Source organism: Chenopodium quinoa, unplaced genomic scaffold, assembly GCF_001683475.1.
Source record: "Chenopodium quinoa cultivar QQ74 unplaced genomic scaffold, ASM168347v1, whole genome shotgun sequence".
Lineage (NCBI taxonomy): Eukaryota > Viridiplantae > Streptophyta > Magnoliopsida > Caryophyllales > Amaranthaceae > Chenopodium > Chenopodium quinoa.
Genome location: NW_018744757.1, coordinates 1,718,192 through 1,776,186, shown reverse-complemented (window position 1 = coordinate 1,776,186; position 57,995 = coordinate 1,718,192). Strand labels below are relative to the sequence as shown.

General features: G+C 37.6%; 1 protein-coding gene and 1 long non-coding RNA gene across 5 annotated transcripts; one reads left to right on the top strand and one right to left on the bottom strand.

The window, feature by feature from the left end:
• Positions 1-26,502: 26,502 nt before the first annotated feature.
• On the bottom strand, positions 26,503-29,620 carry LOC110703738 (malate dehydrogenase, cytoplasmic-like). 3 transcript variants are annotated; one of them, XM_021881519.1, is made up of 5 exons: positions 29,382-29,620; positions 28,422-28,580; positions 28,139-28,313; positions 27,149-27,470; positions 26,503-26,991 (listed from the first exon to the last, which is right to left on the bottom strand). In XM_021881519.1, the coding sequence occupies exons 1-4, from the start codon at positions 29,434-29,436 to the stop codon at positions 27,332-27,334; spliced, it is 528 nt and encodes a 175-aa protein (XP_021737211.1). In that variant the 5' UTR covers positions 29,437-29,620; the 3' UTR covers positions 26,503-26,991; positions 27,149-27,331. The 3 variants fall into 3 exon arrangements, with proteins under 3 accessions (XP_021737211.1, XP_021737212.1, XP_021737213.1); XM_021881520.1 differs by having other exon boundaries at positions 29,356-29,618; XM_021881521.1 differs by having other exon boundaries at positions 27,149-27,423; positions 29,382-29,618.
• A 12,223-nt stretch (positions 29,621-41,843) lies between these two features.
• Positions 41,844-45,468, top strand: LOC110703737. Of its 2 annotated transcripts, none has more exons than XR_002507760.1 (3): positions 41,844-42,601; positions 42,885-43,005; positions 44,915-45,468. It is a non-coding gene; the product is annotated as an uncharacterized LOC110703737 (long non-coding RNA). The 2 variants fall into 2 exon arrangements; XR_002507759.1 differs by having other exon boundaries at positions 41,854-42,591.
• Positions 45,469-57,995: the final 12,527 nt, after the last annotated feature.

The window sequence follows — 57,995 nt, the reverse complement described above, 5'->3', positions numbered from 1 at the left end:
CTGGTGGATTGGGGTTCCTTGCTGCCGGAGGTGAGGTTGAGGTGTGGTGGGCAAAGGTCTGGCCGGAAATGGGTAGCCAATCATGGAGGTGTGGAAGGGAGGATTGGAGGAAGAAGATGAAGAGGAAAGGAAAAAAAAAAGTTTTTTTAAAATAAAAATAAAAAAAAATCTGGACAAATAATAATGCGACACGTGGCAGGTGACATATTATTATAGGTTAAGTGACCTGCATGGCCTAATAAAATAGAACACTCCACAAAGCTTGGATTATTGTATAATAATCAAAAGGCTGGATTATTAAAAACAAATACGTCAAAGGTTGGATTATTTAAATCAAATTTTTCTTTTTCTTTTCTTCAATACTTTAAGCATTACAGTAATATTATCTTTCTTTTTTTAATGTATTTTTTAACTTCGTATTATCCGTTGCAGGTAGTCATTTATTTTGTTTTACACAGAGAGAAGTTGTGATTCTTGTGAATATTCTTCTCCTTTTGTCCTTTATAAATGAGTTCGATCTTCGAATGTAATTTTGTACAGAAAAATTGCAAGAATTGAAAACTAATTTTTTTCATTTAATTTTTTAATAACTTACAATATTATTTGTGTTCATAATTTAAAATAGAGTAATGCTATACATAGCCCTTAGGGCTATATATAAGCATTGAATTTACTCTTGAAAAATGTATAAAGTTAGGAATTCATGACAAAAAACACACGCAAATCGGTGTAATTAGTGTGTTTTTGTCATGATTTTCTAAATTTAAACAATTTTCAAGAGTAAATTAAATGCTTATATGTAGCCCTTAGGGCTATGTATAGCATTTTCCTTTCATATCCTTGTAATTTAATTGTAAGTCCCTTGACTGATCTATAGCGAGGGTGTTTGCAATAATCAATGTCAATAGAGCTAGCAATCCTAACCTGACCCGATCCGTGAGCCGAAATTGACCCAAAAACATCAACATGAAGCTGACCCGAACACAAAGCTGACCTGACCCGACCCAAAGTGGAATTAACCTGAACTTGACCTGATACCCGAATTGACCCAATACCCGAAGTGACTCAATATCTAAATTGACCCAACCCGATATAAATCGACTGACCCGAAGAGACCCGAACTATACCCGAAATGACCCGACTATAAAATTAACAAATACTCATAATAACCTAATTAACTAATTTAGGGCTTAATTACTTTACCTTAATAAACACTTATCAAAACTTGTTATTGTTACTATTACTTGTAAACACCCATTTCTGTCTCCCCAAAACTAAACCCATTGATGATTACCTTTCACGTTGAATCATAATCGAATGAAACGAAAGTGTGGAAAGCTTAGTGTTGCGGATAGTTTTAATTTCTTTTCTCTTCTCTCTGTTTTTGAAAACTCATTTTAAGAAAACAGCCAGTCCAGTTTGGTTGGTCCATGATATGGGTCCAATAGTAGTGTAGTTGGATGGGGCTTGACAAGAGTTTTCCAACGATATATTATAAGCCCAATTCCGATGAATAATGAGGAAGTTATAGTCAATTTACTAAACTGGGCCTAGTTTGAGCTTTATATACGGCCCAATGATCTAGGGGAGGGCCTAATATAGATTTATCATTCCTAATGCAATTAGGAATGATTTTAGTCTTCTAGATTCTTCTAGAAGGTTCTTTTCATTCCTAATTCAATTACCATTGAAAAATTGACTTTTGTTGACTTTTCAGAGTTTTAATTAGAATCAAAGAGCATTTTTTTAGGGAAATACGATTTTATCCTCCTGTGCGGCAATTTTTATCTGATTTTAAGAAAACGCGTGAATTTCTGAAATCAGCGCCAAACGCCAGCTGTAGCGCCTGGCGCTACGCTTGGCGCCTAGCGCTAGTGTTGGCGTCTGGCGCCAACAGCCAGCGTTGGCGCAGGTTCGGTTTTTTGTGCGCCAGACTCTGTATTGATATTTTATCTTTTTGGCTGATTTTCTCTATAAATAACGTGCTAAAAACTCCATTTTCATTAACCAGTTTCAACCAGTTTAAATCTAAAAACCAGTTTTAATCTACATTCATCTACAATCTACTAGTTCTCTTAATTATTCTCTCTCTCTTTTCTAAACTAGCTTCTCTCAAATATAAAAATTCCGCATTCATTAGATCTGGAAACACCTAGCCATATTCGAAGTTGCCTTCGCCCTAGACGTGAAAGGTTTAATTTCTGAGGGTTTGGTCCCAAATCTCTCTTTACATTATTTAATTTAACTGTTTTGTTTATTATTTTCCTTGAAGTTACTAACGCGTGTATTTTGTTATTAGAAAAAGGTACGAGGCATCAAAGTAAGTACTTTAATGGTTTTAACTGATGTTATGATGTAGAAATCATGTTTAGATTGTTATTATAATTCCTAGTATCATGTCTAGGGTAACTTTAATATCAAATATGATTAAAAGTATGATGCCTTTTATTTTCTTCCTAATATTTATGATCGTTAGTATCATGTTAGGGCTAAATATTTGATTTTTATTGTTTAGTGACATGCTAGGGTTTGTTATTAATCTTGTTAGTATCATGTCTAGGATCTTGCTATTATTATTCTTTAACATGATTCATGATTATTTTTATAATTGTTTTGATTATGATTATAATTTTATGATGATATTTATTATTGTTATGATTATTATTATGTTGCTTGATATTTATTGTTATTGCTTGATCACACCTTTTATACATGTTTAAAGGGAATTTGGTACTTGTAATCACGCATAATAAGATATTTAATAATCTTGTTAGGGTTAATATGATTATAATTCAAGTGATCGCCAATAATAGATTTATTTGTGTACTAAATTCAACAACATAGTTAAACAGGTTTAGGGTTAATCCTATTTATTGCATGTTAATCAGAAAGCGCACATGAATACGATCAGAATAAAGTAGAGGCCTATTATTAGGGCAGGTTCAATCTCTTTTAGGTTGGATTTGTACCTTCATCCACGAACCCTCATTTGGTTCAAGACCTTATGGAGTTGACGGTCTCTTGGATCGTTAAGGGGTGTAACCTTCACCATGTGAACGGTTTACAAGTTCTTAAAACTTGTTGGCGACTCTTTTGCTCTATCTTCTTACCTTTTGGACGACACCGTACTTTAGTGTATGATCACAGTGGGGTTCAATTTAGGGGATTAACGCTTGAAATTATTCCCTACATTACTACTATTTTTTTTTTTTTAAAGTGTTACCTTTAAATTCTTTTCCGCTTTTTAGGTTCGGTGTATCTCTTCACGTTATTAGACCTGCACTTATCAGATCTTATTAGACCTTATTAAACTTATAGACCTAATTGAACTTATTAAAACTTATTGAATCTTACTATTAGACTTGATTAGAACTTATTAGATTTTGTGTTGACTTATTGGAACTTAATATTGACCTTATTAAACTTATTGGACCTTATAAACTTATAGTAACTTATACTTCCTCTGTTCGTTTTTACTTGATCTGTTTCTTTTATCACGCTTGTCAATGCAAAACTTTAATGGTCAATAACTTAAATTCTCCATAATTAAAAATTATAAAAGTTATATATTATGATAGTACTTATTTAGACGAATCCAAAAAGATCATACATGAATACATTTTTTCTCACATATTATTCACAAAAGACGGTCAAAGGAGGGGTGGTGAATAGTGTAAAAGTTAAAGCGGGTCAAGTAATAAAGAACGGAGGAAGTATGTACAAATATGAATTTATTTAAACTTATTAGACCTTAAACTTTTTTTTTATAAGGTTAAGCCAGAACTAATTTAAATTTCTAACTACGAAAATTTCACCAAATGCTCCTGAGTTATTTTTTTTATTCACCATATACCTACGAAAATTTTCAAATTCACCATACACTATTGAGTTTGATAAAAATGTCATTAAATGCCCAAATGACTAACGGAAGTTAACAACGTTAGTCAGTAAGGCTAATATTTGACACGTGGCTGCATCTTATCGGGATTTTAGTTTAAATTTATTTGATTAATTATTAATTAAAAAAATCTCGATTTTTTTTTTAAAAACCACCACTAAAACCACCCACAACTCCTCAGCCATCCACATGCTCACCACCCTAACTATCTTCTCGTCGGCGCTCCACCTTAGACCTCAGTGTCGGTGCCACCCCAACACCCCTTGCATCATTGTCGTCGCCCCTTCCTTTCCCCTGAACCATCCTCCCTTTACCTGAAAACCACCTTATTTCCTCAAAAACCCTTCATCACAACTTACCGACACCCAAACCTCCTCATTTGCGCCAAGGAACTGAATTCGCTACTCCTCCATCCATTTTCGCCCTTTTTCCCCTTGAATCAACACGCTAAAACCTTATTTAAACCAAAATCAAAACCTTAAAATTAAAATTAGGGGTTTCGATTTTGGGTTAAGGTTTCATGGTGGTAATTTTTGGCAACCGGTAAGGTAAAGTGGGAAAAGGGGCTACTGAAGGGTCGAATGGGGGAGGGGGTTTGGAGCGCAGGTGGGGAAGGAGGTTTTTTCGAGGAAGGGATGGGTTTTCGGTTGCGGGAATGGTGGTTTAGGCTGGTTTTAGGAGGTCAGAATCACGCTGGCGCTGGCACAGGGATTCAGGTGGGATCCATGTATGGAAAATATAATTTTTCTTGGTTATTTATTGGTGAATAATTGGTATTTAATTAATTAATTATTCATTCTATATTATTAATACAATTATTTATTTCTTAAAATCGAGCAAAAATCTTCCTAAATAATCCTAGAGAAATCCCGAAATCTGACCTATGGGAATCTCGATGTTCGGCCCTCTCTAGTTATTTTGGGGGAATTTATTTTGGTAAAATTGTATTTTTAATTATCTCCCAAAATCTCTTATTTTCCTTAATTCTATTTCTCAATCAGTTTAATCTTTGATCATCATATTTTCTTGCCTTATATTCTTCCTAATTATTCCCCAAGTAATTCTAACTTCCATATTATTTTTCATGACAAACATACCTTCCATATTTAATTACACACAATCACCTTAATATCAAAACCTTCCTTAATTAATTCTTCTATTCACTTTTCCAAGTAATTCCATAAACCCTACTTTCCATAATTCTTCCCAAATTGTCTAGTCATAATTCTTGCATGAGCTAGTCTATAAATACCCCTTCATACTTGTAGACACCTAAAAATGTCTTTCCAAAACCAAACCCGATGATGAACAACCTTTCACCGCCATTATTGGTCGGGTTGAGTATTTAATCTTGGAGTGCTTAAATCCATATTTTCATTTCATTAAACCAACCCAATTCCTAGCCCATTCCCCAAACCATAACTTATTTTCCTCTTTTCGTGCCTTTTAACCCAAAATAATTCATTTCGTGTCCTTTAAAATCATTCATTTCGTGTCCTTTTTATAAAAACGTTTAATCCAGTTTATTTTGGTCCATAATATGGGTCCAATGATTTAATAATTGGATGGGGATTTAAAAGAGATTTCCAACGATATATTATAAGCCCAAATCCGAGTTATAACGAATAAATTATGACCAAAATATTAAACTGAGCCCAAACCGAACCTAAACCCACCTTACCTACGACCCAATGATCATGGGGAGGGTCCAAATTATTTAATCCCATTCCTAAACCAATTAGGATTAATTAGAAGCTTCTAAAAGTTTCTAAAATATCTTAATTGTCCTTTTTGAAAATATAAGATTAAAGAGTTTGAAATTGAATAAAACTTTTCTTTTTGAAAATCCTATTTCTATCCGAATTGAAAGACGTTCAAAGATAGACAGATATTATTTTCTTGCCTCATAGTTTTTATCCAAATTTTATATGGTTGGATATCCCATGAAATTACATTTCCAATGATATTTTATAATATCAATTCCGAGCTATAACGGAAAAGATATGAACTAAATGTCAAACTCTATCCAAAACTGACACCGTCTCACTATTTCGTCCATATCTTTTATTCTACGTAATATTTTAATCTAATTCTAATTGGGTTAGAAATTAGACTTCAAGATATTTTCAATGATATCTTATTTATCTTGTTCAGATTTCTGGATCAAAAGATATGATAAAAACAAAAACCGCTAAAATTGTTGTCTATCGCAAGAGTATTATTTCAAATCGAATTCTTATCTTTTCTTAATTTTTCGACCCTTATTTTTTCTCTATAAATAGAGGTCATATCTCCCCTTTTTTCAATCATCAAGAAGCTTGATCATCAAATCATTCTCTTCTCCCTCTTTGGCCTAAACACTAGCCTCCCTATTCTTCCATTCCTTCCCTAAGCATTCCAAGGAGTTCATACAATACCCAAAGTTATATACTTTAACCAAGGTGTGAAAGGTACAAATAACTGAGGGTTTGGACCAAATCAAATCTACATTTATTTAATTTAATTTTCATTTGCTTTATATTTTTTATTGAAGTTACTAACAGTTTATTCATGATGTAGCAATTAAAGGAAATGCGGAAAGTGAGTAATTGATTCACTTAATTATTCTTATTTTTATTCTTGTTGCTAGTATCATGATTAGGGTTATTATTATTATTATTTGATTTGACTAACACTATTATTGTTGAATTGCTTCCAATATTAATGTTTATTCTATTATATTTATTGATCACCATATTGTATGTTAAAGGGAATATGTAATTGAAATCACGCCTAATAAGATAATTGGGACAACCGGTTTATGTTCCATTTTAATCTTGTTATTAATTCAAGTGATCACAATATTTTAGAATTATATGTTGCATTAATATTCAACCAATTTAGCTTAATAATAGTTTGGAGCAAATTGAATATTTTGTTTGTATGCCTTTGAGATCGTAGGAATCACTTTTCACCATAAGAATCGAGTAGAGGCCAATACGGGCGAATGTGACTCCATGACTCACTTCGTACCATCATCCCTGATCCTCCTTTCGTGGTTCCGAACCATATGGAGTTAGTAATCTCATGGATTATGAATGGGATGTAACCTTCACGGGTCAATCGTTGTTGCCTATCGTTGTCCCTTATCGTGGTTGCCTTTTATGATCCGTGAACGGTTTACAAGTTCCTTAAAAACTTGTTGGCGGCTCCCTACTTTATTTTCCCTAATCGTAATGTCAATTCTCACTTCCTATGAGTGCCAAGCATATTCACAACATGCTTTAACGTAGGCACACTTCGAGCGACGCCTACAATACTGTAGGAGTTTATAGGTACTAATTGCGGAAAAACATGAATCATATTCATACAGTACCTAATCCGAAGATCTAATGCATAACACATAAAGAACATATAATTGTACCTTTGAAGCATGATTCCACGTGCGATCGAGCAAGAACAATGGGAGATAAAGAACCCCAAGCGTGATTCCTCTACTTGGTCCACGGGCACAGATTAAGACCTCCCCTGATGCTAGTTAGTTGCAATTGAATCCTTCAATTGACCTTCTACGGAGAAGAGAGAGCAACGAACCAACCATGAACCACCACAAACCACCATACGAGCCACCAAGGTGGCTGGCCGTACAAACGAGGGGAGAAGAGAGAAAGCCGTGAGTTAGAGAGAGGAATTAGGGTTTTGGGATTGGTTGCCTTGATGTCAAAATACACTGTGTGTGAATTATGACTGCTTGCATGCAACCCTAGGCATGGATCTTATTTATAGATCTCATCTCTAAATAAGTGCCCATGTCAAAATCCCAAAACCTAATTCTAATCTAACTATGCTAGCCCAATCCATTTCATGATTATTTAATTACTCATGAGGCCCATTAATGGGTCTCTAACTTGCTTAACCCAATACCATTGTGTGTGACCTCATAGCATCCATTCTAGCGGGCTTTGGACTATTTAACTAGTCCAAAGATCATCTCTCATAGTCTAGCAATAGATGATGACGCCCCAAGAGAACAAACTTATTATCTCCATAATAGTGATCCTTAATATATCTAATAATTGCACTTATCGAAGACACAACTCCTTCAATCTCCCACTTGTTTGAGACAAGTGCGCAATATTCAAATTCTTTAAGTCAATGTGTGTCGATTTGGTAATATGATTGCATCTCATGTCGTGATCATATTAGTGTACAAATATTTTCTTGAAAAAACTGAGTTAGATTCACAGAACAAATTATTACTATGTAATGCATTTGAGCACGACCATGCATTTTCTGAATTCTCCCTCTTCAAGGGGCCAAGACACATTCCTAATTAAATAGGTAGACTCAATCCAATCTTGTGGCAACCAAAGCTCCCACTCAACTTTTGAAGTAACCGGGAAACATCCTTTATAATCTCCAGTTATGGGTAGACGTTTGAATGTACCACAGTCAAATCAGCCATTGAATGGAATCAGTGCTCCACTCATGTAAAAGAAATCCACTAATATATCCGAAAGTGCTATACTTGAACTTCAAAGTAGGTCTATAGTTCGATCATGCATCATTCATGCATATCCATGAGATTGACCGAGCATCATCACTGTTTAGGGTGAAAATACCCTAAGACACGTGGTCCAATAAAGGCTTGACACGTGTCAATCTTTCAGCGGTCTGCAAAGGCCCAATTCCTTTGCAGACACGTGTCCCTTATACCCTAATTGAGGTACAGTTCTCCCTTACTATAAATAGTAAGGGTAGACCTCATTTATGACACACATACATTAATTGCAACCACAAAAAGCCCAAACCTACCGAAACGCTCTCGAACCGAGAAGCTTTTACTGTTCTTATTCCACTTCGAAAAGATACTAACTTAATCTTCGGAGGCGGAACTCCCACCCCCCATCCGGAGTCTCCGTTACTTGTGCAGGTACAGGCGCAAGAAGGAAGTCGGCTAGGTGCAGGTACAGGCGTAAGAAGGAAGTCTGCTAGGAAATTGTAACTCTCCCGAAGGACACATAGAAAACCCCCAAACATCTGGCGCCGTCTGTGGGGAGAGTACTTTCTAGATGACATCTGAGCCTATACTACCTGGTAAAGGCAATCTGCCTACTGGGGAGGTTGAGGTCCATTCGGACCAAGATACAGCCGATAACTATGACTTGGAAGCCTACACCGCTGCGGATGGCTCTTTGAGGACCAAGAACACCCGTTCCAAAGATAAGAGAGAACGGGAAGGGAACCAGGCGGCTCCTAGCAAGCCAACTAGGGGGCCGCTTGGGTTAACCTCTACCGCTGGAGACTCCCCAGTCTCCAGAGATGAGCTCATGAATATGATGATGAGCTTCAAAGGAGAGATCAAAGGCCTTCTGGACCACACAGCCGGCCCCCGTAAGGGTCAGGCGGAAGAAAGGCGTCACGGTAAAAAGACGGCCAAAACAGTCAAGGGTAGAGCATCTACCCCACATCCGAAGTCAGACATGCCAGCTAGGCTCTTTGATTTCTCAAAGATGCACACTCCTATAGATGGAGTCAGAAAGCCCGTCCGGCACATTCAGCCAGATGGAACCAAGAAAGTCTATTCTGATGCCCGGACGCTCATCCAAGATAAAAAGACTCAGCGATCCGAGTTGGCATCAACATCGACCTTTCGAGACAGCTTCAATGCCACCTCAGGAAGGCACTCGAGAACAAACAATGACAGCCGGACGAGCGAGGTTTCCGCTCGATCCGGCCCCCATATGATCCAACCGGCAGTGCATGGAACACCGTATACGCCCTTTGGATCCCCCTATGCACAGGCAGGTATTTTCGGGGGGCAGCATCAGTCGCCCGTCCAGCCTATGGACTGGCAGCTCCGGCTGCTCAACCTTGGGGAACAGCCAACGGCGTTCTCCAGAGAAATCACCGAGATGACCCAGCCGTCTAAAATCAAAAACGTGTTGGTAGGCGCCTACGACGGTACCACCAACCCGGAAGATCACCTTATGGCATACACCAACCTGATGTATTTGCAGGGTTTGGATGATGCCGCATGGTGCCGGTGCTTCCCGGCTACGTTGAAAGGGATTGCTCAACGTTGGTTTGGTAACCTCCCAGCCGGATGCATCAATAATTTCAGGAGCTTGAAGCAACTGGTAGGGCATACGAACAAGGGAAACTGACCCCAAACTGGGAGGGACCCTACCGGATTTTTGAAGAAGTTAGAAACGGCACATACCGCCTGGAAACCCCAGACGGAATGCGGCTGCCTCGTACCTGGAATGTAGATAACTTGAAAAAGTACTACTTCTAAGGATTGAAATGTGAAAGCATATAATTTCCATTCATACAATTGTATTTGCACCTGTCTAGTGCAAGAACACAGACGGAAGAACACTTGTTAAAACCACTGCTCCAAAAAGAGCAGTCATCCGGTGACACCCATCCGGGTGAATCACTGAAGAGAACAGCTCCCTTCTGGGTGGAACATTGTTCTAGCGATCCCATAACTCAAACGGCGTTTGTCTAAAACGATTTGCAGCCGTTAGAAATGATCCTTTGCATCTGGGATTCATCCGGCAAGGACCCAAAAGAGGTCCATCCGGGTGAATCACTGGAGAGAACAGCTCCCTTCTGGGTGGAACATTGTTCTAGCGATCCAATAACTCAACGGCATTTGTCAAACAATTTTGCAGCCGTTAGAGATGATCCTTTGCATCTAGCATTAATCCGGCAAGGACCCAAAAGAGGTCCATCCGGAAAAATGAAATTCCTAATGGGCCACCGTAACCACCTAAACGGTTTTACATCCCATCCTATATATAATTGTACCAGACGGGGCAAGGTTAGGTCAGTCACTGACCCCCCATCCGGCTTCCATGAAACGATTGCCTGTCTACTGTTGGGGTAAACAGGTAGCCATTTCAGGGGCATATTGTGGTATCTCTTCTTCATCCGGCATATATAGAACGTCTGAAATACTTGTAAAAATGCATATAAAAAAAATGCATATAAAAAAAAAAAAATGCAAATAATAGATAGAAAACCCGACTGTGTCGGTTAATAGATTAATTGAAATGTTAGCCGGACCCCTGTCCGGGAAAGATACATCGAAAATACACGGCACGCAGGCCGGTAAAAAAAGAAAGAAAATATCAATCTTGCTGTTGCTCTTGTTGCTGAGGCTGCTCCAACCCTTGAGCTTGCCCAACCTGAGTCTCAGTCGTCTGCTCCTGCAGTTGCTCCGGCTGGTTTCCCATTGGCACCCCATCCGGCTCTGACCCTAACTCCTTCTCAGCCCACTCGTCGAAAGGAGGAGGGGCAGGAGTGCCGAGTACTCGAGCTTCATAAACTTCAGAAGCATACAAGTAACGGAGGTTGAAATAGTCAAAGTCAGAGTCCGGATGGATGAGGCCCCAAGCCAGCTTCATGCGCTCCTCGCAGTCGGCTTCATTCTCTGTAATCAGGCGGCTGAGTTCCTCGTTCAGCTCCTTTTTGTGGGCCGCCTGAATATTAGTGAGTTGGACAGTCAGCTCGCTGTTCTTCTGGCGGAGGTTGGCATTTTCCTTGTCAGCTCCTTCCAGAGCTCTGAGATCAGCCTGGAGGTCCTTGACCTTAAGCTCAAGTTCATCAACTTTCTTTTTGGCCTCATCCCCAGCCAGCACAGCCTCTTTCAGTAATTCCTCCTGTTGCAACTCTCTCTCTTTAGTTGCCAAATCATATTTAATAGTGTGAAATTGACTAACGTCAATTAGGTCAAGGGCACGCTTCTGAGCGTCTCTTACCTCCTCTTGCTTTTTACGCAAGGGGACTCGGAGCCCGTCCACTCTCAGCATCACCTATGGTACCAACCGGAAAAGGAGTTAGAACTAATGATGATAATTACTACTTATCCGGCAAAAGCAGAGCTTGAGACAAGCATAGGGCATTCGGGTTATTTACCTCAGCAAGAAAAGAGTTGATGCGATCCAGGTTTACCTGGTGTACAGCCGGCACCGCCTCCTTTTCAAAACGGGTCAGAGTCTTGACCATTCTCTTGGCGTATTGGTTGTAGTCGGGCCGGCTGGTAGAGTCATCTGCAAAGGAAGGGTTATCTGTCAGATACTGGGCATAGGCGCCGCCTATATTCATGCGGCTGCCAGAGGAGCCCCCAGACTGGCTTGCTTGAGTTTTGACTCTCATATGCCCAAGCGGCCAGGGGGGGTCAAAGGCAGAGGTTTTACCTTGTACAGGCTGTGGGGTGCCATCCCCCCCAGCCGCATCTGAGCCAGATCCCATCCGGGTCTGGCCCGCCGAAGCACTCGGCGTTAGCTGCAAACTCTTCCCTGCAGTGGTTGGCCTGGCAGGGTCAGACGTCCTCTTTGCAGGACTAGCTGCTAAAGGTGGACCCGGCAGCCTTGGAGCTTTTGAAGCCGGCTGGGGTATCACACCAGCCGGTCTTTTGTGCATGCTTGCTAGTGATTTTGGCATGCCTTGGGTTCCACCCTGAAAATAGTCGAAACAAAGCAATCAGTTAGAAACAAAGGCAGATCATATGTCATCCGGTAAGAAATGGAAGAGGTTTTACTCCATTCTTGGCGGCCAGTGCCGCCTTCTTCTCTTCGATTTGCTTCTTTCTCAGCTCAATAGCTGAGAAGGCAGGTGTCTTTTCAGGAGGTACCATTCTTTTAGCTTTACCTGCAAAAAAGGGAAATTCGAGTTAGAGCGTGTACGCATAATCAGGTGTCAGAATACCGGATGGGTTAATGAACCTACTCTTTTTAAACATGGAACTTAGATTGCAAAGGGACAAGAAGGACTCGTCCCTTAACCATTCCGGGAGGGGTACCCAGAACTTTGGGACGATGATTTCACTACCGTCCTCCATCAGATGGGTCGTTTTGAGGAAGAGACCCGTCTCCATTATTTGGTCCCAGGCCTCAGACGGCACTTTCGGGAGCGCGCATTTTTTGCCCAGTAATGCCGGGTGCTTATTATACCGCCGCAGCCGGTGATTTAGGGAAGTGGAAGGAGAAGAGACGACATAAAATTTGCTCTTCCAGTTGGTCCACTTTGATGGCTTCTCCAAAGTCATCATGTATTCTTGGTTGGTGGTAAGGGTGTACCAGGCATTCCACCCACCCGGAGCCCGGCTGAGGTAATGCATGTGTGAAAAGGCCTCCCAACTGGGGTTTACCTCCTGCAGCTCACACGCGGCAATGTACCCCAAAATATTGACCCAAGAGTTAGGAGTCAATTGCCATACGCCCAAGTCATACCCCAGCAATGTCCTTGATGCAGGGGTGAAGGGGGAACCGGAGGCCTGCTTTGAATGCCGCCTCATAACAGCCGAAAAAATCATCGGCATGGTCCAAGTCGTCCTCCCATACGACGGTTGCATTAACAGGCGGGACTCTTATTTCCCAGTCCTTCCCAACTGGTTTCCTTTTAAAAAGAAAGGCAGGAAGGGTTGCAGTAAGGGTGACCACGTCTCTTGCAGACATGGTCATGTCAGTCGGATCCCCCTTAGCCGGCCATTTGTAGGCCTCCTCAACAATAGGCTCAGCCTCCTGTGCAGGGGCTTCAGATTCGGACCCAGACCCTTCTCCAGCAGATTCATCGCCGGATCCTTCGGCATTAGAATCAGAGTCTTCTAATATGCTATCACCCGGTGTGCTCGGACCACTCGGGGAATCTTGACGAGTCCCCAGGGTTTCTTCCAAAGGAATTTCACCAGACGGTCCTGCCGTCTGGTCCTCGTTTCTGGGATCAGCCGGATCTTCGGCTGCGTCGTCGGATTTGTAATCCGGGTCAACTGCTGTCCATCTTATCCGAGCCATTCTGTCCTGCACATGAACAGAGACGGTCGGATTCGAGGTAGGTGAAGGTTCGCCCAAATACCCCCAGACGGCAGTCCCAGTCCTAGACTCAGCCGTGCCTGGTGACCGCCTGACAGCAGTCGTAAACTGTGCCGAGTGTATAATTGAAGGGTCCATATCCTATCTATGCAACCGGAAAATTAACAAAAAGAATTGAAAAAGGGTGCAGACGGTACCTTTGGAGGTTGGAATTTGATGAGATGGTGGCTTGAAACCTACACAGGCGGAAATCTCCGAATGTGTTTGAAGCTGAAATAAAGAAAAATAGATCAGACATGTTTAATTGGAAGCTCATTTAAAAGCCCCCCAAGCGGTGGAGTCCCGGATGAGGGATAGCAGAGATGGGCTGGAAATTACTCAAATGACCCCCATACGGTTAAAAGCCGGATGGGGGCTATTTGTATGTTTGAGAAAAAGCTAAAGGCTGCTCAAACAACCCCCATACGGTTAGACACCGGATGGGGGCAATTTAAACAACGTTTGAGAAAAAGCCGAGGCTGCTCAAACGACCCTCATACGGTTAAAAGCCGGATGGGGGCAATTTGAAACAGTTTTGAGCCAAAGCTGCTCAAACGACCCCCATACGGTTTAAAGCCGGATGGGGGCTATTTGTATGTTTGAGAAAAAGCTAAAGGCTACTCAAACAACCCCCATACGGTTAGACGCCGGATGGGGGCAATTTAAACAACGTTTGAGAAAAAGCCGAGGCTGCTCAAACGACCCTCATACGGTTAAAAGCCGGATGGGGGCAATTTGAAACAGTTTTGAGCCAAGGCTGCTCAAACGACCCCCATACGGTTAAAAGCCGGATGGGGGCAATTTGTATGTTTGAGAAAAAGCTAAAGGCTGCTCAAACAACCCCCATACGGTTAGACGCCGGATGGGGGTAATTTAAACAACGTTTGAGAAAAAGCCGAGGCTGCTCAAACGACCCCCATACGGTTAAAAGCCGGATGGGGGCAATTTGAAACAGTTTTGAGCCAAGGCTGCTCAAACGACCCCCATACGGTTAAAAGCCGGATGGGGGCAATTTGAAACAGTTTTGAGCCAAGGCTGCTCAAACGACCCCCATACGGTAAAAAGCCGGATGGGGGCTATTTGTATGTTTGAGAAAAAGCTAAAGGCTGCTCAAACGACCCCCATACGGTTAAAAGCCGGATGGGGGCAATTTGAAACAAAGTTTGAGCCAAGGAATCTCAAACGACCCCCATACGGGTAAAAGCCGGATGGGGGCTATTTGTATGTTTGAGAAAAAGCCAAGGATGCTCAAACTACCCCCATACGGTTAAATGCCGGATGGGGGCAATTTGAATGATGTTTGAGAAAAAGCCAAGGCTGCTCAAACTACCCCCATACGGTTAAATGCCGGATGGGGGCAATTTGAATGATGTTTGAGAAAAAGCCAAGGCTGCTCAAACTACCCCCATACGGTTAAAGGCCGGATGGGGGCAATTTGAAAGATGTTTGAAAGCAAAGGTTGATCAAACCACCCCCATACGGCTAAAGGCCGGATGGGGTTACTTATGACTAGTCTGAATAAAAACAAAGTTGGCTCAAAGGGGTCCCATGCGGCACATTGCCGGATGGGAGTGTATTAAACATTCCAGACGGCAAAACGCCGGATGAGGGGGATTTTTGGACCTGTCCCAAGCCAGCCCCATGCGGCAAAATGACGGATGAGGGCATTTTACAACTAGGGAAATATTTCAAAAACCTCACGGGAAATCCCGGATGAGGTAGGGGTAATTCAGAAATTTTGGACAAAATATACCCAGGCGGCAAAATGCCGAGTGAGGTCCTTAATCTAGGGGCAAAGAGGGAGAAAGCAGACGGTACCTTACTAAATCCGCACTCAGCCGGAAGGCAGATGTCAAGTTCTTGCGAAAACCGGATGCTCGAAAGTCTTGAAAGAAGCAGCCGGTATCAGAGCTTCTCAGGAAATTTTTGAAAATAAAAAGTGCGGAGGAAAGAGGTAGCCACCCTACTTATAGAAAGAGGCAGAAGGCGAACAGTCACCTTCTGCACGAAAATTTGAAATTCAAGAGGGGGGAAGCAGACGAACCGTCACTTACCCCATGCACCCTACGTCTGTCACAGATGACACGTGAGTTTGCCACATCTCATCTGTGAGGGGCAGATGTTTAGGGTGAAAATACCCTAAGACACGTGGTCCAATAAAGGCTTGACACGTGTCAATCTTTCAGCGGTCTGCAAAGGCCCAATTCCTTTGCAGACACGTGTCCCTTATACCCTAATTGAGGTACAGTTCTCCCTTACTATAAATAGTAAGGGTAGACCTCATTTATGACACACATACATTAATTGCAACCACAAAAAGCCCAAACCTACCGAAACGCTCTCGAACCGAGAAGCTTTTACTGTTCTTATTCCACTTCGAAAAGATACTAACTTAATCTTCGGAGGCGGAACTCCCACCCCCCATCCGGAGTCTCCGTTACTTGTGCAGGTACAGGCGCAAGAAGGAAGTCGGCTAGGTGCAGGTACAGGCGTAAGAAGGAAGTCTGCTAGGAAATTGTAACTCTCCCGAAGGACACATAGAAAACCCCCAAACAATCACTATGCTCCTATAGCCCATGAAACTGCGCTATCCAATCAATCTTACATGCTAGTTCATTTTATGAAAATCATTTATGTCCACTTTAATGATTCTGAACTAAGAACTATAATAATATATGGATTTTGTTCACCTGTGGGGTTTGATTCACCAGGTCATTAACCTAATAAGCCCATCAATCCATAATTATTTTGGACATTTTATTTAATATTGAAACCACGATTAAATAAGATTGAAACTTTGTTTCATTTAATAAACATAATTCTGCAATTTAATGTATTACTTATGTGACATGTTTTCTCAAAACATACACAACTCAAATTACATAACTTGCTACAATCCAAGAATCTTAGTATGACTCTCATACCTTGTTCATGGAAGGGGTTTAGTAAGTAGAGTTCACAAGAAATTCTCATAAACATGAATTTTCGCATTTTCTAAATTTTATAATCATATTCATCTCCATACACTGAGGATTTTCCTTCGTCCTTATACAAAGGAACTTAGGAATTTCTAATTTGTATTCCAACATCACATTGGATTTCGATTGAAATCTATCATCACTTGTTCTTAAAAACGCGTGAATCAAATAGACGAGTATAGTCCATGACATGCATGATGCATCCTTTGCATATTGCATGAGGATCATCACTCAAAACCTTAATTTCATCAACCTTTATCAAAGCATTGAATCATTAAGCAACATGTCATGTTACATGGGATTGAAACTCCTTTCAATATAATGTTGAACCTTATAAGAATCTTATCAATATAAGAATCTTATCAATATAAGCTTCTTAACCAAACTCAAACATCCTTCGAGACCTATCACTATAGATCTTGAATCCCAAATGTACTCATCATCCTCTTCAAGGTTTTTCATACAAAATGCACTACCCACCACTTGACTCTTCAAGCAATGAATAATTTTCTCTTTATACTAGACCAAGAAGACTTTATAGCTCCCACTAAACATCTTGTACACACAACACCTTTTCTTCATTTTACGAGAACATCAAACTATTTGATTAACTCACAAAATTAAGAACATTAACTCCATGATGCTAACTTCAATCCATTAAGGATCTTTTATGCATCCATAGGATTATTGTTTTTCAAAACCATTCTGATTGTATCGTACACAAATCTTCTTTCATGAACAATTTCAAGAAAGTGTTTTGAAATCCATCTACCAAATCTCATAAGGTAGTAATCACTAAAATATCTTTAATAGATCTTTGCAACGTGACTAATGTAAAGGTTTCATCGTAATCATAGTCATACTATGAATTTGTTGAATCCATTAACAAGTATTTGCTTAGTTAGAAAACATTTTTCTTTCTTGTCTGTTTTGCTTATAATGGGTCTTACCCAATTAGGCAAATTATTCAAGTGTCATACACTTACTTACAGACAGAATCTATTTCAGATTTCCTGGGTTTTAAACCACTTGGAGTCATAACTTGTCAAATCATCTTTATTACTTGCATAATCATCATGTTCCAAAATGAATATTTTAGAACTCTTAGTCAATATGAAATCATATTTTTTTTGCTAAGTTTTACATATGCTAATCATCATTGTGGGTTTTTATGCAACAATTGAAACTCATACAACATCTTTGTTTTGTTTTCAATGAGAAACGACAATTTGAGGATGTGCACTTGGAATGTACTACCTTCGACACATGGTTATTATTCCCATTACACTTAATAGGACCACGCGTTGTCATTTGTAACATGAGGTGAATCATGCTCATATTGTTTCTTTTATTCAAATACTTCTCGAATTTCTTCAAGATTTTTGAATTAACTTTTCTTGAACTCTTTCAATGCTCTCAAACCTTTCAAGATTCTTATACTCCCACTTGCCTTTTGAGGAGGCATATTCAGTGGTGGGTGAACCAACCAAACTTTGAACCATGTTTGTTTGTTGCTTTTCTCCAACTCTTTTAAGATTTACACTACTCCCACTTGACCTTTTGGAACAATTTCCATAAGGGCACCTACTTGAGGAACAAACATTTTGTGCTAAGTATGGTTTGTGTAGTAGTACCCCTTACTCTATATAGGAATCAAACGTGCATTGAAAGTTTTAATACAAATTTTATTCCTTATTTTGTAGAAAGATTTAATAAGAACTTTTCTTATCCATATCACATATGAAACCTTTTCTACATTTTGATTTGACCTATGTAGTTTGTTTAGTTTTATAGCTTATCTTAAAAGTATATCCCTTGAACAATTTTTAAAAGATAGGTAATTTACATCCATTATCAAAATATATCTCATATAGATTGATAGCTCCTTTTTATGAACATTTCATAAGGTTTTGTAATGGAATTTGTTGTAAAACAATTTCACAACTATTGGATGTTTATCAAAGTCTTGGTTAAATTCTCATTATCACGATCATATCGCAATACTTTGAATGTGTTGCCAAGTACATGTCCTAACTTAAACTTTCACAATTACAATCATATAGTAATGTAAACATTATCTTGTCAAGTTGATACTGAACTCCATACTGAACATTTTGAACTTTTCAAAATTTTCACTTCCATGATTCAACTAAGAATAAATAGTGATCATATCACAAATGAAGTTTCATTGTCCATCTCTAGCCTTTGAACCTTTGGTTTTCTTACATCGATATGTATTCGACCTCGAGTTCGCATCATCATTTATCTAAATGGTGACTTTGTCAATACATTCAAATTAGAATGATATTTACATATATCAATGGATTCATAATCCAATGATATTGAAAGTCTATCCCTTTGGATCTTCCGCATGCAATGTTCATTTTTATTCGAATTAATTGACATTTTAGAGACAATTTATATATATATAAATGGTTCAATTATTTATATCATATAGAGCTTTAAACTTATTTAGCAATTCAAAACACATTATGATTCAATGAAGCATAGATTAACATTTATTCCACGTCTTTGAATCTTCGATGCTCAGTCACTACTAACATTGAATGGTGTTTTGATAATGACAAGAATGAATACCATTTACTTAATTCTAGCCAATAATAAGGTAAGGTGAAATATAGGTTCTACTTGTAAAGTTGCAACTTTGCTTCAAGACTTGTAGATTCTACTTGTCTTCGTTCTAAACTTGTAGATTAATTCCTCCTTTAGCTAAATCATTTTCTATAATATACTTCTTAAATTGGAACATTTCCATTCTTTTACCTTCCAACTATATGAGGTAGTTTCTAATCAATTGGAATTGGTCCATTTAATTTGAAACATTTGTTGTTCATAACAACTCTTAGCATGTAAGTAGTCTAGGTTTGAGAAGTAGCAATATGTTTGAATTTCTTAGCCTCTAACTTCTTAATGTAATCCTCATATGTTCCTAAACCTTTTTCCATTTGAGCCATTTAGAACATTTCTCTTAGGTTCAAAATGATGCATTGCTTAACTACTTTAAGCACTTTTCATGATTTTGCTAAGTCTATTCAATCATTATTTATAATAGAGTTTAATCAACTATTTAACTCTTATATAAAGTGGATGAAGAATAGCGTCATTTGATCAACTTTTGATCATAGAGATTTCCAATCACTTTCTTATATTCAATCATATTGAAGATAAGAGATTTTATTGGACTTCTATATTTGTGTTTTAGAGGGTTTTTACCTCCCATCTCATTATATCCCTTGAAACACTTTTCAAAAATGAAGATGTGTTGGCAATTTACTCAAACATTTTGAATAGAACCAACCTTAGAAATGTGACATGGGTTTCTAAAACTTGCCTTTTAGAATTATCTTAGTAAAATTGGAATATAGGTTTATGGATTATCTTTTAACCTTTTGAGAACGTTTCTCAACTTTATTTTCAATCGAGGAGATTATATATAAAATAAAATTAGAGCGACATGTTACTTATAAGTAAACTCAAAATTCAATTATATTTAATAAAATTTAAAGTACCATAAGCGAATTAAATATTGGTAACTTTAAAGCATTTATTGATCCGTGCAATTTATGGCACCTTTAGGCTATGTTTTCTTTATATTTCTATGCTCGTTTTTAGTCTTTTATGTCGTGTTTTTAGGGAATAATGCTTGATTTGCGTGTTTGTGTGTTAGTTTAGAGAAATGCGTGCTTTTAATGGTTTTCTTATTATTTTATTCATTTCTCGGCTATTTCCCTCGCTTCTCCGTTTGTTTGACTTGTTTTGTAAGTGTGTCGAGCTTCCCGGGATTTAATCATCAAGGAGGGAGCTCAAGTGCATTCAAGGAATTTAACGGAGCCAAGTTAGGGAAGCCAAGCACGCAAGTCAAAATGAAGGCTTGCAAAGTATCAAAAAGGACCTTTGTGCATTGTTTCAGCCATATCTCGAGTTCTACAGATCATATTGAGGTGATTCAAGTTGGGTTGGAAACTAGACTTGAAGAGATTTCCAATGATAGGTTGCACGCCTTCATATAATTCCAAGATTGGGAGTTACATCCTTCCAAAGTTGGCCCTGCAAATCTGCCACAACCTATTTCTGCCGATTTTGGGCAGTAAGTCCCCGAGGGCTGGCCGCGGGCTCCCCGCGGGCGCGGCTTCCAGGGTGTCCGCTCCTCTTCGCGGGCGCGGATGCGGACGATTTCTCTGAGGGCGCGGGCTTCCGGGTCTTTTACGATTTTAAGCTTCTTTTGTCCTTTTGTTTATAGATAGTTTTTGGGGGTTTTCATTATCATTCATTCATGTAATTCTTAGTCTTAGAGTAGTTTCTCTCTTAGGTTGAGAGCTTCTCTCTATATATTAGGCTAGATTAGGAGTAGTTTAGAGAGAGAAAGTGAAGGATTTCAATGGTGATTGAGAGATTGAAGATACAAGGGTGACAATTGTGTTCAAGATCTTCTCTATTATCAATGAGCACTCTTAACTCTATCTCACCGTAATGCTTTGTTTAATTTCATGTTTGTTTGGATTGATTTTGATGTTTGATGTTAATTAGTGTAGTTATTCTTGATATATTGTTGATTCTTGATTTCCATAGTTGTTAGTTGATAGATGATGATTCTTGAATAGTTGTTTGGCTAGGAATTGGGTGAAACTTGTATGATTGATTAATTGTGATTAATTTGGGAATTGTGTTGATTGATTGTTGAGATTAAAGTGATTAATGAAGGTTGCATGTGTGTAATTCGATTAGGCCTCGATAATTATGCTAGATTGCATTGTAATTGCTAATGACACGAACAATTGATTTAGTAATTGCAATTATCGATTGGTTTTGATTGTGATTCTCTTAGTTTGTTATTCATAGTGAACCCTAGCTTAACAATTAGGAGATAGCTCTTTGATTCCAATTGATTGCTCTTATCATTAGTCTTCACAACCTTTGATTGACTTGATCTTTCCAAGTTGTTGCAATTGACATGATTACTTGTTGATCCCCGTTCCTAGTGTTTTATTTTTCTTTGGTTACTTGTTTTGTTAGTTGTTAGTCTTCTCCCTTTACCCTTTGATTTAGACCTAGCTTAGTTGCATAATTGAAAGTGCTTGAACATTACCGTTCCTTTGGGTTCGACCCTTGACTTGCCTTTATACTCGTATTTAGGTTTGTTAAGTGTTTATAAATTTAGTTTGACTGAGGGAAGATTAGATAACGACCTAGTTTTCCCCTCGTCATTTATTCAATATTAATTTGATCCCTATTGAATAAAATGATTCCAAGATCCTTTATTTGTGCAATAATTGGCTGGAATGAGGCCCTATTACATTTTCAAGGTGAGTAAACTCTTTACTGATTACAACTCTTTGTAACTCTTGGTTGAATAATTAATCATCACATGTTTAATTATTACCCTTAGCTTCAAGGTTCTAAACCCTTTAGGTAACCTTGTTGAGTATAACCAATCAAAAGCGTAGAACGTGATCTACCCCCACTCCCCAAAGATATAATATGACACCCAGCTGAGGCATGATCCATCATAAATATCAAAGGTTTCATCGGGTTTTTAATGGGAAAAGCGACCTCAATATTACCGGGGCCTAGATTTATTATGTAGTGATTATTTAGTGAACTCTAGCGCATCATCACAAAAGATCAATAAAATCTAACATGCATAATAAACTGAATGCATAAACAAGACATAGCATGACCCCTAGTCCTAAGAAAACTAATAAAGTAAATGCTCCCACTTGAATCATCATGGATCTCATCCACCTTGCTCCTTTAGGCCTTCACTTCATGGGCTTCTTGGATTAACTACAACCTGTAATTTTACTCTATTATATCTACTACTTAAATAAAATGAAATAAAATTACAAAAATACTTTATTGGTACGTAGACCGTACTTAGATTACAAAAATACATCACGATGCGCAGATCATATTTAGCAATCTACTGGGCCATACTAGTCATTATATAGCAATAAACAACATCATATATTATAAAATTGCCACATAATAAATCACTCATCAGGTTTTCCTAAACTACAACATCGAATGTTCACAATTAAGGAAACATGTCATCTAAATATCTCATATTTTAATTAATGCAATTACATAATATCATATATTATTCATGACCATCAATAAAATATCGTATATTTTAAATTAGTCATGAAATAGAATTAAATCTTATTTTAATCTTAAAAGATAAATCATATTAATCCTCAAAGACTATCCTAACAAAGTTAGGAAATTCTATCCTAATTACTAGCCAATCACATAATTTTAAATCAATTATATCCAAAAATAATTATGGGATAATCACATTATTTAAATCAATTATTATCCTTTTGGAATATGCTAAGAATATTCTAACAAATCTTATCAAAAAGTAACCACTTTAATTATGGATAATTATCAAAATTAACACTTTAAATATGGATAATACTTTCTCTGTTTCATAATGTTAGTCCCATATACTATTTTGGGCGTTTCAAAACGATCTACCCACATTGAATATATTTCATGTATCACTTGATTTTTTTGGAATTAATTGATTGTGGATTGATGACATCACTCTAAGTAAGGAAATTTTTATCTTAAATTATGTAATTATGAATTGTGATTTTCTAATAAAAAATAAAAAAAAAAGTTAAATAAGGTAAACTAATTATGAATTATGTTTAAATTTAATGTTAGATTCCAAATATATTTGTTTCTTATTTTATGTGATTGATTCCATTTGGGACTAACATTATGAAAAGGAGGGAGTATCAAACTTAACAACTTTTGAAATATTTGATTTTATCTTAAAATAAAAGATTTTATCCAAATAAAACCAATTTTATCTTTCAAAATAAAAGATCATATTTTCAAAATATTTTATCTCTTCCAAAATAAATCATATTTATCTTGAAATATTTAAAATAAAATAATAATAATTTTTTTTTGAAAAACGTGCACCACCACACCGGCCACCGTGGTTGGCCAACCGAAGCTAGCCACGGTGGCTGGCTGCCAATAGCAGCCACTGCCGCAAGGGCAGCAGCGTGGCAGCAGCCGTTCAACGCTTGCACGCTGCTGCCCACCGCCACCTTGGACCGCCGCCCTCCCCTCCCTCCCTCTTGGACTGCCACCAGCTCGACAGCCACCGTGGCTGCGCCACCCAGTCGCGGCTGCCGGCCTCAAAATTATTTTTTTTGTTTTCAATTTAATTAAAATAACATTTATTAAAATTAAATCAAATTAGTCTAAAAATTAAAATTAAAATCAACATTCAATCTTAAAATTAGGGTTCATCATAAAATTAATCCCAATTTAATTTTAACTTTTAAAATTAAATCGATGATCATACACAAAACATTTTTACGCATAAATAAATCCGATTAAAATTATGAAACATAAGACAAATCGAATTAAATCAAAATCAAGCACAAAATAACATTTTAGGGCTAGGAATTTTCGAAGTAATTCGAAATTAGGGTTAGGGTTTTCGAAAATCCGAAAGAGTTCGAAATTTTTGAATGGTCTAGGGCTTAATTCGGTCCTCTTCATGGCTATTTTGAGCATTATTAAATCTCATTTAATCAATTCCAAGAGTTAAATCACATTTAATATAATAATTACCCCATAATTAAATTATTCTCCCTCCTAATTGAATTAAAATTGTGGATTATCAAAGAATTATTGTTAATATGAGTAAATGCAATAGGCTCACTAATGCCACTGTAGGAGTTTATAGGTACTAATTGCGGAAAAACATGAATCATATTCATACAGTACCTAAACCCAAGATCTAATGCATAACAAATAAAGAACATATAATTGTACCTTTGAAGCGTGATTCCACGTGCGATCGAGAAAGAACAATGGGAGATAAGGAACCCTAAGCGTGATTCCTCTACTTGGTCCACGGGCACAGATTAAGACCTCCACTAATGCTAGTTAGTTGCAATTGAACCCTTCAATTGACCTTCTACGGAGAAGAGAGAGCAACGAACCAACCATGAACCACCACGGACCACCATACGCGCCACCAAGGTGGCCGGCCGTACGGACGAGGGGAGGAGAGAGAAAGTCGTGAGTTAGAGAGAGGAATTAGGGTTTTGGGATTGGTTGCCTTGATGTCAAAGTACACTATGTGTGAATTATGACTGCTTGCATGCAACCCTAGGCATGGATCTTATTTATAGATCTCATCTCTAAATAAGAGCCCATGTCAAAAGCCCAAAACCTAATTCTAATCTAACTATGCTAGCCCAATCCATTTCATGATTAGTTAATTATTCATGAGGCCCATTAATGGGCCTCTAACTTGCTTAACCCAATACCCTTGTGTGTGACCTCATAGGATCCATTCTAACGGGCTTTGGACTATTTGACTAGTCCAAAGATCATCTCTCATAGTCTAGCAATAGATGATGACGCCCCAAGAGAACGAACTTATTATCTCCATAATAGTGTTCCTTGATATATTAAGTAATTGCACTTATCCAAGACACAACTCCTTCACATACCTCACAAATTCTTCACACTAATTCTCTTCTTCTCTTACTCTTGATCTTCTTCTCCTCTTTTCTAAAGAAAATCAGCTCGTACATCTTTGGAGCCAATTTTTAGGCACTTCTGTTCAGTTTTTGGGTTTTTCTATTTCACAAAAAAGTGTTCCTCTCAAAAAATCCTTGATTTGAGGCTCAAGAATCACCCGATTCGAAGTTATATCAAAGGAGTTACAGCCTCTGCAAGTTCTGCTTATTCTTTCCAATGCAAATCCAATTCTTCTTTTTTCCTTGGTGATCTTCTCTTATTCAAATATTATTATGAGGGATTTATAAATAATTATTATGAGTAGTTTAATTATATAAAATCATATTTTTAATGATGTTTATGAGAAAATAATTTAAAAGGTTCATGTACACATAGCTGGGGGTTTTTAATTATTTGTTAACCTTATATTGGTTAAGGTTATATTTATTTGTAGAGTGTGTTCGATCAAGATTCTTGTAGTTCTTTTGGTGTGTTTTTCTAAGCAAGGATCAAGGTACATTAGGTGGTTAGATACCTTGAAAGTGATTGGTTTGAATAAGCATGTTTGGATAATTTTATGATAATTGAATTGAATTATGATTTATGAAATAAAATCATGTTTAAATAATTGGTTTTAATAACTAAATTTGAGTATTGATTTTATATCATGTTTTGGATAATTAAAATTGTTATTCTTGTTTAAAAGGTTTGATTTTGAAAGCATGTGGAATTAAATCAAAAGGAGTTTGAATTATTATTATTAAAAGTTGGAAGTATTGGATTAAAAGAGGGTTTATTGAATTATTATTATTAAAGTTTTATAAGCATGTTAGTAATCCCACTATGCGGATTTTGTTTATTTGATAAGGCTTTGGACTTTGTATGAGACTAGATTGAGGGGTGTGCACACTTGGGTGAGGAATTGGTTTTCAAGGAACACTAGTGGAAAAAAGGCCATCTGTAACGGGCAAAAACGGCACATCCGTAACGGGCAGCGGCCGTTACGTATGCAGCCGCTACAGATAGCCTTTCTTATTCGTAACGGGCACCGTCCGTTACGAATAACGTGCCCGTTATGAATAACCCCGTTATTTGTAACGGGTTTTTCAGGTGCCCGTTACAAATAACCCCATTATTTGTAACGGGCTTTTCAGGTCCCCGTTACGAATACTGTGAGATCCAATATTAAAAAAATCCCGCACATGCTGGACAGCAGCTTGCTTAATTATTTTATCAATTAATATATATATATATAGTATACACTTAATAATTAACGAGTAATATACAATCAGCAAAAGCTGCTTTAATTATTTCCAAATAACTAAAACTAAAACTAAAACAAAGATCCTTTCAAAAAAAAAAAAGAATTCCCGCCAGTTACATTTTCCCGCAAAAACAACATTTACACAAACCAACCGCCCAAAGTCTTATAATAAAGCCCTAAAAATTCTCACAAAAATTGAAACCCTTGTCTTTCTCATATACATTTTCCCGCAAAAACAAAGGAGCAACTGTAGAATTAGTTCGGCACCACTCTGTTCTGAACTCGGTCTCATATACATGCATGGTTGAATCCTGGATCTATAACATATTTAATCCCATCATATCAATTATCAGAGAAGAGTCTGCAATATTTGTGGCCAACACAACCTTACGATTTTCCACTCTCCATCTTTACATGTCACTGGGAAAGAGTAAATGATTCCAGCTGGTACATTGTATGAGCCATCAGAGTACACACCCATAGAAACCCAAGTACCTTGTAAAGAGTAATCAAGCAAGCATTACACACAGCTACAACACTTAAAGTTGAGAAGAAAACATAAATATCTTCACTGTAGATTGGTCCACCGTACGATAGTAGAAATATTAGTAGCGTAGATTTGTTATCAAAATGAGCACAAATGAAAACTAACCTCTGGAGTTCCAAGGACCCAGTCACGGATGTGATAACAAGCTGAACTAGCAGCTGACAAGGCACTGGAGAGCTTTCTTGCTTTGATGATGGCAGCACCACGGATGCATGGTTCACATCAGGGTACTGGGATGATGAGTGGTTTCCCCAGATGATCACATTCTTAACATCAGATACTTGAACACTAAGTCTTTCTGAAATCTGGCCAAGGGCCCTGTTGTGATCTAGCCTTGTAAGACATGAAATGTTCTTTTCTAGGATTGATGGAGCAAATTCCTTTAGAATCAAGGTATTGGTGTTGGCAGGGTTGGCAACAACCAAAACTTAAAGCATTAGGAAAAGAAAAAAAGCATGAGAAGAGGCAATTTATAAGAAATGACTATTATCAAAATGCTGCTGTTTAGAAAAGAAGCATGTGGTCTCATCAAAATTAGCCAAACGATAAAAACAGGGAAAACACCAGATAAATATTGATATTGGAAACCAAGTGACCAATTAGAAACAGATAGGTAATAAAGCAAAGACTGAGCAATCATGAGAACTGGACATCAAGCAAACGTGAAAATTAGAAACCAAATAACCAATTTGAAACTTGTCCATAAGTGGTACGAAACATATTTCACATCCATTTCACTTATTTCCTCAGCTATTCTAATATTTAACAGGGCTCAACAGGCTCAAATAAAACAGGACAGGACAGTATGATACGAGCAGTTCAGAACACCAGTCAAACTAAAGGCAACAAATTTAACCAGCAGATCTGATGGTCGTATTTTCATTTGTATTCACTAGAGACTAGCATACAAAATAAACACCACATCATTGACTCCTAACTATCATTAAAGGACATAGAAAAAATAGTATAAAAATATGCCAGCAGTGAATCATGTACATGATTATCATAGCCAATTTGATATTGATAAATGCTAGTGTACACAACTTATTACAGCTTTTATCAGAATTTACAAATAAATTGAGCTAAATAACAAACCTTGCAGTTGGGGCAGCATGTTGCTCAAGAGCAGATGCTTGAGACTTGTAGATTGACACATTCTTTGCCATCACATCCTTCCTCTCCATGCCTTCTTTCCTTGGGAAGCCACCAACCATGACAGCAACATTTACACCTTTGCAGGCTTTAGCAGCATCGGTTGAAGCAACGATACCTGCAAATAATGGATCACAGGAATTCATAAGTTCACAAGTCAAAAAATAAACAGAGAACCTCAACATTACACTTCAAACTCCGCATAAGAAAATCCATAATCGCCAACCTTTAAGAAGTAGGAAAGCAGCATCCACCAGCTCCATTTTAACTCCATTTAAAGCCTCAGCAGCAGGAGGAATATCAAGCATGTGTAGAATCACAGGCTGGTCGGCACCTAGCATCACTCCCCTAGCAATCATGGGAACAAGAGCATATCCAATTTGCCCTACATGTCCAAAAACATCAAACAGGTCACACAACTTACACAACGATACAACAATATACGAATAAGAACAATAATTCACCCAGTTAGAATCACACATAGTATAAGTAGTGTATAACAACATAGCTGCAGTCAAATACTACAATGCAAAGTCGATCAAAGCAGACATAAAACACTCTAATTTAACACGAATTGCAATATGAATACATAAACACTTGGTCGCTTGGAAACTCAAGCCATACACACGGAAATACAGAACTCCTTCAAAGTCCAACCGGTGTAAGTGTAAGGGCACGATACAAAATCGAAATCCAAACACCACAAACACAAACGACATAAAACAAATCAAAAATCGACTTACGATTAGAATAAGGTTTAAGATATGAATGTTTAGGCTCAGACACGCACAAATGGGGTCATCAAGAATGCATACTCACAATTAGTCTCAAACGACTAATTCAGCAATAATATCCAATCAATTCAAATCTTGACACTACGATCTCCTATCAATTCATTTTTAGGTCATAACATTCAACAGTAAGCTATAAACCAACATTTTAACCGATAAAAATCACAAAATAAAAAACAAAACCTCAAAATCACGAATCTAATTACAAAAATTAACTTAAGAAAACAAAATAATCAAATCAAAACTAAACAAAAATTAACACATTAATCAAATCAACAATAATCTAACAAAAAAATGAAACAAATCAACAAAATCTAGATCTTCTCCAGTCTAATTGGCTTGAAAAAAATCGAAGAGATATAACCATACCCATAATGTACTGTGATGTTTTTTACCTGAAACATCACCGCCATATCCACTTCCGAGTATCGAGATTCGTACAAAAGACATCCTAAATTGGGTCCTCTACCATTGATGCGACTCAGAGGAGAGAGAAAGAGGGGAACTTTTTGGAATTAGGGTGGTGAAATGGAGGAGATTGAGTGAATTGAGTGAGGTGAATAAGTTGAGAAGAGAGAGATTGAGTTAGCAAAATGAGAGAGGAGAGGAAAGAATAGGGGATTTGAGTGTTTGACGGCTAGGAGTGTGAAACCCTAATAATTAGTAATGGGCTCCTCTTTTCAGCTGGGCCAAATATTCGACACCATGTGTCCGTTACAAATAATATAGTATTCGTAACGGACATATGGTGTCTGTTACGAATAAATATTTATTCGTAATGGACAATATTTTGCCCGTTACAAATAATATAGTATTCGTAACGGACACCATGTGTCCGTTATGAATAAATATTTATTCGTAACGGACAATATTTTGCCCGTTACGAATGTATTTAATGTAACGGGCATAGCTTTGCCCGTTACAAACAACCCGTTACAAATGAAACTTTTTCCACTAGTGGAATGAATTGGATTTTAATGAGGAATTGGTTTTATTGAATTTGACTATTGATTATTATTATTGAAATTGGTTTCGGAATTATGAGTTGGAATTATTGGTTTAATTATTTGAATGGATGGAATTGATTTCAAAAGCATGTTTGCTAATAAAGTGAGTTTACATTATCTTGCACTTAGCGTACTTAGCATATTTTGCTAACCCGTATTTCTTATTATTTTTTGGTTTGCCCTATTTACCGTAATGGTAAGGAGTGTTAACTAATTTCAGGTGGAGTCAATGATTGAGCATTTGGAGTCCCGGGAATGGTTTCACCTAGATTAGGAAATGTTGGTCTTTATGTTTATTTTGAGTACTCATGACTATAGTTATTATTTATTGTTTATTATTAATAAAAGAAGAGTATTGAAGTTTTCTGCTGCAAAGTATTGGTTTTGTTTAGTAATATTTGAGTAGCCTTGTGTAATCACGCGAAGGTAATACGTCCAAGTCTATCTCTACGGTATAATTATATGTATTATACTGGTATTTTTATAGAGGGAGATTTGCGGGTGTTACAAAGTGGTATCAGTTTTTAAAGTCCTAAAAAGATTAAAATTATAATTTAAAAAAAAAAGAAATGGCGGGTAGACTTAAGAAGGGCATATAGGATAGATAGAGTTTCACATTGGTGTGAGAGTCAAAAGCTTTATTTTTATATAAAACTATTTTCCTATTTGTGGAAAGATGAATGAGAAAAGTATGCTCGAGTTCTTTACGGAGGTCTATAATGGGTACGACTCTCTAAGGCTCGCCTCAACGTCGTAGGTAACTTTCCTGTGAGACGCGGGCTCGACCATCCTATAATCATGATTCAAGTGCATAACTATTATTTTCGAAAATAAAAAGAATTGAAATTTGATTATGCAATTATGTGTGCATTAAAGTTGGTGTTAAAATTCCTTGAAGTGTGTATATGGGTTTGAAATTTCTGAGTTATTACCCATGGTTGGGTGATCTTGAGTTATGCTTGGTTGATTGAGTTATGAATTGCTTATTGCAAATGGATTTTAAATTCAATTGTTTGTGTGATTCGACATTGAATTAATTGTTTTGCATGTGTATGTGAAACAGATAAAAAGGATTGATGAAATGAGACGGAATTACTTTAACTTGCATTACTTGAAAGATAATGGAGTCACAGTTAGTGAGTTCTTAACTGGAATTGTCACCCTGGCCTTAACCCTTTATGAGAAGTGTAATCCGGATATGTGATATGTGGCAAGTATTTGAATCATACAAGTTTTACATGTGGTCCATATGGTTGAGTTGTTATTTTGAGATTAAAGGATTTGATGACTACTATGGGATAAATGAGAAGTTATTAGGAGGATTTGTACTATCAAGTCTTTACTAATTTTTGGAATATGATTTATGCTAATCAAGAAAATATTATTTGTGCTAATGATGAGCTGAGTTGAATTAGTTCTATACAAGTGTTGGAGTAAGGTATTGTAGGGAATATTTTCAAGCCTTAAAAATCCCACTAGCTCGAACCTTTCGAGTCTCATCCACTCATTCTAAATCATTGCCGAAACAAATTCAGGAATTAAAATAGAAATCCTCCCCAGTGGAGTCGCCAAAAACTGTAGGGAATATTTTCAAGCCTTAAAAATCCCACTAGCTCGAACCCCACTGTGATCATACACTAAAGTACAGTGGCGTCCAAAAGGGAAAAGATAGAGCAAAAGAGTCGCCAACAAGTTTTTAAGGAACTTGTAAACCATTCACGAGGTGAAGGTTACACCCCTTAACGATCCAAGAGATCGTCAACTCCATAAGGTCATGAACCAAAATAGGGTTCGGGGATGATGGTACAAATCCAACCTAATAGAGATTGAACCTGCCCTAATAATAGGCCTCTGCTTTATTCTGCTCGTATTCATGTGCGCTTTCTAACTAACATACAATCAATAGGATTAACCCTAAACCTGTTTAATCTATGTTGGTTGAATTTAATGCACAAATAAACTATTATTGGTGATCACTTGAATTATAATCACAATTAACCTAACAAGATTATTAATATCTTATTAAGCGTGATTGCAAAAACCAATTCCCTTTAACCTGCAATAAAAGGTGATCAAGCAACAACAATATATAATAATAAACATTAGAAAGAACATAGGAAGCATCATACTTTAAATCATACTTGATATTAAAGATACCCTAGACATGATACTAGGAATATCATAATAACAATATAAACATGATGTCTACATCATAAAATCAATAAATCAATAAAGTACTTACTTGGATGCCTCGTACCTCTTTCTAATTACAAAATACACACGTTAGTAATTTCAAGAAAAATAATAAACAAAGCAATTAAATTAAATAATAGAGATTTGGGACCAAACCCTCAGAAATTAAAACCTTTCACGCCTAGGGCAAAGGCAACTTCGAATATGGCTAGGTGTATCTAGATCTTGTGAATGCGGAATTTTGTATGAAAAAGCAAGGTTTAGAAAAGAATGCTAAAAGATTAATGTTATTGAAAATTGATGAATGAATGATGAAGATGAAGAGAGTTGATGAATAATTTTGTAAAGAGATTGTTGATGAATGATGATTGTAGATGGTGAAGATAGATGGTGAATTCGTCAATGAAAACGGAGTTTTGATACGATATTTATAGAGAAAAACATCCAAAAAAAGATAATTTATCAAAACAGAGTCTGAAGATCGCAAAACCACCTTGGCGCCAGCCCTGCTCATTGGCGCCAGGACCAGTGGCTAGGGCAAGGCGCCAATCCTGATTCCAGGCGCCAAGGCCTGGGGTTGGACGCCAAATTGGATTTCAACGCGTTTTCGAAAATCTGATAAAATTCCCGTACTGGAAGATAAAATAATATAATTTCAGTCGAAAATGCTATTTGATCTAATTAAAACTCTAAAGAATCCTAATTGAATTAAGAATGATAAAAACCTTCTAGAATGTTCTAGAAGACCAAAACCATTCCTAATTACATTAGGAATGATAAATCATATTAGGCCCTCCCCTAGATCATTGGGCCGTACTTAAAACTCAAACCGGGCCCAGTTTAGTAAATTGGCCATAAATTCCTCAATACTCATCAGAATTGGGCTTATAATATATCGTTGGAAAGGTCTTTGCAAGCCCCATCCAACTACACCACTATTGGACCCATATCATGGACCAACCAAACTGGATTGGTTGTTTTCCTTAAAATAAAGTTTTCAAAAACAGAGAGAAGAGAAAAGAAAAGAAATAAAACTTTCCGCAACACTAGACCTTTCCACACTTTCGTTTCATTCGATTATGATTCGACGTGAAAGGCACTCATCACTGGGTTTGGTTTTGGGGAGACACAAATGGGTGTCTACAGAAGCCCCCACTTTGACTGAGTTTGGAGAAACGCAAGTTTCGAAAAACGAAAGCCAAAGTATCGATAGGGACGGAGAATGATTCAGAATGTTCTGCGATCCTAAATCAATCTTGTAACACCGATAACTGCAAAACTAGAGTTAGTTAAACAGATAAAAGAGTTAAGAAACGCGTATCTTACACCGTCGAGCACACGTCTCTGAAAGTAACTGATAACTTTGATGACCTCCTGTAAGCTAGAAAATGTCATCCCGCTTGAAAACTGCTACGCCTTGTAACTGCTTCCAATTAGAAGATTGCTTCGCTTGAAACTATCCTCTCTGCTGTGATAATATTCCACGTCCAAGGGAATACCATCAAAGACTATTTCTCTTGAAACAATCCTCAGTTTTTTTTTTTTTGACAACCCTCCACAATCTAGGGAACGCCATCTTGCTGTTTGTTTTGACGATCTTCCGCAATCTAGGGAACGCCGTCGATCAATGTTGCTACATCTTCCGCAAAAGTCGTCGAAGACTGCCCATCTCGTGCTATCTTCTCAAATCTCGGGTGACAACCTCCACGATCTTAGCGAATGCCGTCGAAGACCGCCCATCTCGTGCTATCTTCTCAAATCTTGGGTGACAACCTCCACAATCTTAGCGAATGCCGTCGAAAACCGCCCATCTCGTGCTATCTTCTCAAATCTTTGGTGACAACCTCCACAATCTTAGCAAATGCCGTCGAAGACCGCCCATCTCGTGCTATCTTCTCAAATCTTTGGTGACAACCTCCACAATCTTAGCGAATGCCGTCGAAAATAACTTTACTTGAAGTCATCCTCAATGTTGTGATAATATTCCAAAGAAAATTACCGAAGACCAACACTTGTCGATCTTTAAAGCTCGCTCGAACTTTGCTTCTGCTATGCCTGTACGTCGGCGCTTTCGTTGCTTTGAACCTATACGTCGGTGTCCTTTTGCAAATGAACTAGTATATCGGTACTTTTTGTTAATGAGCCAATTCTTAGGCGCCTTAAGCTAAGTGAGACGATCTTTCATCAGGTCGATCACTTATTTGCTGTTGTAATCAAATCGACAACTCAATCATGTCAATATTGCTTATAGGGGCTAACTGGCGTACCAAGGAACCCAAAAATATATTGCAGAAGGCTAGCACAACCCCAACAGGTGGCTGGCTGCTTCGGCGTTGCTGAAAATCAATTAGCGCCAAACATATGGCATTAGCGCCAGGCGCTGGAATTGGCGTCTGGCTCCAAGCACAGAAAGTGACGCCAATTCCTAGGGACTGGCGCCAGCACGGATTCTCCTTTAAATTCAGTTTTCCGTTTTATTTCTTGCTCTGTTCGTCACGAACGCTGCGATAGGGTCTTCCTTGTTCTGCTGCACCTATATTTATTTTGACTATAGAACTTTGCTAATCTCTTTAATCATCTTAGGGTTGACCTAAGGTTTAGCATTGCTTGACTCATTGACTTAACATGACTCAAGGTATAAACTTGACTCGATATGATTGACTGACTCGAGGTTGACTCGACTCGAAGTGAAATGACACGTGTGACTCAAATCAAAGTGAATGGCACGACATGACTCAATGTGTACATGACTCGTGTGTGCATTGTAATGTGATCGTGCGACTCGAAAATGCAAAAAAGCAAAAATTTTCCGTCAGTTGTGTTGAGGGTACCGACTTTCTCCCGAAAAAGAAAGACATGAAAAAGAAAAATCAAAAGTGAAGTTTGAAGATGCATGTTGAATGAGCTTAGTCAAATGTTGTTTGACACTATCTCTCAAGGTTCAAGGATTAATCCATCCTAGGCTATCTCAATAGTTGACTCCATGATGAAAGTATTTGGGTAACTTAGGCACGGAGGCTAAGCACTTCATACTTCGTGATGCAATGATGACTATGATTGATGAGTGATGTTGATATGACAAGGCATGCTTCAGCGTTGTGATTTCATGACAAAGGATTCCTAAAGGGAAGTATATTTGGTCATGTATGTGTGCAGTGTGTGATAATGACACTAAAGCTAGGCCGCAAGAGTTAAGTGTGTGGAAAAATATTATTGTTAGAAGAGTCAAATAATGGTGACTCCTAGGCTAGGCAAGCTAATGATATAAGGATCAAGCCCCCAAGTCTAGCTCTAAACGAATAGGGATGAGCATAGGGAATTCCTTGATGTGAATATGAATATCAATGCATGTTTATTACGGCCGCACCTCGATGTGAGGTTGCCTACGTATCCGTTAGGAATCAGGCCGAACGTAGCTCTAGCCAAACCTCGCACAAGTGTGTGTATACCTCAAAAAGGTCTTTTAAGGGTTGTAACGTGGTTAGGCTAAAGGTTAAAAGAAGAAGGGGATAAAGGCTCAAGACCCTAGGCAAGCCCCCAAGGTGTGCAACCTTGCTTTTGAATATTTGTATTTTCATGCTTGAGGTTTTCTACTCTTTTTTTAGCTCTTTTTGCTTTAGCATTTATTTTATTTTTATAAGTGTGGGCAATCCCGATCATACGGTCTATCACTCACTTGGCATTCATGTTTCTCAGGCGCGGTACCGAGCACTCGATAAGAGACGCAATTTGAGACGTATTCTTATCGAAGACATTTTCATATCAAGGACATTGGAACACTTGCCCTTTTGTACACTTTTATTTATTATTATTATTTTTTTTTTGCTATTTTAATCTTTTGAATTACTCAAGCTTTCTTTAGAATTGCAAAAGGTGCACACCATCCCATCCCAAGGTTAGGTAGATGTAGGTTGAAAAAAGAAAGGTCTATCGTTAGACGAGGCTCAAAGTGGTTTATGAAGAAAGGATTGTAAATTAGAAAGGCGAAAGGAGATATGATGTGGCTACAAGGGGTGCCTCAAATCCTTGGTATACCTTGTGCTTAGCTCGACATGGATTTTTTTTTTTTTTTTTTTATTTTTTTTTGCAATGCAATGTAATGAAATGATCATATGTAAGGAAATAAATACTCATTTTAAAAAGGGAAAAAGGAAAAACCTACAAAATTAATCTAAAAGAAAAGAAAAGGTGCCTATGCTAGACTTATTGGGGAAAGAAAAGATGAAAAAGAAATATAAAAAAGAGAGGTCACAAAAATCTTGTCGTTGAAGCTCGCCTCTTGTCTTGTGTCATTTGCTTCATCATCACCCAGTCTTCTTGTTAACTGGAGGCATGGGAAGCTTGTTATTATCAATCAAATGTTGGATAGCCTCCTTTAGCTTCCAACAACTCTCAGTAGTATGACCCCTACCTTGATGATACTTGTAGTGTTCGTCTGGATTCCAACTAGGCAATCTTTTTTCAGGTGCGGGATCTTGAATAGGTCCAATGGGAGTAATGAGTCCTTTGGCATGGAGTCGATCGAAGGCTGTATCGTAGCTCATCCCAATGTGGGTGAAGTCTTTCCTTAGTTGCTTCTTAGATCCTTGGTTATCTATGGCTAAAACTTCACTGAGATCAAAGGTACTAATATTGTTACTAGAGTGGGAATTTTCGGAAGAAAAAGGATTGCCGCTCTTCTTTCCTTTCCAGCCACCGTGGTTACTATTGTTAGTAGCTTTTTGCTTTGCCAGGTCATCTTCGATTTCAATTCCGATGTCATAAACGGCCTTGAAAGTATTCAAATTGTGTTGATATTTTAGGTGCTTCGAATACTTTTCTTGGAGATTCTTGATAAACATCCTCACGGATTCCTTTTCGGTGGGGACTTCAATCATCTTAGCGGAAGTTTCCCTCCACTTATTAAAGAAAGAAGTAAAGCCTTCATTTTCCTTTTGTCTTAGCATCTCTAGTTGTCTATGATCGGTTTCAACTTGGATATTGCACTTGTACCTATCAACGAAAGCGTTTGCTATCGATTCCCAGGTAGAGGTTTTCTCCTTGTCAAGGGAGAAGAACCATTGTTGGCAAATGGTTTCAAGAGATAGTGAGAACAGAGAGTGAAAAACCTTCTTATCGATACCCTTAATGGTCATTATAGTTTCAAAAGCTCTTAGATGGAAGTAAGGGTTATCTGTTGCCTTGAATTTAGGGATGTCGTTGGCATTGAACTTCTGAAGAAAGGAGATCTTTGTCCACCGAGACCCCTTGTGATGTAAGCTCTTGAAACTTGTAATCGCTAGACAACTTGCTTAGGCTCTCTTGCATGAGGTCCATCTGTTGTAGCTTCACGGGATCATCAACCTTGAGGGTGAGTAGCTTCAGTGTTTCAGTCATGGTAACCAATTGGTTCCTAAGTTCATTGACTTCTTCTTGAGTTGCCATTATCTTCTTAGCCTTTCTCTTTTGACGAATCGGTTTATCAAAAAGCGAGACTTGAACAAAGAGGTTGTCCTTGATTAATCGCCTTTCTCTCCTTGACCAAGTACTGTGGAAAAGGAATTTGGGGATACTTATTGTAATTATTTGACTCAAACTTTATTCAACATGCAATGGATGGAGGAGGTGAAGAAAGATCGGAATAGAATGTGAAAGAAGATTTAGATGGAGGGATATGAAGAATTAGGAATAGAATGTACTCCCAACTCAAATGACGGAAAAGACCGACTCATGCATGAACCTAAGACATGGCCATGGTGGTGTGTACTCAAAGTGTGTGCTAAGACTAGTGAGTGTAGGTGACATGTTAAGACTCGTGTCATGACCATGTGGCTAGACTATGTGACCAAGACTCGATTAATGACTTGACACGGTGTTATTGACAGCGGAAATTAACCGAATTAATTAGTAAACTGGTTAATTAGACATTAGGTGATGACTCGACAAATAATCCGAACTGTCGGCCAAGCGACAGGATTGGCGTCACAATATGGTGATTGGCGCCAGACTTTTTAGTAAATGTATGGCGCTACACACCATACAGTGGCGCTACAGCTCAGATTTTGGCACCAATTTTGGAACCTCGGTCTGGGACTGTTTTCGGTATTATTAGTCAACTGGGGTATGCCTAAAGTCGTACTAGGTCAATTCCGATTTAAAAGAAACTTTATTGACTCAAATTAATTAACAAATTAATTAATTAGGCAAAGTTCTTTAAGTCATTAATTATAATCTCAACACAAATCAACAAACGGTTAAGAGGAGCATGGAATATATATGCACAACAAATAATGCACAATTAGTCAAGTAGGCACAATATGATGCAATGAGTTCGCAACCTAACCATGGCTCTAGTTCTCTAAAGTTCGGGATATGGTTTAGTCAAATAGGGTCCACGGTTAATTGTTCAGATGAACCGCGTAGAAGCCTAACCGTGAAGGGTTAACGCGTGTGGATAGAACACCGAAGTTTTTTAGAAAAAACTCACTTCCATGGTTTGGTGAATACAACATCTCAGATGTACCCTTTGTTGCCAGGAGCGTTCAATCAGATAGATAGAGCATGAATTCCCAGAGGGTTATGTCCATATGTAGAACACATATGGGTTTCAGAAAAGTGAGAAAAAATTCAATCAGGAAGTAGGATCGAGCAAAAAATACGAAAAACCGGTCAAAATTAGAACGCATATTTTGGCTCGGTATTGGGGGAAATTGGCGCCAGCAAACAGAGACTGGCGCCAACTTTTAACTGTAGCGCCTGGTGCCAATACTGGCGTCTGGCGCTACGGCTAAAAGTTTGGCGCCAAGCTCTGGCCCCTGACGCTACTTCCCACATGCCTCAGCAGCTTTCTGTGCTCAATAAAATCATCCAGTTTCGCGCGGTGTTATTTCAGTCCTAGTTGTGAAAGACATTTCTCAAATTTCCTACGTGTAAAATCCTATGTTTTGACTCATTACGGATGGTCTTTCCAATGAGAACCTTTTTATGCATATGACAATAATGTTAATCAAAATTACGCACATGAAATACTTAGAACTTTTCGAGTCTCATCCACTCATTCTAAATCATTGCCGAAACAAATTCAGGAATTAAAATAGAAATCCTCCCCAGTGGAGTCGCCAAAAACTGTAGGGAATATTTTCAAGCCTTAAAAATCCCACTAGCTCGAACCCCACTGTGATCATACACTAAAGTACAGTGGCGTCCAAAAGGGAAAAGATAGAGCAAAAGAGTCGCCAACAAGTTTTTAAGGAACTTGTAAACCATTCACGAGGTGAAGGTTACACCCCTTAACGATCCAAGAGATCGTCAACTCCATAAGGTCATGAACCAAAATAGGGTTCGGGGATGATGGTACAAATCCAACCTAATAGAGATTGAACCTGCCCTAATAATAGGCCTCTGCTTTATTCTGCTCGTATTCATGTGCGCTTTCTAACTAACATACAATCAATAGGATTAACCCTAAACCTGTTTAATCTATGTTGGTTGAATTTAATGCACAAATAAACTATTATTGGTGATCACTTGAATTATAATCACAATTAACCTAACAAGATTATTAATATCTTATTAAGCGTGATTGCAAAAACCAATTCCCTTTAACCTGCAATAAAAGGTGATCAAGCAACAACAATATATAATAATAAACATTAGAAAGAACATAGGAAGCATCATACTTTAAATCATACTTGATATTAAAGATACCCTAGACATGATACTAGGAATATCATAATAACAATATAAACATGATGTCTACATCATAAAATCAATAAATCAATAAAGTACTTACTTGGATGCCTCGTACCTCTTTCTAATTACAAAATACACACGTTAGTAATTTCAAGAAAAATAATAAACAAAGCAATTAAATTAAATAATAGAGATTTGGGACCAAACCCTCAGAAATTAAAACCTTTCACGCCTAGGGCAAAGGCAACTTCGAATATGGCTAGGTGTATCTAGATCTTGTGAATGCGGAATTTTGTATGAAAAAGCAAGGTTTAGAAAAGAATGCTAAAAGATTAATGTTATTGAAAATTGATGAATGAATGATGAAGATGAAGAGAGTTGATGAATAATTTTGTAAAGAGATTGTTGATGAATGATGATTGTAGATGGTGAAGATAGATGGTGAATTCGTCAATGAAAACGGAGTTTTGATACGATATTTATAGAGAAAAACATCCAAAAAAAGATAATTTATCAAAACAGAGTCTGAAGATCGCAAAACCACCTTGGCGCCAGCCCTGGCTCATTGGCGCCAAGACCAGTGGCTAGGGCAAGGCGCCAATCCTGATTCCAGGCGCCAAGGCCTGGGGTTGGACGCCAAATTGGATTTCAACGCGTTTTCGAAAATCTGATAAAATTCCCGTACTGGAAGATAAAATAATATAATTTCAGTCGAAAATGCTATTTGATCTAATTAAAACTCTAAAGAATCCTAATTGAATTAAGAATGATAAAAAACTTCTAGAATGTTCTAGAAGACCAAAACCATTTCTAATTACATTAGGAATGATAAATCATATTAGGCCCTCCCCTAGATCATTGGGCTGTACTTAAAACTCAAACCGGGCCTAGTTTAGTAAATTGGCCATAAATTCCTCAATACTCATCGGAATTGGGCTTATGATATATCGTTGGAAAGGTCTTTGCAAGCCCCATCCAACTACACCACTATTGGACCCATATCATGGACCAACCAAACTGGATTGGCTGTTTTCCTTAAAATAAAGTTTTCAAAAACAGAGAGAAGAGAAAAGAAAAGAAATAAAACTTTCCGCAACACTAGACCTTTCCACACTTTCATTTCATTCGATTATGATTCGACGTGAAAGACACTCATCACTGGGTTTGGTTTTGGGGAGACACAAATGGGTGTCTACAGGTATGTATTTTTGGGAGAAATGAATTGGATATTAGTATTAATTTATGATCGTTTGTATCTAATGGTGGAAAGTATCCATATGGTGTGAGGATGAGTATTGTGGTTATTATTTAAAGCAAAATGGATGATGGTTGAATCTTTGGAGAAACTTAATACAAAAGTTAGAGGATTTTGAATCAATTCAAGTGAAAGGATGTAATTGAGATAAATGTATTTATTTTAAATCGAAGTTTATTTTGAAGAAATAATATCTTGTGAAGGGATTTATTGAAGTTAGTTAAAGGAATTATTGTTTGGATGGTTACTCAATGAATTTTACTCTAAGGGATTGACGACAAAGTTAATTGATACAGAGAAGTTATCAGTGAAGGAATAATCAATGATTTGCATTTAGTTATTAAAGAATCACCTTAACGATGAGTTATGAATTATAATAACCAGATTGAAGAACTTGAAGTTATGAGAAAATATGATCGAGTTTTTAAATGTTTAAAACATTATGAAGTGACCAAGAGTTAATGATTACGATTTAAGGAGGTATTACAAGGATTTATAAATGTGTTGGGGAAATTATTAATACTTTTGGAGGATACCCTAAGATAAGTTATTAATCTATGAGCGATAAGAAAGTCAAGATAGGATCACCACTACAAAGTTGGGTTTAAGTAACACCCATTAGTAACACTTTAAATAATTTATGATTGTTTGATAAGGTAACACTTTTGTAACATTATGGTACTAAGTAACATTTTTAGTAACACTTTAATATTATGTACCCTTTATGGTAACACTTTGATATTAGGTAGCATTTGGTTGTAACATTAAGTTTATTTTATTTTATTTATTTTTGTTTTTTTTTGAAGAAAAACACTTAATTTGATATTCTCAATTTTTTTTTGTGTTATTTTTAGGAAAAATGTAAACTAATAATCCCACCTTTTGAAATTCCAATAACAATTCCACCTTTGGTAGGGGTCTTTCATTAACAATCCCTGACCGGTTTGATTAATATAGTAACCAGATTTCTTAGGTTTAAGACACGTGTCGGATTTTAATAGAGTTATTCTAATTTTTAATAATTAAAAAAAATAGCAAAATTAATTTAAAAAAACTAAAACCCCTAACCTCTACTTCGGCCTGCCGCAGCCCCGCCACTGCATTCCCCTCCCCATCTCCCGCCCTTGCTTTCCCCAGCAACCCAACTTACCCCCCAAGGTGCCGGATCCAACCACTGCATTCCCCACCGCATCGCCGCCCTATCCCCGTAGTAGTGTTAGTCATCAATGGCGGATTATTAAGATCAGTTTCCAAGGAAAGTAATAAACCCTTAGTGAGAACCTTACAACTTTCTTCCTAACTCATATTTCTTCGTCCCTCTTAATTCATTGTCTCTTTCACCGCTACCCCCTTTTCGCTCCCGGTGCTCCCTATAGCCACCGTCCACCATAGCCTCCCTCTGCCGCAACAACCCATGCCAACGATTGCAATCTCTAGGCCTCCATCCTTGGGGTCTTCCACCTTTAAGTTAGGGTTACGGTTAGTTCAGGTCCCTCTCCTTTCCAATATCAACAAGATTTTGAGCTAGTTAAAGTTAGGGTTTCAATTCCCCTTTTCAAATCTTGTTGATGATTTCTTAATTTGATGTTGAATTTGCCTATTAAAAGGTTAATTTCACTATTTTCATACTAAAATTTGCGTGCATATTGATCAAAGTATTTAGATGAGTTTGGGATTTTTGTTTTTTCTTCTTTTCAGTTTTTTCCTTGTAATTTGATCTTCGTTGGCTAATCCTTGTAATTTTTATTTTTTCTAAACTGATTCCTCTTAAGCTTGTCGAGAATCCAAGTCATTTGGGTGAACGAGATGCAGAAATCCAAGGCAATACCAGTTATAATCGGAGGAATGGTGTTTGATATACTTCCTACTGCCAAAATGACCATTTCTAACAAGGTTATTTAATTATTATTATTTTAAGCTCTAATTTTGGAATTGGATTTTTATTTTTCAATTTCCCGATACTTTTCTTATTATTAGTTGTTACTTTTGTAAGAAATGTGTGATAATTGCGTGAGTTTCCACATTATCTAAGCTTTAATTTTGTGGGGGTTAATGATTATTTTGCTAATTTTCTGCAATTCACTCTTTTTTTTTTCTAGATTTTGCTTGATTTTTTTTTGAATTTAAGGTGCCAGATGAGTTTAGCTTCTACCTCAGTTAGAAAACTCAGTTTTAATACTCTGTTTATATCTTACTCTCATGGCTACATTATCAGTTACTTCTAGTCAAGCTCTCGGTTGTACAAGGAATAGCAAATTAGCATGATAGTCTTACTTTACTGTAAGGTGGTACACTAGTACTTATAAGAGATATGTGATGACTAAAGTTTGAATGAGTAATTAAAATATGCATTAATTTAGTGCTAGCAAGGTATGTGATTTATCTAAATCTCACTATATTAGTGTGTCTTTCTTGTTCATCTTAGTTATAAGAGCTGCATATTAGTCTTGTCCATATGATCATCATGTCGAGTAGTACTCTAGATAGTAGCTAAATCATATAGAGTAACTATGATGTTGCTGATAGTTAGAGTTATTGTGGACCCATGAGTCAATAGGTGTCACTATGTCAGTGTTGCGTTAAGACATTTATTCTGAACTCGTAGCCATCTATAAAATCTTATTTGCTAAACATAGACACTTCTATGGCATGGCATAAAGCAAAGGAGTGCATCCAAGCCCAAATCACATATACTGCAAAATAGTTACAACTCTTTTGTATAATGCTCACCTATGCTGAGAGCCAGATAGTGTGCGAGCATGAGAAAAGAACTAAATTTGCACATATCACTATAGTGTATATTTCTTTGTACTTTTCTTCTACTATCATACTTGGCCTATCTAATGAAAATTCTTATAATGTTTAAATATACAAGTTTAACTAGATATTTTTTTAGGGATTGGTCAATAAAAGGTGAAAAACATAAAGTAAGCAAATGCTTCCCATTTCTGTATTTTACTATTTTCTTTTTTCTTTGCCTGCTGAACATGGGTATATTCATTTCATTTTCTTGTATGGCATAGTGTTTACCTCAATCTCGTAATTACTGATGCCAAGTTCTACAAAAATCTTCTAAGATATTAAATGTATCTATTTGATGTGATTTCCGTCCAAACCTTTACCTATGAATACCATGACCTGCCCAATGATATCAAACTTTGTGCAACTTTCAGCATTAAATTAGAGCTCAATTCATATGCTATTGTATAGTGTCATTGTGATTCCATTGTACAAAAATTTTGGTAAAGAATAATCAAATAGAAATAATAAAAATGATGATTTAGACTTCTTGTGTTCTGCTTTAAACTTAATAACTCATTAACAAGGTGTATTTTCGGGGTGTGGGGAGGGGGGATGTTAGCTGTTATTTACTTAAAGGCTTGAGTAGTAATAGTTGCTGCGACTTTTTGGACGTGATACAGAATTTAAGTTATAACCTGTGATCATCTCTCTGATGTCCATGACTTTGGAAAGCATGCATATAGAGATTCGTGATAGTTATCCTTTCTAATAGAAAAAATTGCTTGGATGCTTCTTTTTACCCTTGCATCTTTTATTTAAGAAGCTCTTCCTATTTATCAGAGAGTGCTATCATCTTGGGCGTATCTTTATGTAATAAATTGCAGCAACTTTAATTGAGAATAACCTTGATTAGGCAGTGTTTAAAACCTCGAGTTTACTTAGGTTGTAAGAAACCTGGTCGTGTCCTGCTCAAAAGTACATTTTATTTACCCTTAGACTATTAGTTCACACTTTTTTTGGTTCCCATTATATTTACTGATGCTCTTCCATTAATGAGCAGGGGAGTGAGATACCATGAGTTAGAGCATTGGAAGTTCAAAGACGATGGAAAAAAAATACTTCCGCCATGCTTCAGGGCCACAAAAACATGCTTCCTTATATGTAGCTGCCAATGATACTGCTATTGTTGCTGCTGGTGCTAATGTCTACTACAGTTATGATGTCTGTTGCTGCTGATGTTTGTTGCTACAGCTGCTTGTTGGTCTCGTACTACTGACTAATGTTACTGCAAGTTGACGCTTGATGCTATTACTTATAGCATAGTACTGCTGACTGCCGTTACTGCAAGCTCCTTCTAGCCACTGATATTGCTAGCATGGTACTTTTAAATGCAGTTACTATTAGCTACTGCTAGCTGTTGTCTATTAGCTACCGCGATGATTTTTTTTTTTTTTAAATAAATATTGTGCTAAACATGTTTGTGAATTTGGCGGTCAAGCTAGAGACCAAGGTTCACTTTCTTTTTGTTTTGTTTAATAAATTGTTGAGACAAGAAAAAAATTGTGTTGATGGATACTTTTTAAAGAAGCTATGAAATTTTATCAATTCAAATTATTGTCTATTGTACGTGTTAATTTCACATTCATGGTTGTTGTACATGTTAATATTATTAATATTATTTTATATTTAAGAAAAAGAAAAGAATCACATATTGTAAATAATAATACTAATACTAATAATAATAATAATAATAATAATAATAATAATAATAATAATAATAATAATAATAATAATAATAATAATAATAATAATAATAATAAAAATAAAAAAAAATCAAGAGGTGATCCCCTTGGTCTTTTGCCTTTTGCTTTGGTTTTACATCCCTGGTGTGTAAAATAAATCAGAGAGACTTTTGATGTATGTCTTCAGGCTTGGTATTTGGATGACGACACTATTAATGGTGACACGTTGGTGGTGGGGAAGGTTTTACAGTTGATTATGGAGGAAGGGCCTCGTTCTGGATTACGTCTTAATGTGGAAAAAACTGAAGTATTCTGTCCTACAGAAGACCCTTGAAGCAGGCTTGTGGGTGTCTTTCCATCTAATATTGCTCGACCTTTGCATGGTGTTAAGTTGCTTGGTGGTCCCGCTAGTTCTGATTCTTATTTTAGTGGTGAGCTTGTGATGCAAAGGGTGACCAAGATCATTGCCCTTATGGATAAGGTTGCTATGCTAGATGATCCTCAGTGTGAGCTGCTGTTACTTAGGGCATGTACCGGAGTTTCTAAACTCTACTTTGCATTGCGTACTTGTCCTCCTAGTAGCTTTGAGACGGCTCAACGCTTTTTCGACGGGGCTCTTCGATCTTCCTTGGAGCGTATAGTTACTGCTTCGGGACCTGGGTTTGGCGACTGGCAGTGGCGGCTTGCCACCTTACCATTTGCGTTTGGAGGGCTTGGTGTTTATTCTGCAGGTGATGTTCGTTACTATGCTTTTCTTGCTTCTCGGTTGCAGTCTGCTGGGTTGCAGACACAACTTCTTCGGCAAGTCTGTTTAATGGAACAGTGGAGTATGACATTTTGAGTAATCCTAGTGAGGTCATTGCCCCTAAACTCATGAAGAAATTGGCAGATATATATTTCACAAAGGTTACCGCTTCTGCAGAATCTGCTTATTCTTTAACTCCTCGACAATCAGCATTATGGAAATCTCAGCAGGGAGATCACACCTCTGCTTGGCTTCAGGCGGTCCCTATTTCAGGGTTGGGTCAGACAATGAACGCTAAGATTTATCGCTTTGTGCTGTGCTACCGATTGGGTGTTCCATTGTTCTCTATCACAAGCCGTGCTCTGCTTGTTCAAGGGTTTTTTCTAGAGATATTTTCGGTGATCACGCGATGTCTTTTGTTGGTATTGTCGGCATTAAACATCGGCATAATATTGTTCGGGATACCCTTGTTGTTGTTTGCTATCGGTCAGGGATTTCAGCTAGAAAAGAGGTGGACATTGGGTTGTCTGGAGGGCACGACGAAGCTCTCAGACCTGCAGATGTGTTACTTTATTCATGGGATCGTGGTCTCGATGTTTGTGTTGACTTGACAGGGTCTTCTCCATTGACACAACCTGGACTATTTGACTTTGTTCCTAGACGGGTAGTGACTGATGCGGCCAATCGGAAGCGGGTCAAGTACGAATCCAGTTGTCGAGCGATTGGATATGTCTTTCTTCCTTTCTCTTTCTCTTCTCTTGGGGAGTTAGAAAAGGAGACTGTTGCATTGCCGAAGCGGATCAAGAGGTTCTCGAATACTCAGGACATTGGGGCGCGTGCTGCAACTCATATCTTTACTAGGATCGGCTTTTCTATAGATAGAGGAGTGGGGGCCCAGATTGTATCTCGGCTTCCCACTAATTTTCTATAGGTTGTATAATTTTATATGTATTTGAGATATAATAATAATAATAATAATAATAATAATAATAATAATAATAATAATAATAATAATAATAATAATAATAAATAATAATAATAATAATAATAATAATAATAATAATAATAATAATAATAATAATAATGCTGGTGATGTTTGTCATTATGCTTTTCTTACCTTTCGGTTACAGTCTGCTGGGTTGCAGACAAAGTTACTACGACACGCTGGCGTTGTTGGCCTTGGTCAAGCCTTTGCGGATGCGTTGAGTCTGTTTGATAGTACGGTTGAGTCTGACATCATGAGTAATCCTACTGAGGTCGCTGCCCCTAAACTTATGAAGAAATTGACAGATATATACTTCACAAGGGTTACCGCTTCTGCAGAATCTGCCTTCTCTTTATCTCCTCGACAATCAGCATTGTGGAAATCGCAGCAGGGAGATCATACCTCCGTTTGGCTTCGGGCAGTTCCTATTTCAGGGTTGAGTCAGACGATGAACGCAAAGACTTACCGATGTGTGTTATGCTACCGATTGGGTGTTCCACTGTTCTCTGTCTCGACGTCGTGCTCTTCTTGTTCAAGGGTTTTCACAAGGGATATTTTCGGTGATCACGCGGTGCCGTGTGCTGGTATGGTGGGTCTTAAAAATCGGCACAATGTTGTTCGGTATACCCTTGTTGATATTTGCTTTCGGTCAGGGATTTCTGCTAGGAAGGAGGTGGACATTGGGTTATCTGGAGGGAACGACGGGGCTCTCAAACCTGCAGATGTGTTACTTTATTCATGAGATCGTGGTCGCGATGTCTGTGTTGACTTGACAGGGTCTTCTCCATTGACACAGTTTGGGCTTTCTGACTTTGTTCCTGGACGGGTAGTGACTGATGCAGCTAATCGGAAGCGGGTGAAGTACGAATCTAGTTGTCAAGCAACATGATATGGCTTCCTTCCTTTCTCTTTCTCTTCTCTTGGGGAGTTAGAAAAGGTGGCTGTTGCATTGCTGAAGCGGATCCAGAAGTTTTCGAAGACTCAGGACATTGGGGCGCGTGCTGCAGCTCATATCTTTACTAGGATCGGCTTTTCAATAGCTAGAGGAGTGGGGACCCAGATTGTATCTCGGCTTCCCACTAATTTTCTATAGGTTGTATAACTTTGTATGTTTTTGAGATTAATAATAATAATAATAATAATAATAATAATAATAATAATAATAATAATAATAATAATAATAATAATGTTTCCTATTAATTAATTAATTAGGTGTTACATTAGTTTGAAAAATGTGATACATAATATTAAATAAAGTGCTACAATATATAAAAAACTGATTGGAAAATGTTACCTAATAATCAATAAGGTGTTACATTTGTTCGAAAAATGATCCATAATGTCGAATAAAGTGTTATTATATAATTGAAAAATGTTACCAAAGACAAGTAAGTGTTACCTAAGAAATAAAAAGTAACATTTTAAAAATTATACTAATAATATAAAAAGTGTTACATAAGAGGGTTCATAGTATCACTTTTGAAAGTGTTACCATACTACACCTAAAGTATTACATATGACCTAAGGTAACATGGGCGGAAGTATCACCCAATAAAGTGTTACTTATTGTCTATAATAACACTTTTACCACTTTATGTAATACTTTATGGGTGTTACTTAAGCTTAGTTTTGTACTAGTGGCATCAAATCTTTCTCTATTTCTCTCTTTTACACCAAAAATCATTCAATTCTCTCTCTCCCATATTCTAAGCCTTAAACCTATATTCCTAATTACACCATTCTTCCCTTGAGCACTCCAAGGAGTCCATACTTAACCCGAGGTTCCATCCTTAAACCAAGGCGTGAAAGATACAAATAATTGAGGGTTTGGACCAAATCAAATCTACATTTATTTAATTTAATTTTGATTTATATTTTTTTTATTGAAGTTACTAACAATTTATTCATGATGTAGCAATTTTAAGGAACGCGCGGAATTTGAGTAATTAATTAATTTAATTACTCTTATTTTATTTTAATATTGCTAGCATCAAGATTAGGTTATTTTATATTTGATTTGACTAACGCTATTATTGTTAAATTGCTTCCAATATTAATATTTATTCTTCTATTATAATTATGATCACCATATTGCATGTTTAAAGAGAATATGTAAATGAAAATCACGACTAATAAGATAATTTGGACAACCGGTTTAGGTTCCTTTTTTAATCTTGTTGTTTAATAAAGTGATCACAATATTTTAGAATTATATGTTGCGTTAATATTCAACCAATTTAGCATAATAATAGTTTGGAGAAAATTGAATCTTTATTTGTATGCCTTTGAGATCGCAGGAATCACTTTTCACTATAAGAATCAAGTAGAGGCCAATAAGGGCTAATGTGACTCCATGACTCACTTCGTACCATCATCCCCGATCCTCCTTTCGTGGTTCCGAACCATATGGAGTTAGTAATCTCATGGATTATGAATGGGGTGTAACCTTCACGGGTCAATCGTTGTTGCCTTTTGTTGTCCCTTAATCGTGGTTGCCTTTTATGATCCGTGAACGGTTTACAAGTTCCTTAAAAACTTATTGGCGGCTCCCTACTTTCCTTGTCCCTAATCGTTGTCCCTAATCGTATATGTCAATCTCAATTTCCTATGAGTGCTAAGCATAATCACAACATTCTTTAACGTAGGCGCACTTCGAACGACGCCTACAATTTGGAGGATTCTTGGTTATCTATCGATTTGAGTGATCGGTATTTAATAAAGATGAGTGGATGAGACTTGAAAGATTCTTGAAAATATTCCTATGATTAAATTGGCATTTTTACATATGCATAGACATTTTAACGTTGTATTTCAGGTCTGTCCCGTAGGAAAAATTGGATACCCTGGTCGTGAACGAAGAAAACAGAGGTACCGATCAGATTTCCTGACTGCCGCGCCACGACAGAGCTTGCCGTGTCACGGCGCTAGGCACCGCCACGCGGTGTTTGGCACCGTGACACGGTGGATTCTGCCTTGTCGCGGCAGTCTTGAAATCCTTCCAGTGGCCTTATTTCTCTTCTCACAGTCAACTTCCTATGGTTTTTTTGAAAAAATGTGTGTGTTTTACATATGTCTTAGCCCCGGGGGGTTTAAGCTCTATCAACTCAAAAACGCTCATAGCAATAAGGGTTCATCCGAGTTTTTAAATCCACCCAAACCATGGAGTCGAGTTCGATTTCATCATGAACTCGCGGAGCCTCCCATTGGCATACACCCTCAAGGGAGGCTGCCTTGCTAACGCGTCCAAACTCTTAACCATGGTACCCTATTGGCACCAAATAAACCTGACCATAGTCGAACATAGAACTTGACCTTAGGTTGCGAACTCTTCTTTGCATCATTGTGCCTAAATGTTTTATGTGTGCATATTTGATCGTTTTGATCCTAACCTTAACGATCTTTCTTTGTCTATGGTGGATTATTTTATGACTAACTATTGCCAATGGACCGTACTCACTTAGTAATTAGCGCAAACTCTAAAATTGATAAAACAAAAAAAAAATGGAATTGATTATCGTGACACAGAAAAAACGCCGCGTCACGGCAATCAGTAGCGTGTCACGGCGGCTTGTACCGCGTCACAGTGTAGGTTTTCCGTGACACGACAGTTGCGCCGCGACACGGTGCCCAAGTTTAAGTCCAGTTAGCCCCTATTTTGGTCTTCTGTGCTAATTTTGGTCCACATGTCGGTCATTTTGGTTACTGTTCACATGTCTAGCAATACGATTATACCACGAGTCTTATAACATCACTTAATCACTCACGAGTCAAGTATAGTCCACACACTTTCTTTATGTTCCGACTCGAGTCGTGCACCAGGTCGTTTATTATCGTATACTAGGTTCATGCACCCTTTTTTTCGTCATAATAAAAAAATGAGTGGAGTTTTCTCACCTGTTTTCAAATGTCTATTTTTTTCCCTTCCTTTCCTTCCTTTGCAATGAGTCAAACAATTAAATGAATTGTTTTATTTCACAGTACTTGGTCAATGAGCAGGGGTAGATTAATACGGTTTGCGTCATTACCGCAACAATCTCTTAAATCCAAGAGGCGTTCAAAGAGAACTTCGCCATCTCCACATTACTTATCACATTTCAATGGCCACTAAGGAAGATATTAAGAACATCAACAAATCCATCGAGGCACTGTCTGCCATGATGGAAACCCTTACCACTAGGGTCACTACCATGGAACAAAACAAGGTCATTGTATCCACCCTGGACAAATTAAAGGAACAAAGGAGTAAGATTTCTGAGGTTTTCACTTATGTGGAACAACCTCCCACTCCTTTGGATGTGAAAGAAAGGCTCCCTGAAAAGTTCTCCACTGCTGATATTCCAAAGTTCAAGCCTACTGACAATCTAATATTCCATTTGAAGGCGTTCTCTGCAACCATGGCTCTTAAGGGATTGGACGTAACACTCTTCCCTACGGTGTTCCCTCTCTCCTTAGAACATGCTTGCCAACAATGGTTTTATTCCCTAGATGCCAAGCGTACTACGAATTGGCAAGATGTCACTGACAAGTGTAACATTCAAACTAAAACTTCTAAACGTGAACTCTCTATTCTCAATCAAAAAGAGAATGAAGGCTTCACCGCTTATCTGAACAGGTGGAGGGAAATGGCTTTATTCTTTGTAGATCCTCCCAAATAAAGAGAGATGGTTTGCCTCTTTATTCAAAATCAGACTCACAAATATAGGGAACATCTCAAATTTCTTCCACTGAACACTTTCAAAGTTGTATACGACATCGAAATCAATATCGAGGATGAGCTAATAAAGACTGCTGGTAGTAACAATAATAACACTTGGAAAAACAAAAAGAACGACCATTCTTCTTCTTCGTCTTCTAAGCACGAAAATACTACCAACAATATAAGCCAAGTTGATCTGAATGAAGTATTAGCTCTTGATGCTCTGTTGCCCAAGAAAAAAAGAACTTACACTCCTTCAGAAATGATTTATGATGCGGCCTTTGATCGCCTTTATGGTCAAGGCTTGATCACACCTATTGGGCCATTTCTAGAGCCAAAACCTGAAGAAAGGAGCGCCAAATGGAATCCCAATGCCCATTGCAAGTACCATCAAGGAAGGGGTCACACTACGGAGCAATGTTGGAATTTGAAGGACGTCATTCAAGACTTGGCGGATGCAAACAAACTTCTTGTCCCTCCAGGCGGCAAGAAGTAATGAAAACAAGGTGCACGACAAATCCTTCGTGCAAGATTCATGATTTCTTTTTTTTTTCTTTATCATTCATCTCCATTCCCCCATTCACGTCTAGCATAGGTTTTCCATTTCGAATTTTTATATGTTTCATGTGTTTCGTTCACCTTTTCCATTAATAAAATGAGCACATTCCCTTTACATCTCGATCATAGCAATTTTCATTCACTCATCCTAAAAACAAAAGAAAAAAAAACAATTGCCGAACTATACACAAGGTACACCAATGACTTGAGGCACCTTTGCAACTTTGTCATTCCATGTTAACCGTTCAATCATATTCCATTTCTTCATCAACCATTTTGAGCCTCGTCTAACGTTTGGCCTTCATTTCTTCAACCCACATTCTCTTAACCCTGGGATTGGAAGATGTGCAATTGTAAAAAAAAAAATAAGCAGCAAAGCAACAATAAAACAATGTCTATAGGCAAGGCGAACACGTCTCGAATTGCGTCTCTTATCGAGTGCTTGGTACCATGCCTGAGAAACATGAATGCTAAGTGAGTGATGGACCGCATGATTTGAGATTACCTACATTGATTCAATAGAATGAGAAAAAAAAACGAAAAGCCAAAAAAAATTTGAAAATAAACTTGCAAAATTCAAAAAATTCAAATTCACAATTACACATCTTGGGGATTCTCTTGGGTCTTGAGCCTTGTACCCTTTTCTTCTTTAAACCATCAACTTAACCGCATTAAAACCCTTAAAAGACCTCTTTGAGGTGTACATACACTTGTGCAAAGTTCGGCTAGAGCTACGTTCGGCCTGATTCCTAACGGATACGTAGGCAACCTCACATTGAGGTGTGGCCACATTCATATGCATGATCGAGTAAAAGAATATCCGATGCTTATCCCTATGACCCTATCCATCTAGAGATAGACTTGGGGGCTTGAACCCACATCATTTAGCCTACCTAGCCAATAGAGTCACCATCTCGACTCTTCTCACATATATTTTCCTCACCATAGCCTTTGCATCCTCACCTTAGTATCACTTTCACACACTTCTTGCACACATACATAGCCATATCATCTTTCTCTTAGGAACCCTTTATCATGAAATCTTGTTTACCTACCGCACATGCTTCATCATTTTCAAGACAACATTCATTAGAAGAAGCGTTGTATACTTGCTTAGCTTCCTGACCTGAGCAATATTCATTGTTTAATGCATCAATGATTTGTAATCATACAAAGCATATCGTGCTTAGATCCTTGACCTATGCAACTTTCATTATGCAATAATTACTTCATTTATATACGTGCTTAGCTTCCATACCTAAGTTACGTTCAAGATCTCTTCTTTACACCATATATGAGGCTTAGCTCCATGACCTAAGTTCATTCATCTATCGTGTCACATGATGTAATTGTCCTTAGCCTCCTGGCCTAAAAACATGCATCATGCATACATTATTTTCAAGACAAGCAATTCAATCCATACGATTCATTTCGTCTTGCTCAAGGAGGAAGTTCAAAACTTCTTCCCTTTTTCATTATTTTCTTTTGAGGAAGATCAAAAACTTTTTCAATTTTTTTATCGAGGGAAGTTCAAAAACAAAAATTTCTTTTTCACGTCTTTCTTTTTCGGGAGAAATTCAGTACCTTCCACTCATCTCTAGACAAAAAGGATGGAAATTTTTTGCTTTTGCAATTTTTGTTCATTGCTTGTGTTTGCACACACACACACACACCATATACACACACAATCACAAGTCATACATATGTCATGTCAAGTCAAAGCTTGGTCAAGTCAGTTGGTCAAGTCAATCATAGTCTATACGAGTCCCTTGACAAATTTTATTTTGCAGGTTTCAATTACAGCCCACGTCTGGGGACAAGCGGACCATCTACAACCCACGTTCGGGGACAAGCGGACCATCTACATCCCACGTTCGGGGAAAAGCGAACCATTTACAGCCCACATTCGGGGACAAGCGAACCAACTACAACCCACGTTTGGGGACAATCGAACCACCATCATTTCATGACGCAAGGTTCTCGATACACAGAGAATTGCAATCTCATCATCTGTCGACTTTCCTCAAGCTTGGAAATTATTATTCGGTGAATTTCTTCAAGCATAGAAACCTGCCAAAATCATCTGTCGACTTTCGTCAAGCATGGAAAGTGTCATCCGGTGGATTTCTTCAAGCATAGAAAACTGCCAAAATCATATGTCGACTTTTCTTAAGCATGGAAAGTATTATCGGTGGGTTTCTTCAACCATAGAAAACCGCCAAATTCCTTTTTTGGCTTTCCTCAAGCATGGAAAGTATTATCGATGGATTTCTTCAAGCATAGAAAGCTGCCAAAATCATCTGTCGACACCTAAAAATGTCTCCCCAAAACCAAACCCGATGATGAATACCTTTCACCGCCATTATCGGTTGGGTTGAGTATTTAATATTTATAGTGCTTAAATCCATGTTCTATCCAATAAATTTCATAAACCAATCTATTTCCTAGCTCATTTCCCTAAACCATAACTTCTTATCCACTTTTTATGTCCATATCGCAAAATCGAGAGAAAATGATTTTTTTGTCGTATAATTTTGATCCAATTATTATTTGGTTGGATAGGCCTTGAAATAAGCTTTCCAACCATATATCATAAGCCCAATTCTGAGCTATAACGAAAAAGATATGAGCATAGCACTAAACTCGGCCCAAAACCGACACCATTCCACTAAAACGGCCAAATATTGCAATATAAAAATTATTTTGACCTGATTATAATTGGGTTGGAAAGTAGACTTGATAAGATTTCCAATTACATATTATATTCCTTATTCCGAGTTACGAATCAAAAGTTATGATGATTTTAAAAACGGGTAAAAACTAGAATAACCGCGCACAATATAAAAGCACCGTGTCATGACGCCTGATGACGTGGCACGGTGCCTGGTGCCGTGACACGGTATTTTACATTGTGTCATGGTGCTATTATCAAAGAAATTTCGCGTGAAAATGCACCATGCGGTACCTGATGTCGTCACACGGTACCTGCTGCCGTGACACGGTATTTCTCAACGTGTCACGGTGCTTTTTCCGTGTAATTTTTGCGTTTTCCCATACCGTGACACGGTGTACTGTACCGTGCCACGGTGGACACTGTCATGTCACAGTACGTGTGCCGTGTCACGGAATTTTCTCGTATCTTTTTCGCGTAAACCCTTCACGCGTTTTCACTTCCTGTAGGTCAATATGTCCCGCGTCGCTCCAATTTTCCCCGCGTCACAGGATTTTCCCCGTCTGACGGTGCCTGGCACCGTGTCACGGTGTTATCAGCCATGTAGCGGTATTAATTTTTAGGGTTTTTATCTTTTTAGGGTTCCGTGTGTTCCCTCAGCTCATTTTCTCTATAAATAAGACCCCCCCTTTCTGCAGTTCTGGGCATCAAATCATTCCCTCTTCCTCTCTTTTACACCAAAAATCATTCTATTCTCTCTCTCCCATATTCTAAGCCTTAAACCTATATTCCTAATTACACCATTCTTCCCTTAAGCACTCCAAGGTGTCCATACTTAACCCGAGGTTCCGTCCTTAAACCAAGGTGTGAGAGGTACAAATAACTACGGGTTTGAACCAAATCAAATCTACATTTATTTAATTAATGTTCATTTGATTTATATTTTTTTTTATTGAAGTTACTAACAATTTATTCATGATGTAGCAATTTTAAGGAACACGCGGAATGTGAGTAATTAATTAATTTAATTACTCTTATTTTATTTTAATATTGCTAGCATTATGATTAGGTTATTTTATATTTGATTTGACTAACACTATTATTGTTAAATTTCTTCCAGTATTAATATTTATTCTTATATTATAATTTTGATCACCATATTGCATGTTTAAAGGGAATATGTAATTGAAAATCACAACTAATAAGATTATTTGGACAACCGGTTTAGGTTCCTTTTTAATCTTGTTGTTTAATAAAGTGATCACAATATTTTAGAATTATATGTTGCGTTAATATTCAACCAATTTAGCATAATAATAGTTTGGAGCAAATTGAATCTTTATTTGTATGCCTTTGAGATCGCAGGAATCACTTTTCACTATAATAATCGAGTAGAGGCTAATACGGGCGAATGTGACTCCATGACTCACTTCGTACCATCATCCTCGATCCTCCTTTTGTGGTTCCGAACCATATGGAGTTAGTAATCTCATGGATTATGAATGGGGTGTAACCTTCACGGGTTAATCGTTGTTTCCTTTCGTTGTCCTTTAATCGTGGTTGCCTTTTATGATCCGTGAACGGTTTACAAGTTCCTTAAAAACTTGTTGGCGGCTCCCTACTTTCGTTGTCCCTAATCGTTGTCCCTAATCGTATATGTCAATCTTCACTTCCTGTGAGTGCCAAGCATATTCACAACATGCTTAACGTAGGCGCACTTCGAACGACGCCTACAAGGGGTAAGTCCGGGTCGAACCCAAGGAAATGTGGTATTTAATAAAGTCTCAAGCTAAGTTATTCCTAAGCTTAAATGAGGGTTGGTCTAGTAAACCTAAATACGCAATTAAATGATTACAAGATTTATATAAAGGATGCTAGGGAGTTATGATCCACATGCGCTCATTATGCTCACATTAACTGGGAAAGAAATCGACCAAGCATACAAAAAGTATTCGTGATATACAAAGACTTACGGGCAAAATGGCGGCCTTGACTGGATTCATCAATAAGTCTGCAGGGAAAGCTCTCTCGTTCTCTATGGCATTGTGGCAGAATAAGACATTCGAGTGGGGAAAGGATCAAGCAGAAGCTCTGGTAAGGAATCATCTAAGATCATTGTCGACGGTGGCAAGGCTTGAGTGGGGAGAGCCGTTACAGTTATACATTTTGATTCTCCAAAAAGTCATTTCAGGTCGGGTCAATTCGGGTTGGATCAATTTGGGTCGGCTAAGGTCAATCTTCGAGTACAGTTGTCGAGTCAAGGTATGGTGAAGTCATGTTTGGGTCGAAACTTTGGGTCGAGCATCAAGCTTAAATAGTTAAATTCATTATTGTTATTGTTATAATTACTATTGTTTTTAATAAGAAATATAATCTATGTGTCAACATCATTGTTATTATTGCTGAGATTTATAATAATATTATTGTTTCATATATATAATCACTATCATTGATTAATTAGATAGAACGGAAATTTCACCAAATGCCCCTGAGTTATTTTTTTATTCACCATATACCCATGAAAATTTTCAAATTCACCATATGCCTTTGAGTTTAATAAAAATGTCACTAAATGCCCAAATGACTAACGGAGTTAACTTCCGTGGCTGCACCTTATTGGTTTTTTATTTTAAAATTATTTGATAAATTATTAATAAAAAAAAACATAGAATTTTTTTTTTAAAAAATACCACCAATAAACCACCAACGACTCACCTTCCACCGGCGGTGGACCAACCCTGCGT

Coding starts and splice junctions, on each gene's coding strand:
- LOC110703738 (XM_021881519.1), bottom strand. CDS start 29,436: ATGTCTTTTGTACGAATCTCGATACTCGGAAGTGGATATGGCGGTGAT. Junction 28,581..29,381: donor ATATGGCGGTGATGTTTCAG/GTAAAAAACATC, acceptor TTGGACATGTAG/GGCAAATTGGATATGCTCTT. Junction 28,314..28,421: donor TGCTTTCCTACTTCTTAAAG/GTTGGCGATTAT, acceptor CATTATTTGCAG/GTATCGTTGCTTCAACCGAT.